This window comes from Notolepis coatsorum, assembly GCF_963971535.1.
Source record: "Notolepis coatsorum genome assembly, chromosome: 7".
Taxonomy (NCBI): domain Eukaryota; kingdom Metazoa; phylum Chordata; class Actinopteri; order Aulopiformes; family Paralepididae; genus Notolepis; species Notolepis coatsorum.
Genome location: NC_140171.1, coordinates 46,622,118 through 46,694,206, shown reverse-complemented (window position 1 = coordinate 46,694,206; position 72,089 = coordinate 46,622,118). Strand labels below are relative to the sequence as shown.

The window sequence follows — 72,089 nt, the reverse complement described above, 5'->3', positions numbered from 1 at the left end:
GGCGTCTATCCAATCACTGTACACGTCCACAGGCTCAGACAGGTCTTAGGAGCATGTGGTTAAGGATAAATAAACAGGTCTAGTTGATGGTTAAAGGTGCTATAGATTTAAAAAAAATAATTATGTAGAGTAATCATAAAAAAGAAAAAAAAAGTACATCCAGAGGTTTAGAAAGGTGCGGAATAAAAGTATTGCTTTCCCCCCCAAAAAAGTATTGATTTATCATAAACTTTTTTTTGCGGGTGCAAAATTAATGTTGTTTAAATGTATCCCCTCCCTACTTCCCATTTACCCACGTGGAATGCACCTGATAGATAAATGGCATGCTGGTGCTCTAGTGTGACATCTAGTGAATGTTATCTATATAGCACCTTTAAATTAAAATAATAATTGGTCAGAATGGAAATAATTACAGAAACGTTCATTAGGATTGCTTACTGGTAGAGTCCCTACTTATTATTATCATTCCAAAAGGACGGCTAAAAGGCATGTCCAGCTGATTTTGGTAACAATCACCACTGATTATGGGCGACTCTTTCAAGTACCAAAGTACAATCAAAGAATATGTTTGGTCATTGCCGACTGCAGTAAATTTACACAGTGTATCGGTACAAAAACATTAGGAACAAGCTCTCTTAGTGAAATACACTGACCAGGTGATTCCAGTTAAAAGCTATGTTTCCTTATAGATTTCACCTGTGTGATCCATTTCAGTCATGATAGGGTTCCTGCAGCTTTCAACAAGTTACATTTGAAACTTTTTAAGACCCTGCGGGAACCCTGCATGAAAGAGAAATGTAAATGAGGGGAAGGTGGATAAAGGAGGACTTTTCAACCATGAGAATTGCTATGCAATTAGCGCATTGCTACCTCTTCTCTGGTTGGGGGTCATAACAAGCACCAATGGTTAGTTGTCTGTCTGGACCTATAAGTGTCCATCTTCCTTGCCATTTTATGACATATCTAACTAGAGTTATCCTGTCCTGTCCTCATAAGTTAAGACCCACAACAGGATCACGTTCATGTCTGAACAAGGATACAGGTGATGGGAGTCTGGAACTCCTCCAGGCAGACTGTACATGATATAATTCCAGTATTTCTGCTTCTCTCCCTGTTAACAGAGGCAAATTGGGAAATTATTTCGGGAAATTGTTAACAAAACAATGATTTTGCATAACTTTGTGCTGGCGTTGTTTCATACATTTTGACGTCACATGACTTTTCGTGATTGCAGAATGGACAGGTAAACTGGGTGTCCAGATCCCCCGTCAGCTTCTTCTTGGGAGGGGGCTTTCGCTTCGACTTGCGGCGACCCATGGTAGTTCACGCTGAAAAAACGTTTAGAAAAGAGATATATAGGTAGACGACGTGCAACAGTTGCACTGCAACTACAACAGTGACAGCATAATGTCATTAATGACATAATCATTACTAGCATGAAAACAAAAGCACATCTCACATTACCACCAATCTACCACGCAAGTCTGGTAACGTTAATGTTACACGAGTGTAACTTGGCATGCTCACTCACTAACAAACAAGATAACATTACTATTACTATTAGCATGTCTGTTGTTAATCTAATCAGAGTTCGTGTTCAATTAAGTGCGTCGGCTGAATTGTTAAAAAAAAACTAAACGATTGTTAACTGTAGATTCATAATGTTTCAACTTGTTTACCTTTGAAATGAAACACACGTTGCGGCTTTAGATCAGTAGGAAGTCTCTCAAACAAGATCCGGGACTAGACAACTATCTGCGTCCTGTGATTGGAGGAAAGTGTGATATTCTCTATAAGCCATTGGTTTGCAAAACGTCTGTCGACTTGATTGACAGTTCCAACACAATCAATTACGGCATGTATCCACGCGGGGGCGACATTAGATAAGGTAATCACAGCAAGGTTCACTAAATCGCTGACTGTGGTAAAGCTTAGGTGGTGTTTCATATAAGGACTCAGACAGCGTGGCCATTTCAAGTAACGTCTTTATTCATCTAACACAACTGCGCCTGCGCCACGCCTTACAGCAACAGCTATGGATGCCCGTAACTCATCCACTACATCTCCCCTTCTCCCAGGAATAAACCCAACCTCCTCAAGTATAAACATCCTCCAGTATATTCAGACATCTACTACAGACATCCATTACATCTCTCATTCTCCCAGGAATAAACCTAACATCCTCAAGTATGTTGAAATACTTATGTAACATTACATAACATTCCTGCACAGATAATACAGGTAAGTGCCTTCTAGCTGTAAGGTGAAGCACCCTTTTTTTTTTTTTTTTTTTTAACTGAACGTAGTCCTTGAGCCATTCTGGCGGCTTTATCTGCCGTCTCGGAACGTCTCTCACTTTAGTCTCTGTACTCTCTCTCTCTCTAGTCAGGGCGCTTGGCGCTATTTCCTCCTCCGTTGTTTGCTCCTCCTGTGGAGTCGGTGTCTCTTGTGGCTCAGGGAGAGCTTGCAGATGAGCCCTGTTCCTCCTCACCACCTCTTCTCCTGCCCGGACCACATAGGAGCGTGGCGTGTCAGCCTTCCTGAGCACCGTAGCTGGCCGTTTTGAGGTGGAGATCCACACCGATTGACCCGGTCTCAGTTCCGGCCTCTGTGTGGCCCGGTGTCTCTCATTAAAGTTCTGCGTCTGTCTCAGTTTCAGTTGGTAGTCCTTTTCCTGAAAAGCCTTAGTTTTGGGCCATTGTGGTTTCAGGTGGGCCGGCGCCTGTGGCAGTGGGGAGCGGAGCTTCCTGCCCATCAGGAGCTCAGCAGGTGATGGTCCATGCTGCAATGGTGTGACTCTGTACGCTAACCGTGCCCTGTGTGGGTCTTCATTCTTACTCAACAGTGACTTAGCCGTCTTGACAGCTCTCTCTGCCTCTCCATTGCTCTGGGCAAAGTACGGGCTACTTGTCACATGAGCAAAGTTATAATCTGTGGCAAAGGCGGCAAACTCCGCTGATGCAAACTGTGGACCATTATCACTCCGCAGGACCTCTGGGACCTCTGGGACCCTGTGTCTGGAGTACATGGCCTTTAACTCCTCGATCACTCCTTTAGTTGTGGTAATGGGGGTTTTCTCTATTTCAATGTACCTTGAATAGTAGTCTACTGCTAACAGGTAGGTGGTGCCCTTTAGGTAAAACATATCCACCCCTACCTTTTGCCACGGCCGCTGAGGCAATGCCGATGGCATCATTGGCTCTGGATGCCGTGTCTGACTCTTCACACATGTTTCACACTGTGTTACTACCTTAGCGATCTGACTACTTAAGCCCATCCACCACACTGACTGCTCTGCTCTCGCTCTGCACTTAGATATCCCCATGTGTCCCTCATGTAAACGTGCCAGCATTTCTGTTTGCAAAGTCTCTGGTACTACTATCCTCCGTCCTTTCATTAAAAGGCCTCCTGCACAGTATAGCTCACTCTGGTAGATCCAGTAGGGCTTTAGCTGCTGTGGCAGTTCCTCCTGTCTTGGCCACCCCTTTGCACTGCTGTATAAGCTGTCTGCAGACAGAGTCCTTTTGCTGTTCCTCAGCAATCTGTTGCAGCTTTGCCTTAGACGCTGGTAGGCCCTGCTGTACTGCCTCAACAAACACCTGTGCTTCTCCTTCCAGCTCTCTTTCCTCCTCTGTCAGTGTGCGCAAGATTGGGGCCCTTGATAATGCATCTGCCGTTATCAACGCTTTCCCTGGGACATAATTATACTATGTGGTACGTATATCTCAGTAGTCTAAGCCTAAAGCGCTGGATTCTTGGGGGTAAGTCATCTAGTGCCTTCGTACCTAACAGAGCCAACAGTGGCTTGTGGTCGGTCTCTATGGTAAATTGAAGGCCTATTATATACGAGCTGAGCCTTTCGCATGCCCATGTTACTGCCAGCGCCTCCTTCTCCACCTGGGCATATCTCTGCTCTGTGTCAGAGAGACTGCGTGAGATATAGGCTATCGGGCGCCACTCCTTGTTGTCCTGCATTTGGGTGAGGACTGCTCCCACTCCAAAAGATGATGCATCTGCAGACACTCTTGTCTTAGCATTTGGCCTGTACTGTGCTAGCACCCTATCTGAGGCCAGATCAGACTTCACCTTTTCAAAGGCTGTCTGCTGCACCTCTCCCCACACCCAGGCATTCTCTTTCACCAGTAAATCCCATAGTGGTTTGGTAGTGTCGGTGAAAAGAGGTACAAACTTTCCCATGTATGTGGCCATGCCCAGGAACCATCTCACGTCTGCAACATTTTGTGGAGCGGGCATGTCTACGATTGCCCTCACTTTCTCTGGGTCTGGCGCTATGCCCCCTGCACTGACTTTGTGGCCCACAAACACCAACTCTGTCTGTGCGAACACTCACTTTTCATTTAGGGTCAGGCCGGCTTCCTGAAGCCTGGACAGGACCGCAGTGAGCCTCTCATCATGCTGGGCCCTATCTACGCCACATTTACATTTACATTTACATTTAGTCATTTAGCTGACGCTTTTATCCAAAGCGACTTACAAGTTCTGTACGACAAGCCATCAGGAAGGGCACAACTCTATCAGCTGAGCAACAATGTTCATCAAAGTGTTGAGTGCTACAGTGTAGGTTAGTTTATTAGGACAAGTGCATGACAGTACGGTTAGTTAGGGTTAGATTTTTTTTTTATTGTTTTTTTTTAAAATTCAGATAATGGTTGAAGAAGTGCGTCTTTAGTCGACGGCGAAAGATTGGACGTGATTCGGCTGTCCTAACTGGGGTGGGTAGTTCATTCCACCATTGTGGGGCAAGGACTGAGAATAGGCGACTTCTCTTTGATGACCCTCCCGGAGCTTGGATAGGAGTAGGTCTGAGGCGGCCAGAAGATGCAGAGCGTAGGGGTCTTGAGGGTGTGTAGTTAGAGACCATTGACCGGAGGTAGGCGGGAGCGGTTCCCTTTGCCGCACGGTATGCTAGGTCGAGGGCCTTGAAGCGGATTCGTGCAGCAATGGGGAGCCAGTGCAGGTCCCTAAGAAGTGGGGTGACATGGGCCGACTTCGGTAGGTTTGAGATCAGGCGGGCCGCTGCGTTCTGAATGAGTTGAAGAGGCTTAGTGGCAGTGGCCACATACCAGCACATCATCTGCGTGGCATATTATGCCCGTCAGCCCGTCCAAGAGCTGCGACATGCGCCTCTGAAAATGTTCTGGACCAGAGCTGATCCCGAACGGCAGGACATTGAAACAGAAGCGGCCACATGGAGTAACAAATGTGGTGAGCTCTCTGCATTCTTCTGATAGGGGAATCTGCCAGAACCCTGAGCGTGCGTCTAGCTTAGTGAAGACCTTTGCCCCATTCAATTGAGCCAATGACTGCTCTACCGATGGTAGTATGTGTCGTTCTCTACATACTGCCTCATTGAGTCTAGTCAGATCCACGCAGACCCTGATGTCTGTCTTGTTGGGCTTTATCACGGGTACCATACCTGCACACCACGGCGTTGGCCTTTCTATCCTTGAAATTACTCCCATTTTTTCCATTCTCTCCAACTCCTCCTTGACTTTGTCTGCTAGTGGTATAGGCACTCTGCGTGGAGTAGTGAGTGCGTATGGTACTGCATCCTCCTTCAGGCGAATGCAGTAATCCCCCTCTAGCCTCCCCAGGCCTGCGAACACTGTGGGGAATTTACGCAGTCAACCCGCTCTACCAGTCGCAAGGCTTCAACTGCTGGCAGACCTAATAAGGGTCTGACTAAAGAATCTACTACAAATACCGGCTGGGCAACCGTTCCACTTTTGCTCTTGAGCTGGCATATGACTTGCCCTGCTACCTGCAGCACCATGTTATTGGGCACATATAGCTTCTTATCTGTTGCCATCAAGGGGCCGACTCTGCTATATTTATATAGCCTGGTGGGGATAGCAGTGACTGCTGCTCCTGTGTCTATTTTAAAAGAGATCACTTCTCCATTGAGTTCTATGTCTGTGTGCCAGCCAGAGACATGATCCTTCACTTCTCCTAGAAAAAGGGTGTCCTGTTGTAACTCTCCCTCCTCTAGCATCTCATACACTGGCTGTGCGAAACGGCACACTGCAGCAAAATGCCCTGTCTTGTGGCACTCCTACATTCTGCATCGCTAGCTGGACATTCTCTCCAGCTATGGGGGGAAAATCGACCACATTTCTGACATTTCTCTGTGTTTTTGACTGTCTCTGTCTGTCTTGTTCTGGTATACCCTGTTTGTTTGTGACCATATGCCTCTTTCTTTTTGAATGGACGAGAGATCGCATCCACCTCTCTCCTTTCCTCTGTGTGTGTAGCCCCGCCCCGCATCACAGTCTGTTGCTGCTTCACTTGACTGATATATATATGAACACTACTACTGAAACTGATACTGTTTCAGACAGCGTGGCCATTTCAAGTAACGTCTTTATTCATCTAACACAACTGGGCCTGCGCCACGCCTTACAGCAACAGCTATGGATGCCCGTAAGTGACATCCACTACTACACTGACGAACCTATCTAATAATCGAGTCTTTCTTTTAGAACGTGGTGCGTTTTCTATTGACATCTGACGAACGCCAGGAAAGCCACACGTCTTGTTTATCATACTGGTTTTCCGGGCTCGGTTTCCAGACGAGGTCAACGTGGACAAACTACTGTAGATGTGATCAGGGTTCGAATTATCACCTGAGAGCTATGGGGGCCCCCTGAATTTTTTTTTTTACTATTTTTTTTCCTGTAATTGTGGCTGTTTTCGAAGTCATATTTAGAGGAATATCTCATTAAGATTAGTCTAATACTAAGTAATAATGACATCACACAACATTCTAATCGTTAGACTATTGTGTGATGTCATTATTCAGGCTCATTCTTAACCATCAATATTTGTTCATTTTCTTACTCACCTCTGATATATAATGCCATATTTACTTATTTGCATTTTGCATCTGATAAAATACAACAATTTAATTTGAAAAATTTGACCAAATTTATGAACTTGAATTAACATTTATTTGTCTCTGCACTTATAAATCAAAAACTAACAAAATAATCTAATGGAAAATAAATAGTTGTATGGCACAACAGCAGCATTTATCAGGATACAGTAAGTAACATTATCATCTGATAATAAAATGAACATAAAATAAATACTTGTATAAAACAAAATAAATAATGTTATAAACAAATGTGCACAGGTAATCAAGAACTGTATGAAAAATAGTAGCAGCATCTTCTTAGAACAACAAGAAGAAAAGTAACTACTGCAGCATGTCACCGACATGCAGACTGGAAGAGCCGGGATTCAAACCACTGACCTCTTTTATCCAAAGCGAGTAGTGACGACTATATTCTCTTCCTCAACTTCTTGCTCTGAGAGCTAGTCACAGTCCCATTCATCCACTGCTCTGCCAAATGGGCTCCAAATGATTTATTTAACAATATCTTGGCGTTTTTACATGGAAGGCAGCCAATGCATCCCTCCTTGGCAAATAACCAGCCATATTTATTTTTCCAAAAGTTCCACCGACTCGGACCCCAGCATTGTGGTGGTTGAGTAGCAGCGCAGTCCAGGTCTAGTGGTGGAGACTCGGGTCTGGTAGTGGCAACCGGTGTGGTAACAATAACAGGTGCACTGCCCACAGGAGCAGCAGAGCTAACACTAGTACTAGCACTAGCAGTGTCAACTTCAGTGACAGTAGTGCTGCTAGCTGCTACACTAACAGCGTCAGTCTTTGGCCTTTTTATAAAACCAAAGCTGTCCAGCTTTGTACAGCCTTGCGGCGGTTTGAGCCTTTTTTTTTTCTTCTTTTTGGCGGCATGTGGCGTACTGTTTAGTGTTTATGTTTTCAGTTGCAGGACACGGACCTGCAGCCTTCTGTTTACATCAGCTGCTTGCTGCTTCTTCTTCACTAGGTTGCAGTAGCGTTAAACTTATGGGTGACGCATAACGGCTTGGAGGTGAAATGCAGCCTATTCCACAACATTAATTACTCAGTTCTTTTAAAAACTGAAAAGAAAAATATGATCTATTAACAATTTATTTAGGTAACATAAATAATACTAATTCGTAAAAAAAATAAAAAAAATAAAAAGATTTTATACATTTTTTGAGAGACCCCAACAGGGGGTCTTGACTATGGGGGCTCAGACTATAGCTATGGGGGCTGAGCCCCCATTGGCCCCCTCATAATTCGAACACTGGATGTGATGTGTGCAGACAGGTGCAGCGGGTCGGTCTGATTGATTGATTGATTGATTGATTGAAAACTTTATTAACAGATTGCAGAATGGGTACAATACAGTACAGCTCAATACACACAATTGTTACGGGGATGCAGACCAGAGAAAGACTTTCGTCTTGACTCTTGTTTACATCAGGGTCCCCCATTTTCAATTCACCAGGATCCGTGTATCGGTGTACGTTTTGATAGTTCGTTTTTCGTTTCAAACGGAAATACGAAAAAAGCTAGGTGTTTTCCTATTTCCGTTTGAAACCAAAATCGAAAAAACGGGGGGGAAATGAAATACGAAGCTGTTTTTCGTATTTTGGTGTCAGAATCAAATGAAAAAAGAGTAAATAATGGGCCGATTTTGGTCCGTGAATGAATGAATGAATGAATGAATGAATGAATGAATGAATGAATGAATGAAAACTTTATTTAACAGATTGCAGAATGGGTACAATACAGTACGGCTCAATACATACAATTGTTAAGGGGATGCAGACCTGAGAAAGACGTTTGTCTTGTTTCCATCAGGGTCCACCATTTTTATTTCATATAGACATTTATGACATACACAACATACATGACATTTATGGCATAGGGACATATAGGTATTTAGTACTGATACATTTGTGACATAAGCGGTATTCAAATATACAGTACTGTTACCCCTAGATCCTGACAGAGTATATGATGGGGAGGGGACTGTACATTAGGAGGGGGTGGGTGGGTGGGAGGGAAATATACATACGGCGGGGAGGGAATATATACATGCGGTGGGGAGGAGACTGTCTATTAGGAGGTGGTGGGGGTTTTGGGCATTTATGGTGGCCAGTTTCGAATTGCAGCCTCCCGTAGGTGCTCTTTAAGAGCGGTTTTGAATGTGGGCAGGGATTCACATTCCTTTACAGCTTTGGGTAGGGCGTTCCACATTGTTGTGGCATAATTGCGAAACGTGTTTAGTCCCTTGTTTGAGCCGAATCTGGGTTTAACATGATTTGTTGAGCTTCCTCTGGTGTAGTGGTTGTGGTATTCACTGACCTTTGGGAAGTATTTTGACATGTACATGGGCACCCCGGTCGTATAGTGTATCTTGAAGACCAGGCCCATTGCAAGTTGCTGTACTCTGTCGTCTACTCTAAGCCATCCTAGGTTGTCAAAGTGGGCAGGGGTGAGGTGGGTTCTGGGGTTCAGGTCAAGTAGTAGTCTGACCAGTTTGTTTTGTGACGTGTACGTTTTGATAGTTCGTTTTTCGTTTTTGATGTGAAGAATGGAGAACGGAACCACGTGACAAGTAATTTTTCAATCTAAAAGCCATGCACGATCTAACGTTAACATGAATAAATACATAAATACATGCATACAGATCTATACCAGGGTAACGTTATGATACATATATTTTTTGTTTTGTGCATTTCATTTAGACATGATCTTCTATATGAATTGAAAATGGGGGACCCTGATGTAAACAAGACAAACGACTTTCTCAGGTCTGCATCCCCTTAACAATTGTGTGTATTGAGCCGTACTGTATTGTACCCATTCTGCAATCTGTTAAATAAAGTTTTCATTCATTCAATCATTCATTCATTCATTCATTCAAGTAATAGCCTAATATGGTCTGTCCCCAATAGTGTTGTCTAAAAGCACGTTACCCAACAGATATCCTAGTTCAGCGCAGGCTGAAATAGGTCCGCCAGCAATAATATCTGCCCGTCAGATTATTTTGATATGATTTTTGTGATGAAGATTCGCTTTATTGTATCGCAATCGGGAGACTTAGGTAAAGTTAGAAAGATATTCACAGATTCGAATTTCCGCGGTCAATAATTCTTAAGTAAAACAAATTCATTTGGGTGGAATAAATATGGGTGTGTAATGTGTCCTATAAATTCGGTCATCAAAAAAGAAAAGAAAATAAATGTCATCCAATTCGCTAGATGGCACTGTCGCCAAATAAATAAATAAAAATACGGCCCAAAAAAATGCGGTCAAGTCAAATTCGCTAGGTAACGCTGCCCCCTCCCCTCCCCAAATAGGTCCTAGAAATGCAGGAAACTATACGGTCTTGACGCCTCGTTCGTGTTTTACCACGAAGTTACTGTGTTTGCTACTGTACATACCATCGTAGTAAGTATGGAAATACTGAACTAATTGTAAATAAGTTTGATATTTTAAGTGTGTAAAGGTGTGTCTAGTTCAAAATACATGTAGCTAGCGTGGTTAATTTAGCCAGCTGTATCGTTCTTGGCGTCTGGGATCCCCTTCTGAATATATTTTTGTTGTTGGATGTGATTTAAATCCAGAATTCCATAACTGTCTATATAGTAATTGAGGAGATAACAGTGGAGAGAGTGCAACCTATAATCGGAATAGCCATTTTTAGACTATATATTCTTATTCCGGTCAATGGTGGTCTCTAACTAGTAACTACACACCCTCAAGACCCCTACGCTCTGCACCTTCTGGCCGCCTCAGACCTACTCCTATCCAAGCTCCGGGAGGGTCATCAAAGAGAAGCCGCCTATTCAAGAAGCCTATTTGGAACATAAGGTTCTGATATGATTTTGATTAATATATCTGCATTATTTTATCCCACTTTATGCTTTGCTCTTGCTGCTTGTTTTACACAGATTTTATGTCTTAATTTCTTACTGATGGAAAGCACTTTGAACTGCAATCCCCTGTATGAAAGTTGCTATACAAATACAATTATTATTATTATTATTATTATTATTATTATTATTATTATTATTATTATTATTATTATTATTATTATAGCAGCTACGGGAGGCTGCAATTAAAAACTGGCCCCCGTAAATGTCCAACCCCCAATCGCCACCCACCCACCCACCCAACCCCCTCCTAATGTACAGTTTCCTCCCCCTCGAATGTATATTGTTTCTGTTAGGATATCTGTTAAACAGTACTGTATATATTTGTATATCTTGTATGTCATAAATGGAACAGTACTGTATATCGGTATGTCATAAATGTCATATCTATCTATGTTGTGTATGTCATGAATTGAAAATGGGGGACCCTGATGTAAACAAGATGAAAGTCTTTCTCTGGTCTCCATCCCCTTAACAATTGTGTGTATTGAGCCATACTGTATTGTACCCATTCTGCAATCTGTTAATAACATTTTCAATTAATCAATCAATCAATTCTAGGTCCTTGCCCCACAATGGTGGAATGAACTTCCCACCACAGTTAGGACAGCCAAAACCAGACCAATCTTTCGCCGTCGACTAAAGACACACTTCTTCAATCAATAAAGACAGTCTTTTTCTGGTCTGCATCCTCTTAGCAGTTGTTTGTATTGAGCCATACTGTATTGTACCCATTCTGCAATCTGTTAATAAAGTTTTCAATCAATCAATATCTGAAATGGAAGGAAAACACTAACCTTCTTACTGTCATGCACTCTTCCTAATATACTAACATACACTGATTGATTGAAAACTTTATTAACAGATTGCAGAATGGGTACAATACAGTATGGCTCAATACAAACAACTGCTAAGAGGATGCAGACCAGAAAAAGACTGTCTTTATTGATTGAAGAAGTGTGTCTTTAGTCGACGGCGAAAGATTGGTCTGGTTTTGGCTGTCCTATCTTTCGCCGTTGACTAAAGACACACTTCTTCAATCAATAAAGACAGTCTTTTTCTGGTCTGCATCCTCTTAGTAGTTGTTTGTATTGAGCCATACTGTATTGTACCCATTCTGCAATCTGTTAATAAAGTTTTCAATCAATCAATATCTGAAATGGAAGGAAAACACTAACCTTCTTACTGTCATGATGCACTCTTCCTAATATACTAACATACACTGTTTGATTGATTGAAAACTTTATTAACAGATTGCAGAATGGGTACAATACAGTACGGCTCAATACACACAATTGTTAAGGGGATGCAGACCAGAGAAAGACTTTCGTCTTGACACTCAACACTAGCACTCAAGTCTGAACACTTTGATGAATATTGTTAGTCAGCTGATAGAGTTGTACCCTTCCTGCTGACTTGTCGTACAAAACCTTTAAGTCGCTTTGTATAAAAGTGTCAGCTAAATGACAAAAGGTAAATGTTATTGGTCTAACTTCTAATCAATAAAATACAGTTATTAGTTTGTGGGCACCCCCTGACCCCACGTTGAGAACCAATGCTCTAGTTCAGTGTTTCTCAAAGTGGGGGGCGTGCCCCCCAGGGGGGGGCGCAGAGGCATGACAGGGGGGGCCTTGAGATTTACACAAAAAAAAAAGTTTTTTTTTGGATTTCAGAAAATTATCACTAAAGTGCTATCTGTTGCAGCTGCACTGTTCTCCATGAAAATACCATTTCTCAAAATCTGAAAATCATTATTTAATAAAACACAGAAAAGGATCACCAAGTTACTCTTGATAAAAAAACCTTTACAGACAACATTGAGACAAAGCTTCCTGACACATCTCCATCCAAACTCTTGGAAGAAATCTCATCTGATACCACCTAGAGAGCTAGTTTCAGAGTGTGGTGCTGAGTACCAAGTATCTCATCTCATGGCCCACCAAGTATCTCATGATGCAGCAGTTAAGGTGTTGATACCATTCAGCACCACATACAGTATCTGTGTGAAGCTGGCTTTTCATCCATGACGGCTCTGAAAACAAAATATAGGGCCAATTTGAAAGGTCACGACATTGGTGTTATTTCAATAAATTTAAACATGGCCCATTTCATGACTATTTTGTTGGGGGGGGGCAAAATATTTTGGTCCGCCAAAGGGGGGCCTGACAGAAAAAGTTTGAGAAGCACTGCTCTAGTTGATTGACTGAGCTCTTGCTACAAGGTGGACTAACACTAGACTTTAGTTTTGTGGCATTAAAGATTTGTTTACTATGTTAGTGTAAAACATATATAATCCGGTCTACAAGTTCCTAATAGTGTAGCTATGTTCCATCTACAGATCAAACTCCTCAAGCATGTACATTAATATATCCTACATTAATATGTTCCCAAAAAAATCACGGAATGGAACTTTAAGCCTGAAACTATGCCTATCAACTTGCATCAAAATGTCACCAATGGAGGCCAAGAGGTATTTATTATGATGAACCAGGCTAATATTATACCCATCTTTTCTATCCCCTAAGATGTCAGTGATACGGACAGTGAAAATGGTGGGTCTAGGAGCCTTGGCCCTCACTCTCGGTGTTGAGTGGCTGGGGTGGCTTGTTCGTCGCTTCAGGTCCTGGAGGGGCCCCCGAGGGCCCCTTAACGAGGTCTTCTTTTTCCCTACGGAAGTGGCCTGTGTGGAGCATGTCATCGCTCCACATTCACTGCAGTAAGTAGTCTGATGTAGTTTTCTTGAATTGGCTCATGGTGTCAGAGGGAGATGGTGCGTGAGAGAAAGGGATAGCCAAACTTCAAGTGAAGCATATTGTGAACCTAATCTGCGCTTGATTGTGTAGTGTGTGCACCACTATGTCAACAAAACTAGACAAAACATTACAAGAAAGAATGTTCTGTAGTGTGAGTGGTACAGCGATTAGGCATTAGAAATTTGGTTGACAAAGGGGTTTAATTAATGAGTGAATCGAGGAGTTGATGTAACTTGAATGGCAAAAATCAGGATTTTAATGGACTCCAAGCCAGACGGGGGGACCTGTGCATTGAGCTCATACCACTGCAAAAGTAGACTGACTCTCTCTCTTATTTCTCCCCCCTCCAGTCCCTGCCCCTGTCCGTTGCCCCATGGTGTGGAGACCTCCTTCTCTCGCCTCCTCCGCCACGTCCTGTCAGCCTCCTCCTCTCTGGACCTGTGTATGTTTGCCTTCTCCCAGCTGGAGCTGAGCAGGGCTCTGATAATTCTGCACAGCAGGGGGCTGACCATCCGCATCCTCGCAGACAAGGATTACACCCTAATTACTGGTTCCCAGATAGGGGTCCTCCGCAAGGCTGGTAGGGAAACGGAGACAAACTAAATACAATGCTACACACAATTCCTTTAGAAGACTTTAATTGAGCTAAATGCATTGTAAAACCAGGGTCTTATTTATTTGCCTCCTAAGCCATGATGAATTGCTCATAGTCATGTGAGCCCTGTGATACTACTGTAGCCCAGTATTCCTCTCCTTCTATTATCTGATAGTCCATGCATATGTATTACATACAGTATACAGGTATGCCTATTGAATATAGGATGAGCCTTTTCTATAAATGTTCTCTAATCATGACTTTTTATTTGCAGTTTTTCACTTCCAAACATTTAACACACTTAGAATGGAAATTATACAAAAAAAAACATAAAAACAACACAGTGACATGGGTACATTGACCCTCTTTTGTATTTACATTCCATATTTACATTTAATTAGTCTTTTCCTCCTTATTCACTCTTCTATGATGTCGTTCCCTATTCCTCCCATTTTTCCCACTTTGACCCAAACCTTTCCTCATGTAACCTCAGCATATGTGTAAGTCTCTCCATTTCTTGTATCTCCTCTACTATTCCTAGCCATTGTTCTCTTGTCGGTGGATCCTCCTTGTACCATAGTCTGGTTATTGCTTTTTTACTTGCTACTAATAGTATCTTTATCAGATATTTGTCTTCCCCCCGTATACACTCCTGTTGTCAGGTTCCCTAGTTATAGTACCAAGCCTGTCAAAGGCAATTCGTATCCCATTATTTCCTTTATTGTCTCTCCTATTCCCAATAGTTCTTTAATTTTTGGCATTTCCAGAAGATGTGTGTGTGGTTTGCCCCTTCTTGCCCTCACATTCTCCAGCATGCTTTCTGTGTTGATGCATATTTCCCATTCATCTCTGGTGTTATAAAGAATCTGATAATTTTTCCATCCAAACTCCCTCCATATCCTTGAGCCCGTGGTTGAGTGTTGTACCTTACATACATTGTACCATTCCTCGTCCATTATCTCAATCTCTAATTCCCTTTCCCATTTTTCTGTATTTGGTTGTGTTCTCCTTACTATCCATAAGGGCCTGATAGAGCGCTGATATAATCCTCCCCTTCCCCCCCTTCATATGCCTTAAAGGAAAACGCCAACATTTTGGGAAATTAGCTTATTTGCCATCTTCCCTGGAGTTAGACAAGAAGATACATACCCTTTTCTTCTCTGTGCGTGCAGTAGGCTTAGGGAACGCCCGCACCGTTAGTGTAGCTTAGCTTCATCACTGGAAGTGGGGCAGTCCTTTACCCTGAAGTTCCCTACAGTCACGAAATACACTCCAAATACAACTCCAAAACGTTCCTGTAAACATGTTGTGACCTGTGTATTTACCACCTGGAGAAATAAAAAATAATTGAGTTAGACAATTACATTTTCTAAGCAAATAATACTCTGAACTGATAACGAGGCATCATTTTTACTTCCAGTCGGGGGGTTTCAAAATAAAAGAGCGACGTCTAAAGCACCGGAAATACGTTTATATTGTACATTATCTAACGTTAACACGAACCTAAACTAACGTTACAACTAACCTAAAGTTAGTTTAGGTTCGTGTTAACGTTAGATAATGTACAATATAAACGTATTTCCGGTGCTTTTAGACGTCGCTCTTTTATTTTGAAACCCCCCGACCGGAAGTAAAAATGATGCCTCGTTATCTGCTTTAGTGTCTTTAGTTATCTGGTTCTGTGTTTGTTGGTTTTTGTTAGCTAGCAGCATATCAACACCAGCCATGGGAATACTGTTTTCTAAATTGTGGAGGCTTTTAATCGTCAAGGTAAGAGGATTTGAAGGCATGGTATCCATAAACTTAAATCGGTTTGGATCCTTTGAATGAAATGAGAATGTAAACAAACACTGGCGTCATGTTAGAAAGTATCACTGCGTTGCGTGAAATCACTGACTGAGCCCAGAGAGGAGTGGTTCGGCAAAAGATAGTTCTGAGTATATTTGCTTAGAAAACGTAATTGTCGAATTCAATAATTTTTTATTTCTCCACGTGTTTACAGGAACGTTTTGGAGTTGTATTTGGAGTGTATTTCGTGACTGTAGGGGACTGTAGGGAACTTCAGGGTAAAGGACTGCCCCACTTCCAGTGATGAAGCTAAGCTACGCTAACGGTGCGGGCGTTCCCTAAGCCTACTGCACGCACAGAGAAGAAAAGGGTATGTATCTTCTTGTCTAACTCCAGGGAAGATGGCAAATAAGCTAATTTCCCAAAATGTTGGCGTTTTCCTTTAACCATTATCTTAATTAGGGATGCACCGAAATTTCGGTGGCCGAAAATGGCCAAAAATGGCCTTTCGGCTTTTGGCCGAAAGAGTTTTTTCACAGAAAATATGTCACCGAAACAGAAACAACCTGTAACCTAACGCGTGTTGTTGTGATGATGTCGCACTGTCGGGAGTCGCGCTGTTTCTATGTAAACTCTGCGCGCAACGCGTCCAATAAATGCGTCTTTAACATGCTTTTATATCCTTATTTACTATATGCCCGTCGCGGTTAATCACTGAGTGATCTAATATGCATATTATTCAGAGCGAGAGGGGGGGGGGGATTGTGTTTCTCACATTGACTCTGTCTGTCGCGCGTCTACTGTGCCGAGTCAAGCGAGCACATTCAGCTGGGGACTAGAAAGGTGCGCTCAGTAGAGCACAGATGTCCGCTGCGCAGCCAGAGAAAAGATGGAATTAATGTACTGTATGCATTCAGAAGTGCTGAATAAATGTTTTATGGACCCATAATAGTGATTATTTATTATTTAAGTTAAGTTTTGCCATAATCATATATTTTTCCATAATCATAATTGTAACTGAGGGGTACAATTCCCTGACTGTATTACTAGATATGATACTTACTACCACTACCTTTGTACTTAATATTCGGCCACCCAGTACACGGCATAAATATATTATCATGAACACTCTCACGTAGATGAAACGGATCCAACACAAATGTACGAATTAGAAACAGGTCTTTATTTCCTACACAGCGAAAATGTGTAGAATAAGAACTTAATCACTTAATTACATTTATGAATTGAAATAGTATGCACTTTTATGGCAAGGAGTATTCGTCGGTATATCAATAGATAATGTCCAATCTCTGAAAGCGCAGGTGGTAAATATACGACCTGGAATAGTTAAGGAATAACAGCAATGATACTTTAATGATTATAGGCTGGATACACTAGAGGGGGTTAATCCGGTCGCTTGTAAGCCGACAGGAGTAGGAGGGGGGGGGGGGGGGTAGAATCCAGCTGCCTCGTCCGGCCAAGGGTATCCCAGGTGAACCCACTGTAGTGCCGTTCAATGCGCCGGCGATCCTTGGACCACAGATGAAAGCAGGTGGACTCTTTGTGGGCCGGCTCTCTCCGGTCCACGGGGGAGAGATGTGGAGAGACCTCGTCTTGCAGAGCGTCTCCTCACCTTGCGTCCTCTCCAGGGGGGGGTTCCAACACACGGTAGTGTCGGGGGTCTTTATCCATAGAATAATCAAAGTATCCAAAGCATAATCCGTGCCTGGGAAGGCGGGCTGTCGTCGGTAGAATAATCCGGTATACAGGTCCACTCGCTCGTCGGCTCTGGGGCTCCTCGGGTGCAGCTTCACATAGGGTCAACCACCCTGGGTAAGCAGCCAGTTCTCTGCCCGAAACGATGGGGTACTGACTACGGTAGTATTCTCACCGCACGGAGCACTATATATTAACAGACTATTATTAGCTTAATAGACTACGTCCAACTCGACGATATAGTGCCAAATATGACTATTCAAATATTAATATACACGATGTCTCAATACCGATGGTAGGCCGAACTTGGCCTTACTCCCACACGTGGCATCGCGGGGAGGCTTTACGTCTGTGACTCTATTGGAGGGTAAGAAACTGGACTGAAAAGAAAGTCCTACTTTAGTAGCGCAGTATATATACGCACTATGAACAAATAGTCCCATTAGTGGTGCGGTAGCCAAATTCCTACGCGGAACTAGGACTTGTTCGTACATGTCGAGCGGTACGTTTGAACTGGGTCTGAGGGGTATGGCAGCCTGGCACCAAGGTCTCGACCAATAGTAGAATGGAGACTATTATGGGATGTTCAGTAGGCTAGAATGGATATTCAATGCATATTGTACAAGGAATATACAAGGGATATCAGGGAATATTAGAGAATATACAAATACAATTAAATATATATATATAAATAAATATATATATTCGGTTTAATCTGGCCCTTCACAACAATAATGTTCCACAACATTGGTAAAAAAAAATCTATTCTATGAATCATTTTCGGCCTTTCGGCTTTCGGTTTTCGGCCAAATGTTTTCTATTTTCGGTATCGGTTTCGGCCAAGAATTTCCCATTCGGTGCATCCCTAATCTTAATTACTCCATTCTGTTCATTGTTCCTATCTATTTTTATTTCTTTGTTATAGTAATCTCTAATCTGTAAATATCTCTAAAGTGATCTCTTCTCTCCAGTCCGAACCCATCTTTTAATTTTTGAAAAGTCTGCATCTCCCATTTTTCTATCATCGTGCATATTGCTGTAATGCCCCCCCGTTCCCATCTTTTGAAGCCATCTGTCTTCTATCCCTGGTTTGAATTTACTGTCATGCGTTATCCACCTCAGGATTTTAGACTATTTTCCTAATTTGTATGTCTTTACTATTGTGTTCCATATGTTTAAGGTAAATTTGGTGATTGGGTCTAATAGTTGTTCTTGTCTTCTAAATAGTTCCCTATCCCCTACTAGTGTGAGTGTTGTAACCCTCCCTGTAACTCTTCTCTGTCTAATTAGTTGAGCCAGTGGTTCGATGAAGCCCTCTCTAGTTTAAGCTGGTCCGACTGCCATTTACTTTAATCCTTGCCGTCGGTTCTTGATATAATGATCTAATAGTTTTCATTGCGTCTTTGTCTAATCCAAAATGTTCTAATACGTTGTATAGGTATACCCAGCTCACACTGTCGAATGCCTTTTCTACATCACAAAACAAACTAGTCAGACTACTACTTGACCTTACCCCTAGAACTCACCCCTGCCCACTTTGACAACCTAGGATGGCTTAGAGTAGACGACAGAGTACATCAACTTGCAATGGGCCTAGTCTACAAGATACACTATACGACTAAGGTACCCATGTACATGTCAAAATACTTCCCAAAGGTCAGTGAATACCACGACCACAACACCAGAGGAAGCTCAACAAATCATGTTAAACCCAGATTTGGCTCAAACAAGGGACTAAACACGTTTCACAATTATGCCACATCAATGTGGAACGCCCTACCCAAAGCTGTAAAGGAATGTGAATCCCTACCCACATTCAAAACCGCTCTTAAAGAGCACCTACGGGAGGCTGCAATTCGAAACTGGCCACCGTAAATGTCCAAACCCCCCACCCCATCCTAATAGACAGTCTCCTCCCCACCGCATGTATATATTCTCCCCCTCCAAATGTACAGTCTCCTCACCACCGGATGTATATTTCTCTCCCACTGGAGAATTATCCAGCGCCTTTCCTACAGAGATATTATTATCATTATTATAGGGGCACTTATTATACAAGTATTATTTATCATCTGGTGCCACCTAGTGGGCGTTTACTGCAACTGTAGGACGCCAGGGGACTGAGATATGGACAGGTGAGGTTGATTCAGCGTCTCTGTGACGCACTATTTAAGAGACACACGTAGCCTTATGCCTGTAATGAGAAAAGCCCCGTGGGCGATCTAACTGGCTAACGGTACGTTGCATTGTATTATCTCTTGTATGCACTGACTCTGTTCATAACTATCATTTATGTATGTAGCGCATGTGGCTAATGGATGCCGTTTTGTTTCCTGTTTTGTATAGGTAAATAATCTACTGACCGATGCTAAATGCTGACAGCTACTAACTGTTGCTACTGACAGCTGCTAAAATGCTACTGACTGTATCGACTCTACTGGCTAAATGCTACTACTAACTGGCTAAATGCCACTACTACTACCAAGCTGCTAAATGCTACTAACTGTATGCTGCTAACTAAGGACTAATGCTACCAGCTACGAGCTGTCTAAATTGACCATCTGGTGGCTATTAGTCAATGACAGTGGAGTATTGGAGCGTTTGGATGGGATATCCTAAATAAATAACGTTCAAGCAAGAGTCTGAATTGTTTCCTTTGGTCCGGTATAAACAGTTGATCGCCTGCACCCTTCCAATGGGGAGATCTAGTTGACATATTGACAGTGACTGCTAGATAATTGGACACCCACCCACCCACCCCCTCCTAATGTACAGTCCCCTCCCCATCATATGTATATACTCTGTCAGGATCTATGAGTAACAGTACTGTATATTTGGATACCGCATATGTCACAAATGTATCTGTACTAAATACCTATATGTCCAATATGAATTGAAAATGGGGGACCCTGATGTAAACAAGACAAACGTCTTTCTCTGGTCAGCATCCCCTTAACACTTTGGTTGCCTAAGGTAGAGCCATATGAAATCCGTTTTATTATTTTCCAAATTCCATTTTATTTTTTCCCAAATTCCGTTTTTTCCGTTTTAATATTTCAGAATTCTGTATTTTGCTTTTTATGCTCATTTTACCATCAAAAATAGTGTCTAATAAGTGGGAATGAATAAATGTCTACAATTGAATATGATATAACAGTCCATTTAATGTTTTTAAGTGCTGCAACTCAGAAATACAGTTACATTTTACACAATACTTTTCAAATAATATTGTGACAAAATAAAAATACACATTTCAAGTGTAAACAATAGATACAGCTAGCTACTACTGACATTATCACAATGTCAGTAGCCTAGCTATATCTTATTTTATTGTGATGAAATATAGTAATGCATAATTTAGGCACCTTTAGTTTAGTTTATTTCGTTTATAAAGGACAGTGTATAATGACAATCGTTTGCATTAAACAAATGGATTGCACCAGATTTAGCAAGAAGCTATCATTTCCATCTATAGTCCTATGTACTGTAAAACGTTTCATAGCTATTTAAGTTTATTTCGATTATAAAGGGCAGTGTATAATGACTCGTTTGCATTAAACAAATGGATGGGTGCACTAGATTTAGCAAGAAGCGATCATGTCCTAACGTTATAGCTATTTAATCACAATGAATGAATGAATGAATGAAAACTTTATTTAACAGATTGCAGAATGGGTACAATACAGTACGGCTCAATACATACAATTGTTAAGGGGATGCAGACCTGAGAAAGACGTTTGTCTTGTTTCCATCAGGGTCCCCCATTTTAGTGTCGCAAGTGTTTTTGTGGCTCCAGTCCACGGAACGTTGACAGCATTAGCAAAACACCTTATCGCCGGAGGCATAAAAGTCATTAGGATACTGCTCTGCTCTGAATTGAGGGCTTATTGGGGAATTTATTAGCTTCTTGACGATGTAAACACCGAAGCAGCGAGACGCTTGGGAGACTGCCTGTGTTGTGTGTAACCCGCTCTAGCGTCCGCCTCCCCGGTCGCGTGTGCACCAAGCGTTCCACCCAAAAACGGAATTTCAGTCCAGATTAGGCCAAATTCTGCAATATTCCACGTTTTGCAGTCGATTCCATTTTTATTGGTCAATTCCGCGATTCCGTCCGCGATTCCGTGAACGCGGATTTCATATGGCTCTACCTAAGGTTAAATTCATGATATACCATAGATTGCCAGCGCTATTTGTCTATGGAGAAAGTCCCCTTCTTTGCAGGGCTATAACTTTTTAAATTCTATTGCTACATTGCCATTATTAGGGCCCATTCAAAGTCCTATATGTATTGTTCATTGTGTAGCAACGTTAAACTTTTTCATTCACATATTCATAGTAAAGTATGGTCTAATGTATAAGTATGTTTTCATCTCTTTCTGCAGCTTTCTCCAGAACGTGATCTATAGCCCCAAATACATTATATTGATGATGCAATACAGTTTTATGGCAATCAGCGCGGTATAAAAAATTACAACTAGACGTACTTCTAGAAGTTACTACACGTCATCTGATGTTGACCGGATGGGCTAGGGGCCGTTTATAATTCTGTGGGCAGCGTTATACCAATCATCTAATGTGGGTCAAATGTTGATAATAGCAGTTAGTATCGAAGACGGTAACGTTACACGCTGAAACTCACCCCAGTCTCCGCGCGCCGTTGGGCGATCATCGTAGAGTTGAAATCTTATCATTATGGGATGTAAATTTACCCGGTCCATCTCCAGCTTGTATAATGGTATATACGTCCAAATCATGTTGTTTATCGAGTTATTGGCAATCGATCACTGTGTAGCGTGACGAGCCAGAGTCGCGGGACCTATAGCGAGCGCCCGGAAGTACTACGGACGTAGCACAACCTCTATGCCACTTCCTGTTAAAGCGATTGCGCCGATCGGCCACCAGATGGCGCTCCTGAACCGCCAGAGAGCTCAGTGGGTCCTGCTGGTGGATCTCAGGCCAGCGGAGGGGACATATGAATCCGATCGCAGATTTTTGAAATATTGATATAAGGACGCTGTACAGCGTCCCCCGGCAACTTGAGCATGGCCAGCAATGACGTCAAAACACGTTTCATGGCAGTCAAAGTGTTAACAATTGTGTGTATTGAGCCGTACTGTATTGTACCCATTCTGCAATCTGTTAAATAAAGTTTTCATTCATTCATTCATTCATTCATCTAGGCTAACCAATACTGCACTTCCTCCTTCTTTCTGGATCCCCTCTACTATCTGAATTGTTTTCCTTATATTGTCCTGTGTTCATCTTCCTTTGATAAATACGGTCTGGTCCTCATCTATAATGTCTGGCATAAATGTCTCAAATCTTTTGGAAATTATCGATGTACAGTATACATCTTGTAATCTACATTGAGAATGGACACTGGTCTAAAACTGCTACATAGTTCCTTATCCTTTCCTTCTTTTGGAATTGTAGTGATGATTGCTTCTTTCCAGGAAGGTGGAATTGTGCCTTCTTTCATAGTGTGTCTGAATGCTGCTTCCAATATGGGGCTCAGTTCCTGTCTAAATGTTTTGTAGAATTCGGACGGGAATCCATCGCTACCTGGTGATTTGTTATTCTTCGCTCTACTAATCGCATCTTCCATTTCTTGCTCCGTAATCTCTGCGTTTAACATTTCATTCTGTTCCCTCCCTATTGATGGTAAATCCAGTTTTTCTAAGAAATCTTTTATTTCCCCTTCCTCTGCCGCTATGGGTTGTGTGTGTATAGTGTCCTATAGTACTCTTCAAATGTTCTCTATTTCCTCTGGCTCTCTCAATATTTTGTTGGTGCTAGTTTCTCTTATCTTGTGTATAGTGTTTAACTTTTGTTGTGTCCTAATCCGTCTGGCTAATAGTCTATTCGCTTTTGGTCCGCCTTCATAGTATGTCTGTTTCATGTACCTAGCTTTCTTTTCTATTTCTGTCAGCAATTCCTTGTTTATCTTTCCTCTAGTGTGCTTGACTTCCCTAAACATCTCCTGGTTCTTCGTGTTTTGGTGCGGTCTTTCTAATTCTTTCAGTTTTCCTACGTTTCCGTATGTTTCCATTCTGGCTTTCTTGAGTAGTGCTGTTTTTGCTATTAGTTTCCCTCTTATTACTACCTTCAGTGCGTCCCATAAAATGTTTGGATCCACCTCCCTGTTGTCGTTTTCCTCCCTGTACCTAATTATTTCCCCTTTTATTTCTTTTACTAATCCTTTGTTATTCAGCAGACCTACATTCAGTCTCCAAATTGTATTCCTCCTTCTACTCGTTAGATTTACTGTAGGATATATTGCACTATGAACTGATATGACCGTCACCCCTATCCTGCAGTCCTCTACCCTGTATCTGTCCCCCGTTGTCATGAGAAAGTAATCTATCCTTGAATACGTTTTGTGTGGATGTGAATAGTGCGTGTATTCCCTGTCTAATGTGTGTATTTCCCTCCATATATCCGCAATTCCCAGTCCTGTCATTTGTATATTCATGTATCTACTGATGTGTGTCCTCCATTTCTTTGTACTTGTTGTGTCTAAGTCATGGTTCAATATCACATTAAAGTCACCTGTACATATTAGAGTTCCCTCCACTTCCACTGCTATAATATCAAAGATTGTTTCAAAGAAAATTCTCTCGCTGTCCGGTGGAGCATATACATTGATTAGTGTTACTATTTGTCCTTCCATCTTCCCCTTAACCACTACATATCTCCCCTCTTTATCTCGTATTTCTTTGATCGTCTCAAATTTCACAGAGTTCCTAATTAATATGGCCACCCCTCTCCTATGGTTCTGTTTAAAAGAACTATAAAACATATTCTCATATCCAAATCCTTTGTTTTTCGTGTTCCTGTGATATTAGATGCGTTTCCTGTAGAAAAACAACCTGCATCTCCTCTTTTCTAAATGTCGTCATTACCTTTCTCCGTTTGATTGGGTTGTTCATAGGGATATTGATATGGCTTTTTTACCGATATACCGATATTGTCCAACTCTTAATTTCCGATACAAGATATATGCAGGGTCCCCCCCCCCCCCCCCCCAAAAAAAACAGAATAATTTCAGGTAATTAACATTACATATCTCTTGTCGTGGAATAACACAACATTATGCATACTTTTGACAATAAATAAAATCTGAATTTGTTCTTACTTGCTTGCCTGGGTAAATAAAGGTTAAATAAATGTATTGAAAACCGATACCGATCATTTCCGATATCACATTTTAATGCCAATATCGGCCGATAATATCGGACATCCCTAGTTCATTCCATTAACATTCAACGACACCATTCTGATACCCTTAGTTTGCGTCATATCTCCTCTCTAAGTGTTCTTCTGTTCTACCCATGTCACATAAAACAATATGTACGATTGTAGCCACTGCTATCATAACCTGATATAAATGAAAAGAAAAAAAACATTTGGCGCTTCCAAGGTATTTGGGGTTTCTAATTTTGTCCTCCTAACCCCTGTTGGTGGGTGGAGGGTGATGGCTCTCCTAGTGAGAGGGCCCCCCCTAGTGGCGAAGATACCTCCTGTGGTGGCTCTTCCAAGCTCACTATATTTGTCCAACATGTGCTCTATGTTCGGCTCCAGAGCTCCCAGTCAGGGCTTTGTATATGTTTTTCTTATGTTCTACATCATCAGATTTGTGTGCCACATGCAATCCTGTAGATCAGGGGTGGCCAACCCGCGGCTCTTTGCCCGCCAATGTGTGGCTCCTCCCCCCATTACAAAAATTTATAATAATAAAAAAATTATTGTCATTAAGACATAGAATAAACATTTACAGACTTTTTTTATTTTTATGGTTCATTTGCATGTTCTTGGTATCTGATTCTAAGGACATCTATCGATCTCAGGGAATGTATTCCCAGTGTCAGAAATATTGTGTATGTTACTAGGCTTGAGTAAATTGTAATTCAATTATATATATATGTAGGAAAGCCCTGTTAATAAGACTACTTTGTTCTGTAATAGCCCTTTAATATGTTGTTGTTGACAGGAAAGGGTAATTGATTTATGCCAGTGTAATCGTTCAGCGTGATGTGCTCCAGCTAGTGTCGCACTCTAGTCTTCTGATAGGGTTACTGGCCCTTTAAGAGTTTCTCCCTCTAACGTGGGCGAGTTGGTCTCCGTGTTGCTGCCTGATGGTGCGGCTGTAGAAACATCTGTCCCTTTGAGGAACGTGTGCGTAAATGACACACAACCACACACATGCAAATTCCCAAATACAACCACATTAACTGCAGCACGCCTCTGTGTGATTCTTTAATCGGAGTCACAACTCCATAGTGTCCGCCAGCTCTATCAAACGCACCCTGTGGAGGCCCTAGCCCTCCGTTTCAATATATTTTTTTTATCTTTGACTGTGAATAACACTATGCTAAAATCTAAGCAAATGAATAAAGGGAAAATGATTAAACAGAAGGTTTTGTAGATACAGTACTGAATTCTGCCATCCGGACACATGCAATTTGAAATATGATCGCACATCTATGGATCGGGCCAAATCTCCCCTTTCCAATGGCAGAATTCAATCTGGATTTAGTATCACCAGGCGTGATTCACAAGTACAGTTACTTTTTTATAATGTAAATTTATAAAAAAAAATTGCTAGACGTTCACAGAAAGGTAGATAAATTAACTGTGTTCTGTATTATGGCAATAACGTTCAGGTTTGTGGGAGATGATCCCGAAAAATAAGAGACATTTAAAAGTTTATCCAGAAGTCAGATGATTGACAGGGGCTGGCGTGAGCTTGGTAGGGTAGTTTTTCGAAATTCGAAAGTCCATCAAAAGCCCTGGGTCTCTTCCTTCAAAAGATAGAAAAGAAAGATAGAAAAGAAACGAGTCAGAACTATTCAACTCCCCCTGGAGCCACAGCCAGCAGAGAAGCCTGTTTACTTTAGCTTTCAAACCAGCTGCAGCCTGAGAACTGTGGGGTGAGTGGCTGTAACACTAAATATGGCGGCAACGACAACGAATTGCTGCAAACAAAATCTGTTGTTTAAAAAAAATAACAATATCGATAATTATAGATATCGTGTGATATGATATTGTTATCGATGTCGTGATATCATTTTTGGCCATATATACATATGATGACACCCCAGTTAGGACAGCCGAAACCCGTCCAATCTTTCGCCGTCGACTAAAGACGCACTTCTTCAACCATTATCTGAAATTAGGGATGCACCGATATGAAAATTGGCCACCGATACCGATTGTTCAACTAACACTATCGGCCGATACCGATACCTATATTTGTATATAAATATTTGTAATTTTTTTTGTATTTTTTTGTATTTTTTTTAATGAAACTACTGTATATTTGTATGTTTGTATTTGTAGGCCTCTTTACTTACTTAAAAAAAGGAAACATCAAGAAATATGTTTATGGTATCACTATCTCTCTCCCAGTATCGTCTGGCGGCCTGCAGAGGGATACCTTTTTCTCAACCAGAGCCTTCAACCAATGCAATGGAACCATTCTGGCGGCCTGCAGCGGGATACTATTCTCTCAACCAGAGCTTTCAACCAATGCAATGGAACCATTTTGATTGACAGTCGATTCGGCCAATTACGCCACACCGCTAGCACCCACCTCCTGCTGTTCTTACCACCAATCGGCAAGCGTTTATTCGTTTTCTACTTTCGGGCATGCCGCCATTGATCTGCTTGCGACTCACTCGAGAGCACAACAAACTTAACGTAGCTAATACCTTAGCTGCCCGGCCCGCCGACCAGCGCTCCACAGTATGACCAAATGAGACATAATGATTTTACTGCAACAAATGTTATAATAAAACAAAGCCTTTCTATACATTTGTCTGGTTGAAAACTTTATTAACAGATTGCAGAATGGGTAGTTTGGTACGGAATGAGCAACGGAATGGAACTGAACTATGAACGGAATAATGCCTTGCTTACTTGCTGTGGTCGGGTAAATAATATGCTGATGTTATATTGAACGTGTAACACTAACTATATAACGTTATTAACTAACTAGCTACCGTACCGGGAGCTCACGTTGATGCCTGGATGGTGCTAACTAACTAGCTACCGTACCGGGAGCTCACTTTGATGCCTGGATGGTGCTAACTAACTAGCTACCGTACCGGGAGCTCACGTTGATGCCTGGATGGTGCTAACTAACTAGCTACCGTACCGGGAGCTCACGTTGATGCCTGGATGGTGCTAACTAACTAGATACCGTACCGGGAGCTCACGTTGATGCCTGGATGGTGCTAACTAACTAGTAGTGGGTAGTTGGGTACGGAATGAGCAACGGAATGGAACTGAGCTATGAACGGACTCGGAGTAATGCCTTGCTGCTATGGGTAATAATAATATGCTGATGTTATTGTCCGTGTAACACTAACTATATAACGTTAATGCCACAAAACGAATGCCTTGTTAATCATAAGTAGTAACTGTGATGCAGTAGCTTGTGTGTGTGGGGGACGGCGGGCGTTGTGCAGGTAGGTCGCGAGTGAACTTTTTTTTTTTTTGCCTTTTGACGCTACACAAATTGATGGTTCTTTATCGGCGACTGCTATCGGCACATTTGAGCTTATCGGCCGATAATATCGGTGCACCCCTATCTGAAATGAAAAAAAAAATATATAAAAAATATTCTAACCCTAACTAACCTACTATTAAAGGAGCTCCCGTCTATACGGAGCTACTGAGCAGTTTTGATCCCGTAGCTAGACTGGCTGACGCGCCGTTCTACTCCTGGTCTCATACCAAAACAGTCCTTTGTCCCAATGATACGTGCAGGCAGCTTTACTGGGAAAATGGTGTTTATTTTCCCTCACCGTCAAACAGAATGTCTTCATAAACTGATACAATAATAATGAACACAATAACTAATTAAATACAAACATTTTGACCTGTGTCGTGCGTGCGGTCAAAAACCATTGCCCTTTCCGGGTCAAAACTCCTCATACAGGTGTACCTGACTCTTAAATAAAAGAAGCGCCACCCCCTGGTCACATAAATCCAGGGCACATTAAATCCATTTTGGCCGTTACACCTACTGTCATGCACTTGTCCTAATAAACTAACCTACACTGTAGCACTCAACACTTTGATGAACAGTGTTACTCAGCTGATAGAGTTGTGCCCTTCCTGATGACTTGTCGTACAGAACTTGTAAGTCGCTTTGGATAAAAGCGTCAGCTAAATTACTAAATGTAATGTACTATTTTCAAATCATAACTTGAATTTTTTATTTTAATTTTTTTGTAAAGTTTATAATTCTCTGGTTCCTCTTGGTTTAATTGTTCATTGACCTTTTTTCTGTTATGTTTTTACTCACCCTCTGTATCCCCAAGTTAGTCTTTCATAGTAATTTCGTTTTGTACTCATCCTTCCTTGGCTCTCCGTGGCCCTTGGAACCTGATTCCTTTCTCTTTTAGAATCTTTTTGAGTTCTACGTAGCTCCGACATTTTACAGCCACCTCTGTTGAATAGTCATGATCAAAAGACACTCTCTGTCCCTCCATCTTCGTCTGCCAGGCTGCTCTGAGTTTGTTCTCTTTGACTTCGAATTTCAAGAAGTTGACTAACTGCCCTCGGGGGTTTGTTTGTTTGTGGTTTTGGGGCTAGCGCCCTGTGTGCCCTTTGAATCCATCTTGGCGAGGTCCGACACTTCTAATTCTTTGCGAATTAGGTAGGGCTGTCTTAAATACTTTGAAGCTTCGTTCGATGGGCATGGGATTCAAATATGAAAATAAAATTCGATTATGTAAAAAGATTTTTTATTTTTATTTTTTATTATAATTTTTTTGCTAAATCAACTCTGCCTCTCTTTGTTAATTACAACAAGCAATGCTGTTTGTTATTTAAGTTGAGGTCGGACTCGGCACTGACAGATTTGTGTTCATTGTGCTGCTTTTATAAAGCCTCAAATGACGGCTTACAATATTTCATGGAAGCAAAGTGTTTAATTTGTCTAAGATTTAAAAAGGTTTAAACGTTACAGCACTGACAAAGTTGAACAAAGTGCTGTACAAGTCCCACAACATAAAAAAAAAAAAATGTAAAAAAAATATATATATATATTAAAAAAAAAATAAAAAATCGAAGCTTCGAATTAAAATTGAATCTCGGCCCCGAAGCTTCGAATTCCAAAAGAAAAATCGAAGGTCAGCCCTAGAATTAGGTTATCCACGTACTTGGTCATCGGGTCTCCCTCTATCCCTTCTCTCAGCCCCCATATACGAATATTGTTTCTCCTTGATCTCCCCTCCAAGTCAGTTAGCTTCTCTTGCGGTCTGTTTTGTTGTTCGAGAGTAGCTATTAGGATTTCCTGGACCTCTGTATTCCATTCCTCTGTCTCTGCCGTTCGTTCTTCTAACATCCCTATGTCTTTCTCTTGGGTCCATAACTTTTCATCAACTGTCTCGAGTCTCTTATTTATTTCCTCTCTGAAATCCTCCAGCCCCCACTTTAATTCTTCTCCGAGTCCGTCTATTCGTTCCTCTAACCTTCCCATCTGTTTGTCAATCTTATTTGAATTAGCTTCCATGCTCATCTGAATGTTCTGTATTGCATCCAGCCCGATCTGTGTGTTAGCCTGCATGTTATCCATTATGTTAGCCTGCATGCTAGCCTGTAGCTTCAAGAATCAAGAGGTTTATTTGTCACATACATACCAGGGCATACAGTGAAATGCGGGTGGTCTTGCCCGCATTGATTGTGCAAAATACAATAATAAAATAGGCATCGAAAAAATAAAATAGATAAGACAAGATATGCATGGTAAAAAGAAACAAGAAACTGGTTCTTATATACACTACTATGCAATATACAATTTACAATGTTAACTCTTACTGTATCTAAACTATACAGTACCTCCTTCTTTTAAAGTGTTTCTAAAGATTCTATTTTTGAAAGTGACATTTTGTTTAAAGTGATTTTTTAGCGGTTGCCGCATGAGTTGTGTGTGTGTCTGTGTGCTCATGTGTATTTGTGAGTGGAGAGTTCAGTGTTCTGATGGCCTGGGGGAAGAAGCTGAGTCGGAGTCTCTCTGTTATTGCAGCGTGTGACCGTAGGTGCTTGCCTGACAGCAGCAGCTTAAACAGGCTGTTGTTGGGGTGGTGAAGGTCTTTCATAATTCTGCAGGCTCTAGATTTGCACCTCCTGTTATATAAGTCCTGCAGGGGTGGTAGTGCAATACCCATAGTACTCTCAGCTAAGCGCACCACTCTCTGGAGTGCCTTCCTGTCCTGTGCAGTGCTGTTTCCAAACCAGGCAGTGATGTTTCCAGTCAGAATGCTCTCTACAGCCCCGGAGTAGGAGTGGAGTATCTTCCCCCATACTCTGAACTTCCTTAGCTGTCTCAGGTGATGGAGGCGTTTTTCACCACAGAATCTGTGTGTAGACCATGTCAGGTCCTCTATGATGTGGACTCCCAGGTACTTGAAACTGCTCACCCTGTCCACGATATCCCAGTTTATCCACAACGGCGTGTGTCCCCTGCTGTATTCTCCTAAAATCCACGATCAGCTCTTTGGTTTTACCAATGTTCAGGAGTAGGCTGTTGTCCCGGCAGCCTGAATGCCTTCTACAACAGAACTGCGTTTCCGCGTCTCTGATTGGCCAGGTAATTTCTGGTCATGTGACATGTACGCCCAATCATGGGACCGCAAGTTTCTACACTGGTTAAGCTTAGGCGCTCGTTCGAAGTTGGTTAAGGTTAGAGTTTGTCTTAGAGCATGGCGATAGAACGCCTGCCCTGATTCCGATGGTTAAGCTTAGGCACTCTTTCGAAGTTGGTTAAGGTTAGAGTTTGTCTTAGAGCATGGCGATAGAACGCCAGGTAGTTTGCAGGCTGTTAGAACCGGAAATAGGCGCAGAACTTGCTGTCCCACGATTGGCGCACATGTCACATGACCTGGCCAATCAGAGCGCAAAACTCGAACGCGGAAACGCAGTTCCGTCGTAGAAGGCATACACGTGTCCCGGCACCAGCGTGCCAGTTCATCAACCTCCTCCCGATAGGCCTTCTCGTCATTGTTAGAGATCAGCCCCACCACCACCACCGTGTCGTCCGCAAACTTCACTATGGAGTTGGAGCTAAACCTGGCCACACAGTCATGTGTGTACAGTGAGTACAGCAGGGGGCTCAGAACGCAGCCCTGGGGGGACCCGATACTCAGGGTGATTTTGCTGGAGGTATGACCCCCCACTAGGGATGGGTACCGTTCACATTTGAACCGATACGGTACCGGTACCTGTGAATTGATACCGGTATCCAACGTTTTCGGCTTGCCATTGCCCCAACTGCTTTGTTGTAGAATCAAGTCAAATCCTAGGTAAGCGTATATTGTGCGTGTGAACGTTGACATGAAAAGAAAAAAGTAAAAAAAAATAATATATATATATATATATTTCTTTTTTTAACGGTATCTCACGTGAATCGATACTCGGTAGTACCGACGTGTTTCGGTAAGTACCTTTTAAAAGTACCAAATTCGGTACCCATCCCTACCCCCCACCCTGACCGCCTGGGGCCTGTCACTTAGAAAGTCCAGGATCCAGGCGCTCATGGCGGAGCTCAGACCCAGATCGATCAGCTTGTCAATCAGTCTGGTGGGGACTATGGTGTTGAAAGCTGAACTATAGTCAATGAACAGCAATCTCACATAGCCCCCCTTCTGACTGTCGAGGTGAGATAGTGTGTTGTGCAGTACTTGGGAGACCGCATCGTCAGTGGACCTGTTTGCCCTGTATGCAAACTGCAGTGGGTCCATGTTACTAGGGAGGGAGGCACAGATGTAATCCTTGACCATCCTCTCAAATAATTTCATGACCACATAGGTGAGTGCTACCGGTCTGTAGTCATTCAGGCTTGTTGGAGAGGAGTGTTTTGGCACCGGGATTGTGGTTTGACATCTTGAAGCAGGCAGGGACCACGGACTCAGCCAGAGATATATTGAATATGGATGTAAATACTGGGGCCAGCTGGTTTGCACAGGACTTAAGTATTCGTCCTGTTATCCCATCTGGGCCAGCCGCTTTCCGAGTATTTATACCCTTAAACATCAATCTCACGCTGTGTTCCGTCAATGAGTGTTCCCCCCCCGTGGATGAGCCCCCCCTTCCCGCGGCAGCCGGCGCGTCAGTGACGTCATTAGCCGGTGAGCTAACGTCGCCACTGCTCGCTCCAAACCTGCCGTAAAAGGAGTTTAGTTCATCCGCGAGAGAGGCGTCGGCACTCACTATTGAGGGGGGGACTGACTTTATAATCAGTTATCGTTCGTACTCCCCGCCATAAGCCTCTTGTGTCGTTCTGTGCCATCTGTGTCTCCATCTTGTTCTTATATCGCCATTTAGCAGCCCGCACCTCCTTGTGTAGCATATAGGCTGCTACCTTATACTCTTCCATACTTCCCGATGCTTGGCCCGAGTTGTAAGCAGCGGTATGAGCATTCAGGGCCACTCGGATGGAATTGTCCACCCACGGTTTCTGGTTTGGAAAAACCTGCACCTTCTTTGTGGGGACAATACCATCAGCTAATGTTGCTATAAAGCTAACAACAACATCAGCGTATTCACTGACGTCACTGGAGCTCGACTGTATCATCCCCAGTCTACGCCCTGTAGCGTGGCCTCTGAGCTCTCTGACCACTGCTTCACCTCTCGCGACACAACAGGCTCTCGGGCTCGTTGTTTGTAGCTTGGTCAAATAAATATGGCGTTGTGATCTGATTTACCTAGCGGAGGCGCTGGCACTGCCTTATAGCCTTGTTTGAAATGGGTGTAGCAGTGATCCAACGTGTCCCCCCCCCCTAGTTGTGCATTTGATGTGTTGGAAAAGGTTTGGCATAACATTTTTCAAGTTAGCCTTGTTGAAGTCACTGGCTACGATCATAGCCTCGTCCAGATGTTTGTTTTGGTGTTGATTCAAATAGTCCTGTAGGTCGGCCAGAGCTCTGGCGGTGTCTGCTTGCGGTGGAATGTAAACTGCAGTTGTTATGATGGCTGTGAATTCCCGGGGGAGATAGAACGGGCGACAAAGGATGGACAAATGTTCAAGGTCCAGCGAGCAGGAGCGGGAAAGAATCTTCACCTCCTTGGGACTGCACCAGCTGTTGTTAGTGAGGAAGCAAACCCCTCCACCAACGGACTTCCCTGACTTCAGTTCGGTCAACTCGGAAGACAGAGAAGGAATCCGATGGGATGATGTTTTGATCCGGAGTTGCTGGCTTCAACCATGTCTCCGTGAAAGTAAACATAGTATGTTGCAGTCCCTCGCATCGCGTTGGAATCGAATCCTTGCACGGAGATCGTCCATCTTATTCTCCAGCGATCGTACATTTGCCAACAGAATTGATGGGATCGCCGGCCGGTAAGCAGAACTTTTTCGCCTTATTCTGATTCCACTTTCCCCGTCCCCTGTGCTTCCTCTTGATCCTGCCGCCTTTTCTATCGTCCTCTGTCTTTGTCCTTCTCCTGTTTGATCTCTGATGGCCAATCTTGGCAAAAAGTGTCGTTAAACTCTTCTTCCAGTTCGGAGTTTAAGTCCATGAGTGCCTGGTGGTCGTACGACGTCCATGCCAGCGTGGTTCTTATAAAAAAAAAATAACTAAAAGTGTGCACAATCTTTGCGGAGCAAAACCAACGCGACTGACCTCGGTCGCGCCATCGTTGACTTCGCCACCCAGCCGGGTTGATCTGCGCTATCATCTAACGTTACGTTAGCTTTTTTTTTTTTTTTTTTTTTTTTTCTTCGATATTTTTTGCACAAATCTCTCCAATATTCAAAACATCTCTTTCCACATCATCATATGCAATTTCCAGGATTTGCCTTTTTCTTTTTTTTGTAAGAACATACAAAACATGTAAAGGACTCATACAAATACATTAACAACTGACATGGAAAATAAAAAAAGACTTACGAAAAAAGATACATACTATACTATACATTATGCGTATACATCCCTGATATATATACCTTGCATGTAGACCGAACTACCTTCGAGCAGGTATGTGCTGCATCCTCTATCGGGATGCCACCCTTCTCCATATTGCATGTGAGAGAAAGCGCCCCAGACACATGCAGTTGTGCATGATAACATGCATGCACGCATGTCTCCAACACATGTATGTGGGTACGTGTATCACGTAAGCATGTGTACATGCCTCATATGTGTGTGTGTGCATCTTCCTGGTATGTGACTGTACTCCTATCTCTTGTGTGTGTCTCGTATCCATGTGTGCCTCTGCCCCCTATGTGAGTGTACATCTCAGATGTGTATATATATGTGCGTCTCAGCTACGTATGTGTGTGTCTCCTATATACATGTGTATCCCCCTTATGTGTCAGTGAAAGCTTATATTTCAACTATGTGTATATGTAGGTGTGTGTATGCCTATTTCCTATAAGTGAGTATGTGCATGTATGTGTGCCCCTGACGTGTATACCTTATCCTTGTGTATATGAGTGTGTGTAAACCTATTATGTACACATATGAATATGTGTATCCTAGATACTTGTATGCGGCTATACCTGCGCACATGTGAGTGTGATAGAGACAGTGACCGTTCCATAGACACACCATCCGGACATAAAATACATGTACATATATACACAATACATTATAAAGCACAAGTACCATCAGATCAAATCCCCTTTTTCATATTCATCCTTGATAATATTGTAATCCCACCTTAATCATTTGTCCCCAGACCGTTCAGTCAGGTGTAGAAAACTGTCCCATACCTCAGCGAAAATATCCTCTCTCCCTGCGACTCTATACGTCACCCTTTCATATGATGCTGTCCGGAACATTAGTTCCATCCATTCTTTAAAAGTAATATCAACAGGTGATTTCCAATGTCGTAATGCAATTCTACATCCTGATATCATGGCCATTCTATACCACATTCCCCGGTATTTAGGCAGTTTAATCCCTTTCGGTACTATACCCAAAACACATGCCATTGGGGCGTTATTTATCTTCACATTCAGAACCTTACTTAGGAATATCACAATTTGATCCCACATTTTCCGGACCTTCTCACATTCGTACAGCATGTGCAGTAAAGTGCCTGTCTCCTTCTCACATCTCCAGCAGATGTCACTGTCCCTTAATTTCAGTCTGGCCAGTTTACTAGGCGTCCAATAGCTTCTGTTCAACACTTTGTAAAAAATAAGTTGTGATTGCGCCTCCCTAGAGAATTTACTCCATTTGGACACCAGTTTCTCCCACATTTCCTCAGTAATATCCTCACGTACATCGTTCTCCCAGCTCAATCTCAGACCCGCCAATTTGGGTGCATTGTATTCTCTTATAACATCATAAAATCTTGACTCACCTCCTTTTCTACGCCATCCTTTATAGAATATTTCTTGAATTGCAGTAATCGGGCCACACTTTGGTCCTCCTATTGATGACGATATACAATGTCTAATCTGTAGGAATTTATAAAAGTTTTTATTATCTATATCAAAATCCTCTTTAATATCCTCAAAAGGCAAAACCCCATCCTCCCCGGCTATATCACCTAGTACATGTATCCCCCTTTTAATCCAATCGTCCCATATGACTGATTTCTTACCAATCTTTAGTTTCTTATTATACCATATAGAGGCTCTCGTAGTTAAGTATGGGCTATCACCAGTCATTCTGTGCGATTGATTCCAAGTTTCCCTGATAAATGCCATTAAAGGGTTTTTAAAAGGTATAGGTCTGTCTGATTGTGTCAGGAAGGATTCCAGAGATGAGGGATATATCATTTCCTCCTCCATCCTGACCCAAGCAGGTGCCTCCTCAGACGAGTGATTCAGTTTGGAGAGCTGGGAGAGCGAGAATGCATAGTGATACCAATCTAGTTTAGGCAGGGATAAGCCGCCATTTTCCTTTGCTGCATACATTTTGGCCCGTCCAAATAGCGGCCTTTTGCCCCCCCACAGATATACATTAATGACTTTGTCATACTGGGTCGGGAGAGTCAGCGGCAGCATATATAGGATATAATTTAATTTGGGAGCCAATATCATTTTTACTAAGTTTATCTTCCCCAGGAGGGACATATTCATTTTGGCCCAATTCTGGGTCAGAGCACTAATGTGTTCGATTATAGGGGCAATATTGGCTTGCATCAACTCTTTCAGACCTGGGATCAGCTTTATTCCTAGGTATATCAACCCTGACGGCATCCATCTGTATTGCCACCCCCTTCTGATATCAGGGGGACAACACTTAGAGAGAGGCATTGCTTCTGACTTGCTCCAGTTGATTGTGTACCCAGATATTTCGGAGAAGGACTCGATAATAGTTCCAATGACCCCAGCTGCTGTTCGGGGATTGCTGGATACCAATAAGATATCGTCCGCATACAAAAATAATTTATGTTCTACCTGCCCCGCTATTATCCCTTTGATGTCCTGATTAGTCCTTAGTGCGATAGCAAGTGGTTCGAGGAAGAGCGCAAACATTTGGGGAGAAAGCGGAGAACCTTGCCTCGTCCCCCGCCCCAGGTTAAAGGGCGAGGATACGATCCCGTTGGTCAATACTGATGCCATCGGATTCGTGTATAACAGTTTTACCCACCCAGTAAACGATGGTCCGAACCCGAAGCGCTCTAGCGTGTGAAATAAGAATGCAAATTCCACCTTATCAAAGGCCTTTTCGGCATCCAATGAGAAGGCCACTGTAGGTTCTATATCATTCCTGACCTTCCACATTATGTGTAGGAGTCTGCGGATATTATCAGCCGAGTTTCTCCCCTTCACAAAGCCCACTTGATCTGAATGCACCAAAGTTGGTAGTACATCTTCTATTCTATTCGCAAGTATCTTTGCCAATACTTTTTCTTCCAAATTGCTCAGGGATATAGGTCTATAGCTTCCACAGCATTGAGGGTCTTTGCCCTTTTTCTGTAGTAACGTAATAGTGGCCGATCTCAAGCTAGTGGGCAAGCCCCCCTTTAACAATGAATCCTCATATACTTTTAATAGTCTCGGAGCGATTATATCACTGAATTGTTTGTAGAAATCGGGAGTAAACCCGTCGTCTCCTGGTGCTTTACCCAATTTAAGGCTGTTGATTGCCGCGTGTATTTCTTCTATCGAGACCCCCCCCTCCATTGATTTTACTTGTTGTTTCGATAATGACGGTAATTTGATTTTGTCGAAGAACGCGTCCATTTTTAGCTGATCCACCGCCTTCTGTGGGCTATACAAGTCCTGGTAGAAGCACCTGAAAACATTATTAATTTCCTTTTTGTCTGTAATAATCTTGTCATCTTTATTACGAATCGAGGATATAATATTTTGATTTTGCATTTGTTTAACCCGATTCGCTAGTATTTTACCCGCTCTCTCCCCTTGTTCATAATATCTTTGGTTGGTCCTAAATAACGCATATTCAGCCTTCTTTTGATATATGTTGTTCAATTCGTATTTGGATTTGCTTAGGTTTCTCCACGTTTCTGGGTCTGGTCTCTGACTGTGCTGTTTCGAGAGTATTTTAATTTCCTCATCTAACGCTGTAATTTTTTGTTTCTCTGCCCTTTTTAGTATCGCACCGTATTGTATGAGTCGTCCTCTCATGTAAGCTTTACATGTGTCCCACATTATGCCACTATCATCTATTGACCCTTCATTAAGTTCCCAAAATTCCTTAAATATAGTTCTAATGTACGCACGCGATCCTTCATCATTTAACATCAGGTTACGTTAGCTTGTTGTACCTGTTGCGTCATCTCCTCGTGTTGAATCTTTTCCCCCGGTGTATTTTCCTTGTCGGGTTGTTTTTCTCTCGTTTGTCCTTGTGTTCATTCTGCCTTCATTCTCTTGTCTTTGAATTGTCACTTTCTTAGCGTGTTTTAGATAGTTTTACTTCCTTTTTTCATATTCATTGATGGGGACGGGTACCGAATTCTGTACTTTTAAAGGTACCTACCGAAACACATCGGTACTACCATGTATCGATTCACGTGAGATCTAACGGTGCTAATTTTCGGTGCAATGCAAAAAAAAAAGTAAAAATTCTATGACGTCACGTTTTGTTTACCGCAAAACTAAACCGCACGTTAACACTTTGGATGCCACGGGTCCCCGTCTCAAAACATGGTTGAATGCCAGCACCCACTTCAATGATAGCGTTGTGAACCCATAAACTATGTCTTAAATTATGGCTATGTGTCTAATCTGGCCGTCGCTTATCAATGACTTGTTTGCAGTCAATATTGTCGAAACGGATTGTTTTTTAATCGGTTCATTTCCGTTTTATACCATTTTGAAAAACCCTCGTTTTCTTGAAAGTTTCAGGAAAATATAAAGATTCTGTGATAAACGGCCTTTACTGGAATATTCTGGAATACACAAAAAACTGTCATTTTTCGGCCTATTTATGAATCGTTTTCAAATAAACGCTAGATTATCTATAGTATATGTGTACTTATGCACGCTAGAGAAGCGAGCTGAAAAATATATTCTCATTTCGCACACACACTAGGGCTGACCTTCGAAGCTTTTTTTGGCAATCGAAGCTTCAGGGCCGAGCTTCTATCTTATCTTATGTTGTGGGACTTGTACAGCACTTTGGTAAACTTTGTTGTTTTTAAATGTGCTCTATAAATAAAGTGGATTGGATTAATTAATTAAGTAGCCCCTTTCGTGACAAGGTTTCACTCGGCTGCCCTGCCTGGGTGCAGTGGGGCTGCTCTCACAGCCAACGACATGACATTACATAATTATGTTGCAACCTTCGTCTATCAAGCAAACAATTATATAAATATTTATATGTAGTTGATAGAGACAAAGGCAGAATTCGACTTAATTAAGCACGTTTTATTAAGATATTTTTATATGGGTCGGGACACTTTAAAAAAGCAGCACAATGAACACAAATCTGTCCGACATAGTCTTAAATAACAAAGGGCATTGCTTCGCTTCTTCGTCGACATGTCTGCTGCACATGTCCTTGTTGTTTTCAACACAGATAATCTCCACGTGCTTGTTGTAGAGAGGTGGAGTCGAGGCGCCGCTTACTTTCGTTTCATTGGAATGGAGGCGGGAAGGCGCCGCTTATTTTCGTTTCATTGGAATGGAGGCGCAAGATTTTGGAGGCAAAAAATTAAAAATATAAAAAATTATAAAAAATTATTAACCCTTTATCTGCCGGAGATTATTCTCATCTTAATCCCTTCTCTGCCAGTACTGTAAGTCTATGGAGATGTTCCCCTTCTTTGCAGGGCTATAACTTTTTAAATTGTATTGCTAAATTGACATTACTATGGCCCATTCAACATCAAGTATCTTATCGTTTAGGATGTAGCAACGTTCTACTTTTTCATTCACACATTCATACTAAAATACGGTCTAAAGTATAAATATGTTTTAATCGTTTTCTGCAGCATTCCATAGAACGTGAGTTATAGCCATAAATACATATATTAGATCATCAAATGTAGTTTGATACCGATTGACGTCAGATAAAAAATTTCAATTGTACAAGGTCCTAAACGTCATGACTCATCATCTGATGTTGACCGGAGGGGGGGGGGTCGTTTATAATGCAATGGCCGACGTTAAATGAATCATGTAGTATGGGTGATATATTGATCATAGCAGTTTGTATCGAAAATGGTAAACAAACAGGCTGAAACTCACCCCAATCTCCTTGTAGCGTTGGGTGATGAGTGTGGAGCAAAAAGATTGCTATTATGGGATGTTGATATATGCGATCCATTTCCAGGTTGTATAATACTATATACGTCCAAATAACGTTGTTTATTGAGTTATGGCAACCGATCGATTATCCAGTGTGTCACTTCCGGTTTTGGCAACTCGCCGATTGGCCACCAGGTGGCGGTCTTGAACCATTGGAGAGTTGAGAGGAGATCTACAGCACCCGTCAAGTCTCCGTGGGTGAAATATGATTGCCATGACAGATTTTTGAAATATTGATCTCAAAGACGCTGTAAAACGTCATTGGCAGATTACGCATGGCGAGGAATGACGTCTAAACACGTCATTGGCGATTAAAGGGTTCATATATATTTTTTTGTAAACTTCAATTTTTTTTTTAATGTTCGAAGCTTGTGCCATCGAACGAAGCTTCGAAGCGTCACGTATTTAAGACAGCCCTAACACACACACACATATGGCACACGCTGATATCTCTGTTAAAACAGCTCTGATTATCCTAAGACTGGTCAAATAGATTCCTTACCTCAGATCAGATGTTCTCCAAAAAGATTATTCCAATTCCTGATCGCCATTCCAAATATCGATCGCGTTTATTGATTCAGACTGGAAATATGTATTCCACGCTGTTTTGCGGCTCGGCAATGACTTGGATCTCTTCGGATGGCTTGCCGGAGAAGTAAAATGAGGAAACTGGATCCCCCCCCCCCCCCCGTATTTCATTCAGTCTAATCCAATGGGGTGCAGTACAACAGGGAGAGACGATAGGGGGCGGTATTTTCCCAATGGAGCTCAGAGAGAGTTTGCAGCACTAACGTGAGATTGATGAAATATTAATTCAAATCGCTAATAAAAAAAAACGACAAAAAAACGCTATGTCGTCGCTGCCATTCAACGGTCGGCATGAACTAACGACATATGGCACTCAAAGTGTTAATGTCAACGGCACAATACATGTTTTCAAACTCTCTTTGGGTGTTTGCAATTCATGGGGACTGGGGAGTATATGTCTCTGATATCTTGGTACAGTGGGCAGGTTGTTAGAAAGTGTAGCTCAGACTTCCGGTTTAGCTTGAGAATGGAGTAGGTCGCTGTGGTAGTCGGCTCCTCTCCTGTTATTTTTATTTTGCTTTTAAAAGCCTCTTTTTACACCACCAATGCGTTTAAACCTGACGTATATATCAACTGAGATTGTCAACTAAATATATTGACTGAAAGAATCAAGATGCCACCAAAGAATAAAGGACTGGTTGCTAAATCAATTGCGGACGACCTGAATCTGGATCCGGGCTTCGTGCGCGGCAGAGCAGGGGATATCGAGACAAAAAAAGATGAGGCTGCCACCTCCACCGCCGCCTCCCTCGATACAGCATATCTCGCTAAGCTAATAAAAGGGGTAACCGATAAGGTTGACGCCTTATCCGATAAGGTTGACGCTATCAAAGAATCAATCGAATCCAAAATCGAAGAGTTAAGGGCAGCGGCGGTTGAACATATCGGACGTACTGAAGCAGTGGAAGCCTGCTTGGAGGAACACAAGCAGAGATTCAAGGTGATCGACGGAGCCATAGAGGAATTCAACGAGAAGCTAATGACTAAGATAGAGGAAAACAACGATAAGCTAACGGCTAAGATACGCGAACTCGAGTACCAGTCCCGTAGATTGAATATTCGTATAGTGGGTCTGGATGAGTCAGTGAGCTGTGTACAACCCAATGTCACGTTTGCGGCAGTGTTACTTCAAATTCTGGGACCCGGTATCCTCTCTATGTCACCTGAAGTGGATCAGTGCTACAGAATTGGATCCCGAAATAACAGCAACAACAAACCTAGGGTGGTTATTGCTAGCCTACGTCAAATTGGAATAAAAGATGATTATTCGGGAGACACGGAAGATGAAGGGTATTCTGAAATACAACGGGGAATCAGTTTATTTCTACGAGGATTACAGCCGTGAAGTTGTGATTCTACGAGCCCGTTACAAATCAGTGATGTCTCTGCTTTATGGGAAAGGTCTCAAGCCCATACTGCGGTATCCTGCAAAGCTTTCCATCACCGATAAAAAAGGACAGAGGGTTCATCTCTCCTCGCCTGAAGACGCCGAGGACTACATGGAGGACCCACTACGTGGAGGATAGGCTATATACGGTATTTTTTCTTTTTTTCTGATCACTTCGTTATGGCTTAAACACCAAACGGCGTCAAATAAATTTTGTAACATTGATTTATAAATAAGTTAATATGTGACGCTGGATATCGTATTATTTTAATCGTTCGCTATATCTGGGCCGGCTAGATCTGAGTTTTATGCAAGTCATTGTCCTGTTGTTGACATATAGGAATATTCTGGAACTCTAACAACGTTCTGTGACATATTGGAATACTCTGGAACTTTAATAACGTTCTGTGACATATTTAATGTTCTGGAACTTTAAAAACACTCTGTGACTATACACACGGCTTAGATCACCTCCGGAGGACAATGGTCTTCACAGCGGAACATCGCCCACCCCCGGCTTGGGGGACGAACTGCATATACGTATTTAAACCTTTTTATTATTTTGCAATAGCTCCACTACTTTTCCATTTTATTTCATCTAGGTGTTTAAACTTAGCAAAGTTATTTTAAGATTTAAGCAAATGTTCTCTACTCTTTGAGGTTTCTCTAATTTAGTCCAATACCTCTCTTATTCTTCGGTGTGTTTTAACTTACACAAGTTCGTATAAGGTTAAAGTGAATATACTATGATATTTGAGGCATATTTTTATTTTATTTTCATATCTCCTTTTTATTTAACGGGAGAGTGGCCAAGCCACTGTTGACATTCTACTAATGGTAGAATTTATAGTTTCAAGTTTCTTTAATAGTTGTCATACAGAAGTACAGAATACTTTCATACAAAATGCTTCTTACTGTTACGCTCCAGAGACTGTGCTAGACAAGATAGTATCAAATAACTAAATTAGAAGTAGAAAATGAGGTCACAGTGTTCAGTATAGACATATGTACAATGTTCGATGCAGAATAGACGTAACTGAGTTACCATATAATATACAATACTATGCAGTGTACTAATATACAATACTATATAGTGCAAAGCAGAAATGGGATGAGGTACAATTTAGGTACAATTTACAGTAAGGTGTACGGGTTGTAGTGCAATCCTTCATCAATAAATATAAAGTGTGGGGAGTGGGTGCTACAGTGTGTTTGTTTAAAGTGAGTGTGTGCTATAAAGTGTGGGGAGTGGGTGCTACAGTGTGTTTGTTTTAGATCCTATGGCAATTTGCATAGGAAAGTTAAGGATGAATTGCTCGTTCTGGGCAGACTGGTCGTGTACTTTAAAGGGAGGGAGGGAAATAGGAATAGGGGGAATAGGGGATTATATGTATGTGTTTTCTATGTTTATCATGCTCAAGCGCGACTCTCAACAGGACCTCAATAGTTGGATATATATCTTTTATGAATCGCTACTCCAGACGAATTACACACAGGAATACTGCAACATGTTTAGATTATGGCTAGTTTGAATATATTGATTTGGAATTACTGGGGGTCTAAACATGCAACATAAACGCAAAAGCGTGCTTACATTGATGAAAAGCAAACAGGTTGATGTGGCTCTTTTAAGCGAAACGCACCTTTTATTGGCTGACAATGTAAAGCTGGCAGATAAAATATATCAAAACATAAGCTACTCATCTTTTGGAACTAGATCTCGTGGTGTAGCCATAGTCGTGAAACTAAAGTTGAATATTAAATTGTTGGACGTATGGTCTGATGCAGACGGCCGAGTAACCATTGCTAAGAGACTACAGTAACAGGAAAATCGCTTTGGTAGCGGCATATGCCCCTAATCTATACGACGCTAACTTCTACGCTACACTCACTAGAGCAATGTTGGATCTCCCTGAGTATTCATTTATAACTGGTGCAGATTTTAATGCCATCTGGGATCCCTTGATTGATAAATCTAATCTCATCACTTCCAATGATCAGAAACAGGCCTCTAATGCATTACAGGCTTGGGCCAAGGATACAGGTGTAAATGATCTGTGGCGATTACTCAACCCAACGGCCCGGGAGTACTATTTTTTTTTTCTCAGCAAGACACAAGACATTTTCTAGAATAGATTATGTTTTTGCTTCCCCTAGACTATTTGATAGCTTTGACGTGGAATTGGGACCCAGTGCACTATCAGATCACAGCTATTTACTCCGAAAGGGCTCATTTAGTAGAATGACATCCCGAGCCCCAAGATGGCGTTTTAACTCGACACTGTTGAAAAACACTGAATTCAATTTACAATTCAACATCGGTAAAGGGTTTTATTAAGGAAAACATTACTGTCTTTGCCTCCAACCTCCGCAAGAAACGTCAATCCAAATTGGTAGAACTGGAAACGCTTCACTCGTCGTTGTTCTCCTCTTTACAACGCAGCTACTCATGTCGATTGGAGTCTCAAATTAAAGTGTTAAAAAAAGAGATTAACTCCATTTTAAGACAACAATCTGAATTTCAAATACGCAGTACAAGACAACATTACTACTTTCATGGCTCTAACAGGCACGCGAGAAGTCCGCGGGGAGTGGGGGTGCTGAGATATCGATCGTTTTTTATTATTATTTTCTTTTTTTATATATTTTTTTTATATAAAATATATATATTATATAATTATACTTGTAGTTGTATTGTCTGCGAGACATCGCCACCACGCAACACGTCAAAATGCTCGCTATCTGCAAACAGCTCCACTGTCTGTCATGTCATAACCAACACTCTCGTTCACTTGACTAGAGGATACTATGATGAATTGAAAATGGAGGACCCTGATGTAAACAAGACGAAAGTCTTTCTCTGGTCTGCATCCCCTTAACAATTGTATGTATTGAGCTGTAGCCTACTGTACTGTACCCATTCTGCAATCTGTTAATAAACTTTTCAATCAAACTTTTCAATCAAAACCGCTGCCCAACTGTTCTGATGCACACATCACAGCCCAGCTTACCCCACCTGGCTGTGCGCACTCCCTCTGCAATTCGTTCCCCGCATACATGATCGCCGACATGATGCAAAAGGTCTTCGATCACCCTCCCGGGGGCTCGGATAGTTCTGCTGGCTTGTTCATATATTCCTTTACTGCGAATGCAGCGTCCCAAAAGTCCAAAACTATCCCAGCCGCTGTGTCTATTTTTTTTACCAACGGATTTCCAGTTCCGCGTTGACGCTTCCAGGCCGCGTCTATTCGAATCCCAACCGGTTCATGCGTCGGCTACACGCTGTTAATAATAACACTGCATTATCGAGACAGCGCCCCTATGACTATCTGAATGAATTCCAAGAGTAGGGTAAATCTGCAGTGCCGTTCCGCTCTGTGACATGAGTAGCCTCGGTTACAAATTTGGAATAAAATCCAAAACAACCTTGCAGTTGCAGTTACACTCCCATCCAGCAGGGGGTGCTGCAGCCCATGCCGCACCCCCCCTTCTCGCGTCCCTGGGCTCTAAACCGAGTCACCTACTAGCTATGAAGATACGATCCAATGCACAATTTGCTGATATACCCGCTATTAACACTTTCAGTGCCACGAGGTGGCGCCAGAGTTAGCTCTTGAATGCCACCATCGGCGCCAATGTTACGCTTAATATCGCCTAATCTATGTTTTAAATTATGGCTATGTGTCTAATCTGCCCGTCGCTTATCAAAGAATCCTTTTCCAGTCAGTGCTGTCGAGGCAGATTGGTTTTTTATCGCTTAATTTCCGTTTGAGAGCATTTTGAAAAGCACCCGTTTTGAGGTAAAAAACAGTCCATTCTGGACCATTCTATGATAATCGTCTTTTACTGGAATATTCCAGAACGTTGATATTTGTCGGCCTATTTATGAATCGTTTTCAAATAAACGCTAGATGATCAATATTATACGTGCACGCACGCACATTCGAGCTGCGCACGGATAATTGGATTTTTACAGTGAAACCGATAGAGCCCATTTCACAAAACAGCTTATATCTTCATCAAAATGAGTCTGATTATCCTAACACTGATAACATAGATTCCTTACCCGACATCAGATGGTATCCAACTGGTATATTCCAATTCCTGATCACCATTCGAAAAAAATCGATAAGTGTATAGATCCAACGTGATAGTAGTACACGTGATTCCGCGGGGCTCAGAGGATCCAGAATGAACTCTGATAACCCCGGCTGCATCAGTGGACTGGAAAATGTGGAGTGCAGGATTTTTTTCCCCATCCATTTTCATTGAGTCCATTCCAAAATCCCTTATGTCATCTGGGAGACGATAGGGGGCGCTTTTTTCCACATCTGATCGCTGGCGGCGCTCGGGTAGACTAGGGTAGGCTCGCGTGATGCAATATGATTTCAGATCGCTAAAAAAAAAGAAAAAAAAAATCCGAGAAATCTCGTGAGTGGCTTTCAACAAGATATAAATAATTCCGAGAAAACTCGTGAGTGGCATAGAAAGTGTTAAGGACCAACAGGGACTTGTTACAGACCCCAAGAAAATCAACAAGACTTTTAGTGCGTTTTACTCTAACCTGTACAAGTCAGAAGTGGTATTCGATCATAATAAACTGGATACAATTCTTGATCAAATTAACCTACCTAAACGTTCAGAGGAAGACGCTAAACAGTTAGATGCACCTATTACACTAGAGGAACTTAGGAAGGCTATATCTGAATTGCAAAGTGGTAAGGCCCCTGGATGGGATGGTATCCCACCAGAACTGTACCTCTCATGTTGGGATGTAATTGGACCCCTATTACTTGACATGATTTTATACTCAATCAAAGAGGGGAACTTCTCCAAGGACGTTAATATGGCACTCATATCTGTCCTCCTTAAAAAAGACAAAGACCCAGTTATAGACCCTTAAGCCTCCTCGGAACTGATATTAAGCTGTACGCTAAGGTACTAGCCATCAGACTTCAAAAGCATGACATCTTTAGTTCATCCTGATCAGACAGGCTTCATAAGAGGCCGCCTGATCACGGATAATATTAGACGGTTACTGTATGTGATAGACGCCAGCAAGGAGGCTGACACATATCACAACCTCTTCTTAACATTCTCCAAAACCATTACTAATGCCAAAGCTTCTTTCTTTCACCATAGGATCGAGGCCTCTGCCAAGAATCTTCGCAAACTGCATGCTACCATGTCCTCCCTCCTCACCCACCCCCCCCTCCCTCATTTTTCTCTGCCAAAGACTTTGCGATCTTCTTTGAGGAAAAAGTGGAGAACATCCGCAGCTCCTTCTCCCAACCCCCACCCATTCCAAATGCTGAATCGAGAACCTCATCCTTCACTCTGTCATCTTTCTCTCCCATTACAGAAGCCGAGACCCTGACACTGGTAACGTCGAACCATCCGACTACATGCCAGCTGGACCGGCTACCCTCCCCACTCCTCCAGACCATAGCACCAGACATCCTCCCATTCCTAACTGCAACCATCAACTCCTCACTCAACTCGGGGGTGGTCCCCACCTCCCTAAAACAAGCCAGAGTCACGCCCCTCATAAAAAAACTATCCCTGAACCCTACCGTCATAGGCAACTACCGGCCTGTCTCTCTTCTCTCCTTCCTTTCTAAAACACTTGAACGTGCTGTATCCAACCAACTTACTGCTTATCTCTTACAGAATGACCTCCTAGACCCTAATCAGTCAGGCTTCAGGACTGGTCACTCCACAGAGACGGCCCTCATTGCGGTCACAGAGGCACTTCACTTAGCAAAAGCGAAAGGCCTCTCCTCTGTCCTGATTCTCCTAGATCTATCTGCAGCCTTTGACACAGTCAACCACCAGATCCTCCTCGTGGCCCTCGCAGGAATGGGAGTGGCTGTCTCTGCGCTGACATGGCTGTCATCATACCTCAATGACCGCTCCTACCAAGTGTCATGGAGAGGGACCCTGTCGGCCACCCGCCCCCTGCGGACGGGTGTCCCCCAGGGCTCGGTTTTAGGACCCCTTCTCTTCTCCCTCTACACTAAATCACTGGGTAACATTATCACGTTTCATGGCTTCTCCTACCATTGTTTTTTTTTTTATCCACTTTTTCTCCCATTTTCTATATTTTCATCCCAATTTCGTATCATCCAATTCAACCCTCCCCTGTCACGAACGCTGTTTCTTGCCTCCCACAAGCCGGCTGCAATGTGGACTAAGTCATACATAGCACAAGTCCCCTCCGGTACTTGAGGTAACAGCAGTCGCATCTTTTCACCTGCGCAGCTCGATCTCTCAGTGGCGAGGAGTAACGCGTGGGAGGCTCACGCTGCCCCCGACACTTCCTGATTCTACTGCGCAGGCGCACCAACCGACCTGTAGGAGTCGCTGTCCACAACGCCCGATCCCCACCCATCAGTTTCCCACCCCCTAATACGGCCAATGTGTATTAGTATGAACGACCAGCTAAACTGAAAGCAATGTGGAGCGCTGGGCTCGAACAGGCAAGCCCAGCGTCTCCGTCATTCGTGGCGAGCGCCTTGCCCACTACGCCACGTAGCCGCCCTGCTTCTCCTACCATTGTTATGCCGACGATACTCAACTCTTCCTCTCCTTCCCTCCCTCAGATATCCACGTCTCTGAGCGGATCTCGGCCTGTCTGTCCGACATCTCCGCCTGGATGACGACCAACCACCTCAAACTGAACCTAAGCAAAACAGAATTGCTCCACCTGCCGGCCAAATCCTCCCCCCTGACCGACCTTTCCATCACAGTCGAGAATGCAGCTGTGACCGCGTCCCCGACCGCCAAGAACCTTGGTGTTGTCCTCGACGACCAGTTGAACTTCTCTGCTCACATCGCAGCGACAACCAGAACCTGCCGATTCCTCCTGAGCAACGTCAGAAGGATCCGCCCCTTCCTGACAAAAGAAGCCACCCAACTCCTCGTCCAATCAACAGTCATCTCCCGCCTCGACTACTGCAACGCACTGCTCGCTGGCCTCCCGGCCACTGCCACTAAGCCTCTTCAACTCATTCAGAACGCAGCGGCCCGCCTGATCTCAAACCTACCGAAGTCGGCCCATGTCACCCCACTTCTTAGGGACCTGCACTGGTTCCCCATTGCTGCACGAATCCGCTTCAAGGCCCTCGACCTAGCATACCGTGCGGCAAAGGGAACCGCTCCTGCCTACCTCCGGTCAATGGTCTCTAACTACACACCCTCAAGACCCCTACGCTCTGCATCTTCTGGCCGCCTCAGACCTACTCCTATCCAAGCTCCGGGAGGATCATCAAAGAGAAGTCGCCTATTCTCAGTCCTTGCCCCACAATGGTGGAATGAACTACCCACCCCAGTTAGGACAGCCGAAACACGTCCAATCTTTCGCAGTCGACTAAAGACGCATTTCTTCAACCATTATCTAAAAAAAAAAAAAAAATCTAACCCTAACTAACCGTACTGTCATGCACTTGTCCTAATAAACTAACCTACACTGTAGTACTCAACACTTTGATGAACATTGTTTCTCAGCTGATAGAGTTGTGCCCTTCCTGATGGCTTGTCGTACAGAACTTGTAAGTCGCTTTGGATAAAAGCGTCAGCTAAATGACTAAATGTAAATGTACCTCCTGTAGCTGTATTATCCTTGGATGCGATGAAGGCCTTTGATAGGTTGGAATGGTCTTATTTATGGGCAGTAGGGATGGGTACCGAATTCGGTACGTTTGAGGTACCGAACCGAAACACGTCGGTACTACCGAGTATCGAATCAAGTGAGAAACCGAAAAAAAAATAAAAAAAAATATTTTTTATTAATTTTTTTTTTTTACTTTTTTTTTTTTTTTTTACTTTATTCTTTTCATGTCAACGTTCACACGCACAATATATGCTTACCTAGGATTTGACTTGATTCAACAACAAAGCAGTCGGAGCAATGACAAGCCGAAAACTGTCGAAATTGTAGTTATTTGAAGTTTGGATTTTTTTTTACGACTGAGGTAGGTAAATTAAATTTCGACAGTTTTCGGCTTGTCATTGCTCCGACTGCTTTGTTGTTGAATCAAGTCAAATCCTAGGTAAGCATATATTGTGCGTGTGAACGTTGACATGAAAAGAAAAAAGCAAAAAAAAAAAGTAAAAAAAAAAATTTAATAATTTTTTTTTTTTTTTTAAAGTACCGAAAAAAGGTACCGTTGGGTACCGGTATCGATTCACAGGTACCGGTACCGGTATCGGTTCAAATGTGAAAGGTACCCATCCCTAATGGGCAGTACTTGGAAGGATGGGGTTAGGAGATGGATTCATTAATATGATCAAAGTACTATACACAGATCCGTCGGCCATGATTATAACAGGGAAATTCACCTCCCCAAACTTCCCTGTGTCGCGTTCATCCAGACAGGGTTGTCCTCTTAGTCCCGGACTGTTTGCTCTATCTCTAGAACCTTTGGCACAGTATATAAGACAATCCCAATCCATAGAGCCGATTTCAATTAAGGGCACACAGCATCATATCAGTTTATATGCGGACGATGTAATAATGTTCATGCAAAACCCTACCACCTCACTACCTCATCTTCTCAAGGTAATAGATGATTTTGGCAATCTATCGGGATTTAAGATAAACTGGCCAAAATCGGCCTTCCTTCCACTTAATGTGACTGCGAAGGCTACCTCACTCCCAGTAAATATACCAATGGTAGAACACTTTAGATGTCTTGGAGTTGAAATATTCCCCACTATATGCCAAACGGTGAAGTATAATTATACCGGATTCCTAGATAGGATCACAAACGACTTCGGCAGATGGTCAAAATAAAAAAACTCAGTGCAGGCCCGAGCATCAATAGTTAAGATGGATGTTTTACCTAGAATCAACTTTTTCAGCTCGATGTTGCCGTTACCCCCCCTCTGTTGGTTACTGGCAAAAATTACACTCCGCCGCATATAAATTTATTTGGAACAACAAACCTCCACGAATAAAAAGATCCACTGCACAGAGAAATAAAGCCGACGGGGGTTTAGCATTTCCAGACTTCAGCTACTATTTTAAAGCGTTCTCTTTAAGACCACTGATCACCTGTTTTGATTCTCAAGCATCTGTATCCTGGAGACCATTAGAGGAAAACATAGTGGCACCACATAGACTGCAGGATATAGTATACACCATCTTATCAATTAAGCAATGCAACTTGAAATTTGGCCCTCTTATTACACATGTGATCCGGATATGGCGTGACACAGAACAAATTTACTAACCAACATAAATGGCATAGTCATTCTCCCCTATTTAATAACAATTCACTCCTTATTGCACAACAACCTATCAGATTTACCAAATGGGAAAAGAAGGGCATACATACATTGGGGGATGTCTTCAACGACCGGGGTTTTTGCAGCTATAAAGATATATCTAACAAATTTAACCTCACCAACTTTTTATTTCTATCTACAATTAACCCTTTCTCTGCCACGCTTATATCCATCCTTATACCATCCTCTGCCAGCTCTATTTGTCTATGGAGATGTTCCCCTTCTTTGCAGGGCTATAACTTTTTTAATTGTATTGCTAAATTGACATTACTATGGCCCATTCAACGTCAAGTATCTATCGTTTAGGATGTAGCAACGTTCTACTTTTTCATTCACATATTCATACTAAAATACGGTCTAAAGTATAAATGTTTTTATCGTTTTCTGCAGCATTCTGCAGAACGTGAGTTATAGCCATAAATACATATATTAGATCATCAAACGTAGTTTGATACCGATTGACGTCAGATTAAAAATTTCAATTGTACAAGGTCCTAAACGTCATGCCTCATCATCTGCTGGTGACCGGAGGGGGGGGGGTTTATAAGTCCGTGGCCCACGTTAAATAATTTATGTAGTATGGGTCATATATTGATCAGAGCAGTTTGTATCGAAAATAATAATCAAACACGCTGAAACTCACCGCAGCTTCCTCTGACCGTTGGGTGATCAGCGTGGAGCAGAAAGATCGCTATTATGGGATGTTGATATATGCTATCCATTTCCAGGTTGTATAATACTATATACGTCCAAATCATGTTGTTTATCGAGTTATTGGCAACGGATCGCTATCCAGTGTATCAAGCTGGAGCCGGACGAAATATGGGTGAGCACCACTTCCGGCCGCTCACTTTTCCGGTTTTGGCGATTCGCAGATCGGCCACCAGATGGCGGTCTTGAACCATTGGAGAGTTGAGAGGAGATCAACAGCAAGTCTCAAGTCTCCTGTACGACGTCATTGGCAGATTAAGCATGGCGAGCAATGACGTCTAAAGTCGTCCTTGGCGATTAAAGGGTTGAGAGCAGCTTTAAGGGCTCATGGAGTCCCATTAAAGGTGCCACTTGAGCACCATAGATATCACAAATTATTTTATGAAAAGGAGACATCGAGAGGCTTCGTCTCTGACTTTTATTGTCACTTACTTACGTCCTCATATGATGTCCTTCCTCTAGACCTAATCTGGAGGAAGGATATACCAAACTTGGAAGTAGATTTTTATTTTTCTTTTTTTTAATCTTTTTCCCCCTCCTTTTTCCGATTTTTCTCCCATCCCACCCTTCCTGGTTGTTGCGCACTTTCCCCTACTGTTGGTCCGAGAGACCGGAGACTGTCACATGCTTTCCTCCGACGCATGTGCAGCCAGCCGGCAGGCCAGCCTGGCCGCGCATATTCTCACCGGGGAGAGTGTAGCGTGTGGGAGGCCGCACTATCTCTCCCTAGATCCTACCCTTGCTGAGCAGGCGCCCTGACCGAACTGTAGGGGTCGCTGTCCACAACGCCCAGGACCCACCCTTCAGCTTTCCCACCCTCTAATACTGCCAATTGTATTAGTGTGAACGACCAGCCAAGCTGATAGCAACGCCGGGAGCTGGATTCGAACAGGCGAATTAGGGCTGGGCGATATGACCAAAAACGTTATCGCGATAAAATTATAAAATTATTTTCATATAATTCGATATCGATAATTATCGTCGATATAATGTCTGTCAAGTTTAATTAACTTCTTGTGCTGCTGCGAACGTCTCAAGTCGAGTTGATGTCGTCATCAGTCCGCGCACGTTAGCAGTTAGCCGACAAGCAGAGTATCTCATGACAATAAATATGACACTAAAATACTCTCTTCCGCCACAATATATTGAAACGAACTGTATACCCCACACTACTATAAACGTGGCCTCAGAATTCAAAACACACACATACTCGGCACGTAAATATATAAAACATCGCCGTGCAAGCTAATTAGCCTAGCAAGCCTGTAGTATCTAAGCGGTGTATTCCATGACAATTTGCTAAATATGACACTAAAATACTCTCTTCCGCCACAATATATTGAAACGACGTCCACTGTATACCCCCACTACTATAAACGTGGCCTCAGAATTCACGCCACACACATACTCGGCACGTAAATATATAAAACATCGCCGTGCAAGCTAATTAGCCTAGCAAGCCTTGTTGTTGAGTGAGTCCTACCTCCTTCCGGGTCTATTTCGCTCTCGGCCATCTCCTTCACTGATTGGTTGTTAGCTGTTGTGCGTAAACACGTAATCACGTAACGTTGGTTGTTGTTAGTGAGTGTGCTGAGCCGAGGCTGAACGGAGCCAAGCTTGGAAAATCGATATATCGAAACTTTGCGACCATGTTTCATGTTTATTTCGAGGAAATAATTTATCGCGATAGTTATCGTTATCGTTTTATCGCCCAGCCCTAAGGCGAATCCAGCGTCTCCGGCGTTGGTGACGAACGCAATCTCCGCTACGCCACCTGACCGCGGAAGTAGATTTTGATTGGGATGAAGTTTGGGCAAACGTACGGCTGTCATCACGCAACCCGGATCATCAACAGATTAATCTTAATTTTATTCATAGGACTTACTTAACTCCTAGACGTTTGCACCTAATGGGACTCAAACAAGACCCTCGATGCTCCTTATGTTTAAACGGTGATATGGGTACATTTATGCATATGTATTGGGAATGCCCTCCTGTTAAGATATTCTGGGAAGAAGTAACCACGCAATTATCAGAATTTTTATTTCTGACCATACCTGTACTGCCTCTGTATTGTTGTTGAATCATGTTTCTCAGTTAGCAGCCTCTATACAGGTAAAGAGACTAATTTTGTCCGGTCTTACGGCTGCTAAAAAGCTGATAGCATCACGCTGGATTCAACCGGATAGAATGTGCCGGAAGGTATGGGTTCTTACCTATCTCGATGTGATTTATCTAGAGATATCTACCGCACAAATTTTAGGTGTTAATGAAGCCAGCATAGCAACCTGGTTAGATGTGGTGGAGAGGATAAAGGATAGCATATGAATTTGTAATTCCTGGTCTTAAACGGAATAATGGATGGATTGTCCAAAGGGGGGTCATGAGGGGGGGGGGGGGGGGGGAGAGCAAGCAAGAGCATATGTATTGTATTGTACTTATTATGTGTATAATATATCTTTTAATCTACATTTATTTTGATTTAAGTACTGGACTGTCATTATTGTTATTATTATGTCGGTCATAGTCCTGTGATTTATTGTGGATTTCTACTGTTAATGGCTGTTAGCCTAGCCACAGAGCGTCTTTAGAGGAGAGGCTCTGATTGAATCCGGGACACAGACATGCAGCCAATGGGACTGATTGATTCATTGATTGATTGAAAACTTTATTAACAGATTGCAGAATGGGTACAGTACAGTACAGCTCAATACATACAATTGTTAAGGGGATGCAGACCAGAGAAAGACTTTCGTCTTGTTTACATCAGGGTCCCCCATTTTCAATTCATCGTAACATATGACATACATGACATACAGATAGACAGTACTGCTACATCTATATATTTATGACATACCATATTTGTAAATACAGTACTGTTTGTGATACAAAGAGAGCCCAGAAAAAAAAAAGTATATACATTTGCCGTAGAAACTGTACATTGGATTGGGTGGGGGGGGGGGGGGGACTGTACATTGGAGGTGGGTGGGGGGGGGGGGTTGGGTACTGTACATTGGAATATTGACAAGACCATACTTGGACCATACTATGACACTGGCTCTGTTCATGGTCACGAATGGATTCCAGCTTCATTTATTTACTACAGATGACAAACGTGTTGTTTCTGTTTTTCTTTTTTACATACTTGCGCCACACGGAACAACTTATCACTACAGGCCAGCATCATATTACTGTAGCCAGTCTCTTGAAACACCACTATCTCCAAACTTCCACTCTTTCTCAAAACTTTCTTTTATGTGCTTGCGCTGCCGCGGTGGGTTTTCTTTTTAGCGGTCGGCTTACTCCTTCCATAGTTTCACATATTTGTAACCCGTTTACCGTTATTAAGCTAACGTTAGCTAATCGTTGGACATAACGTTAGCTCCCTATGCTCAGGACAGAAGAGTATGTGACGTCGGTAGACCAAAACACACCGCAGAGCGGGTCTTCTCCAAAGCGGGGGACACAGTGAGTGTGGAGCGAAAAGAACTGCTAGACTCAATCAGCAGCAGAGTAGTTCATTGCTGCTAGATTGTTTGTTTAATCAGTTGTAAAATACTTTAGTTTATTTGTTATTTAAATATATAGATGTGTATTTGAAAAAAAATTTATCAGCAGAATATTTAACACTTTGATCGCCATGGGTTAAATTCATAATTTACCATCCCTAGCCAGCTCTATTTGTCTATGGAGAAGTTCCCCTTCTTTGCAGGGCTATAACTTTTTAAATTCTATTGCTAAATTGACATTATTATGGCCCATTCAATGTCCTATATGTATTGTTCAGGGTGTAGCAACGATATACTTTTTCATTCACATATTCATACTAAAATATGGTCTAAAGTATAAGTATGTTTTTATCGTTTTCTGCAGCTTTCTTCAGAACTTGATTTATAGCCCCAAATGCATTATATTGATGATCAAATACAGTTTGGTAGCGATTGGGCGATGGGCGAGGGGGCGTTTATAATTCCGTGGGCAACGTTATACCATCTAGTGTGGGTCATATGATCATCAGATCAGTTAGTATAGAATACGTTAGAAAATAACGTTGAAGGCGGTTAGGTGGCCGAGCGGAGATTGCGTTCGTCACCAGCCCCGGAGCTGAGCTGGATTTGCCTGTTCGAATCCAGCTCACAGCTCCGGGGTTGTCACCAGCTTGGCTGGCCGTCTGCACTGATACAATTGGCTGTATCAGAGGGTGGGAGAAGCTGGCGGGGTGGGTCCGGGTCGTTGTAAACAGCGACTCCTACAGTTCGGTCGGGGCGCCTGCTAAGCGCGGATTGGACGTGAGGGGGATAGTGTGGTCCTCCCACACACTACGCCCTCTCAATGAGAATCCGCGCTGCCAGGTGAAAAGAAGCGGTGATTGGCTGGACGTGTGTCGGAGGAAGCACGTGGTAGCCTCCACTCTCCCAGATGATCTGACTGTGGGGGGTAAGTGCGCAGCGACCAGGAAGGGACTGGGAATTGGCATACGACTAACATTGGGATGGGAGAAAATCGGCGGAAAATGGAGGGGGAAAAAGACAAAAAAAAAAAAAAAAAAATGTTGAAAGTCACCGTATCTTCCTCGCACCGTTGGACGATCAGCGTGGAGTAGACAGTTTTCGATTATGGGATGTTGATCCTGATGAACCATTTCCAGGTTGTATAATACTATATACGTCCAAATAAGTAAGGGATTACATGGCTAACTTACTAACAATATACCTAATTCATTTGACAAATCGCAGTTGTTCTGTGGCTCTGTCAGCCCAAATAAAGTGATTATTATTATCGCGGGCAGCCTCTGTTCTGGCTCCGCTGACACTCCGCTGTCAGTGCAGCGCTATACATTATCCCGCTTATTACATGGCTAACTTACTAACAATATACCTAATTCATTTGACAAATCGCAGTTGTTCTGTGGCTCTGTCAGCCCAAATAAAGTGATTATTATTATCGCGGGCAGCCTCTGTTCTGGCTCCGCTGACACTCCGCTGTCAGTGCAGCGCGGCAGGTGTGTCTGATTTGCTGCACTGATGTGGGCTTGATTGCCAACAGCTGCGCACTGCGGTCATTATTGAAAAAACAGCGGTCATTATTGAAAAATAATGACCGCTGTCGGGGGGCTATTGACCAATCACAAGCAAGCATTTCGGCGAATGTGAAAACGCCATGTAATAACGTTCTTTATTGAGTTAGGGCGAGCGATTGATTATCCAGTGTGTTGAGATGGAGTCCGGCTACCGATCGCGAGTGCCCGGACGGATTATGGATGAGCACTTCCTGTTTGGCGCGCCCCTCCCTCTTGGCCGATCTGCCGATCGGCCACCAGATGGCGCTCTTGAACCGTTAGACAGTTGAGCGGAGCTCACCAGTACATCTCATGTCTCCGGAGGAGAAATATGATTTCGATCACAGATTTTTGAATTATTGATATCAAAGACGAGTTACGGCGTCTTCGGCAGAATGAGCATGGCGAGGAATGACGTCTAAACACGTCATCTGCGATTAAAGTGTTAATTGCTGCTAGAGTGGTTTGTTTACCCTTGTTTTATACTTGTTATTTTGTGAAATACAATACCTTTATTTATTTTGTATTTAAATTAGGGATGTCCGATATTATCGGCCTACCGATATTATCGGCCTACCGATATTATCGGCCGATATTGGCATTAAAATGTGATATCGGAAAATATCGGTATCTGTTTTAAAAATTTATTTTATTTTAATTTTTTTCTATAACCTTTATTTACCCAGGAAAGCAAGTAAGAACAAATTCTGATTTTATTTATTGTCAAAAAGTATGCATAATGTTGTGTTAATTCCACAACAAGAGATATGTAATGTTAATTACCTGAAATTATTCCGTTTTTTTGGGGGGGAAACCCTGCATATATCGGTATCGGTTGATATCGGTATCGGAAATTAAGAGTTGGACAATATCGGTATCGGTAAAAAAGCCAATATCGAGCATCCCTAATTTAAATATATAGATGTGTACCTTTTTTAGTTAATTTGTAAAACATATTTTTTTAAATAAACAACATTTATTTAAAGATATGTGTGTGACTGTGTATGTTCTAAATAAATAATAACTATTTGTATAGCACCTTTCATACAGGGGATTGCAGTTCAAAGTGCTTTACATCATTAAGATGTAATAAATAGTAATAAAGTAATAATAATACATTATTTATTTATTAAATTGTAAGTTTGGATTTTTTTTTTTTTACAACTGAGGTAGGTAGATTACATTTTTAGAGACTAAAGTACCGAAAAAAGGTACCGTTGGGTACCGGTATCGATTCACAGGTACCGGTATCCAGGCATGTGTTGGTGATTTCAAAGCTGGTTGCACATAAATGTTCCCTCGCGTGCGCACAGGATGTAGCCTTCAATATATAAAGAAATTATATTGTCAACAGATATGGTGGAAAAACAATGTTTTAAATGTAATTGTAGTTACATTGTTAATTAGTTAATTATTCAATTAAAGAAATAGTTTTACACACAAACACAAAAGCAAACTTAAAATAATCAGACAACTTGTGTTTAATTGAAAATTATTGGTGATAATTTGATTCATGGCACTGAATCCCCTTTCACATTCTGCAGTGCTGCATGGAATGACTTGTGCATAAGTATTTTACTGTAGTGTAGTAGTTGGATAGGATAGGATGGAATAGACAGAGCTCCCTGCCCCCTCCCCCTCAGGTTTGGTGTGAACGATGGTCTGAGTCAGGCAGAGCACCGTTCACACCAAACCTATGAATGTGATTGCCATGAAATGGGTTGCATTCCATGCGCTATTGTTATGCATAATGCAAGGTACAGTAGCCAGGTACACGCCACGAGTGCAGCGCGTTCTTGAGCGCACACGTATTTGCGCGCACATCCGTGCATGTGCGTGCGTGCGCTTCTGCTCACAAAAGCTGGTTGCCCGCCGTGCAACTCCGTCCCATGAGCAATGCATCCCTGCCGGTATCGGTTCAAATGTGAAAAGCACGTAGGTACCCATCCCTATTCATTGACCGGGAGCTCTTCCCTGTAGCTGTCTACCTGATCATCGCAAACCGGAACTCCGATGACTTCGGTCTTATTCATCACAATGTGTTCATTCCTAGTTCACAGATCAGTCTAGTCATCATTAAACCGTGTATCTGCTTCCCTAATGTGAACTTGGAGCATGATAGAAACTGGTCTGAGGGGGGGGGGGGGGGGGGGGTGGTGACTGCAAGCTTTGCTATGAGTCAGAGTACTAGTGCTTTGAGAAGCTTGAGAGTAATGAGCCTAGTATGCATCTCTTTTACTCTCTCTGCTTTCAATCTAATTAAGTCTAATCTTACTTCAGAGTTGGCAACCAGACAACAAATTACATTAGGTAAAGTGTGCGTCTCTTGATGCGAGTGGGAGTGAGGGTGAATGTCTGTGTGCATATTGCATGCATGTATGTGCATCTCAGAAGGACATTATTAGGGGTGTTTTTGTATGGGGGAGAATCCTCTGTACAAGCTTGTTACACTTGCTTGAGGTATGGCATTCAACCAAAATGTATGGTCATGTATTATGTGCATATTGTACGGAATAGCAAGCCTAGTTGAGCCAGATCATAGATGTTTCAACAGCGGGGAGTCCGTTAAGAACATTGTCTATTTTACGCCAGCCCCCCAGGTCTGCCAAGAAAAGTGAAGGAATCAGCCCTTATGCTTTCAAACTGTAACTTTATTTACATGAGATGGTGACAAGGGACTTTTAACTGTTCGCCTGTTTTATTGCAACACTTCTATCACTGAGATCTAAGAAGGGAGACTGAAACGGAGGGCTAGGGCCTCCACAGGGTGCGTTTGATGGAACTGGCGGACACTATGGGGTTGTAACACCCGTTAAAGAATTACACAGAGGCGTGCTGCAGTTACTGGTTGTTATTTGATAGATTTCCAGGTGTGGTTGTCTACAGAGGAATACAATACAGTATACATTAATAACACAGTAGTGATGTACATAAACAAGAATATCCGTTAGTAGTATAGTGCAAATAGTAACTATAGCATTCACTTAACCAGAGTTAATATACATTACCTACATAACCTATGCAGGGAATTACTCCTTCAGTGCATGTAAACAGTATAGGTAAGTGGACTGTAAACCAGGTGTAAGATACATTCAGTTCACTAGGGGTAATGAGTGAGTTATAGTTATAGCTTAGGCTAGCTAACGTGCGTCTAAGCTAGCCACGCAACGCAGCAGCATATCATAGGAGGGGGAACGTAGGTTGGCTAACGTGTAGCTAAGCTAACGGCGCGGTGTTTCAATAACGGGGGGAATGACGTCAACAGGAATGGATCAGCGGGGACGCACTAAGTACAGAGTAAACTGAATGAATGAACTAAACGCAGGTAAAGTACTCACGTTCATTGACGCACACGTTATCCCAAGGGGACAGGGTAAACTACTACAGCACGTCGTTAGACGGTAACACTGAGACCGGCTCGCTCACGTTAAAGGGGAGGAACTCTAGAGGACCGGTACAGAACAAAGTAGTCGTCAGACAATAACACTGAGACCGGCTCGCTCACGTTAAAGGGGAGGAACTCTTAGAGGACCGGTACAGAACAAAGTAGTCGTCAGACAATAACACTGAGACCAGCTCGCTCACATTAAAGGGGGGGAGCTCTTAAAGGGTCAGTACAGAACAAAGTAGTCTTATTAGCAGGGCTTTCCTACACAGCCGCACCCAAAAGTCTACTTAGACCTTTTGAACTAAAACGGGAAAGTCTCTGGGGTCCTCGGTATCCGGGAGGCTCGGGAGCTGCACCAACCGGGACACAGGGCGCAGGTATGTTCGGTCCTTCACTTGGACAGCGGCGGTGCGGATGCGCCCGTCAGCTCCAGGGTATGTCTGAGTGACCTTCCCGACAGGCCAGAGTGCCCGAGGGAGCTGTGGGTCAACGATTAGGGCCACCTGGCCTAGTGACAGTTCCTTGCCGTCCTTCCTCCACTTCTGCCTCTCCTGTAGACCCGGTAAGTAGTGGCGAATGAATGCAGACCAGAAGTGGTCGGCCAGCACTTGACTATGCCTCCAGCGACGTTTCCCAAGGAGGTCACTGGAGTCGTAAACTGCTTGAGGTAGAGACGAGTCACGGCGTCCCATGATGAGGAGGTTCGGGGTAACGGGATCAGGGTCTGCAACGTCCGAGGAGAGGTAGCCCAATGGCTTTGCATTCATGATGCCCTCCACTTCGATGAGGACTGTGTGGAGGACGGTCTCAGACACTATCTGATCTTTCAGGATGACTCTGAGGGCAGTCTTCACCGACTTCACCTCCCTCTCCCAAGTTCCACCAAAGTGCGGTGCGCTCGGCGGGTTGAAGCGGAACGTAATCTTCTGCTTAGCTAACTGTTCCTTCAGTCTGGGTTCCATCTCGGCAAAGGCTTCCTGCAGCTCTCTGTTTCCTCCGACAAAGTTTGTGCCATTATCGCTGAGGAGCTCGAAAGGTGTGCCGCGGCGTGAGATGAAACGCCTCAGGGACATCAAGAAGGCGTCAGAGTCCAGGCTTTCTAGGAGGTCAAGGTGTATGCAGCGTGTAGTCATACACTTGTAGACGATCCCCCACCTCTTCTCATTCCGGCGCCCTATCTTGATGTGAAATGGCCCGAAACAGTCTACTCCTGTAGAATAGAATGGGGGCTTGTAGAGACGCAGGCGACAGGGCGGAAGGTCGGCCATTTTAGGCATGTCGGGTTTTGCTCGCCACAGATGACATTCTCGGCAGGTGTGTTGATGCTTGCGGATTGCTTCTCTTCCTCGTAGAACCCAGAATCGGGATCGAAGATCAGCGAATACCCTCTCAGGCCCGGGGTGGAGAAGGGTTTGATCAAGAGGATGATCAGCCTTGTCAGGGGGTGATGTGGGTCCAAGACGATTGGGTGAATGGCATCCATCCCCAAGTTCTCGGCTCTGCGCAGCCTACCGCCTACTCTGAGGAGGCCTGTAGCCTTGTCATACTCCGGAGATAGGGAGCTCAAACGACTGTCTGAGGGAAGAGGTCGGTCAGACTGGAGGGCCTTGATCTCTTCGGGGAATGAGTCCAGCTGGGCTCGTGTAAGGAGGACCTTCTCTGCATTGAGGACGTCAGCTGCTTCGTAGGGCTGATCTGTAGTCTGGGCGTCAGCCGCACCGTGAAGGGACCTGGCTGTTGCTTGGACGAGATCCTTCCATGAAGTGAAGTCTTCAACGGCAGGGAGCAGAGGACTGGGAGAGGTGGTTACATGACAGATTATGGCAGACTTCTTCATCTCGTGGCCGTCAGACTCGGGATGAGCAGAGGGCATAGTAGGCCACTGGTCTTCAGGTAGGTAGAGGAACTCTGGACCTTTGTGCCATCGATGTGGTCGTACCAGTTCCTCCAAGGTTAGGCCCCGAGTGATGTCATCTGCTGGGTTTGAGGCAGAGTTCACGTATCTCCAGTTATCGGGCTCGGTCAGGTTCTGGATTTCCGCAACTCGTGTGCCCACGAAGACCTTATATCTACAGGACTCTGACTTGATCCAATGGAGAACTGTGGTGGAATCCGACCACAAGACGACCCGTTGGATGGGGACGGTGAGCTCGGCTTGAAGTACATCATTAAGCTGGGCACCTGTGAGGGCAGCGCTCAGCTCGAGTCGGGGCATCGACAGCTGCTTCCTGGGGGCCACCCGAGACCTAGCGAGCACAAAGGAAATGTGGACTTGCTGTTGGTCATCCATGGTCCGCATGTAGGCGACAGAGCCGTATGCACGCTCGGACGCGTCACAGAAGATGTGGAGGTCCCTGGTCGAAGTAGAGGTGTTCGCATGTGGTGGAGCGTAGGCTCGGTGGAACTCCAGGTGTATGAGGTGAGGGATCTCTTGCTCCCAGGTGCGCCATCTGTCGAGCAGGCTTTGGGGTCGGATTGGGTCGTCCCAGCCGACCTCCTCCTTCCAAAGGTCTTGTATGATGACCTTGGCTCTTGTGGTGAAAGGTACAATGTAGCCAAGGGGGTCGTACTGGCAGGCAAGTACTCTGTAGAGGTTCCTCATGGTAGGTGCTGAGGTCTCCACAGGGCGATGCTTATAGCCCAGGGAGTCATTGAGGCAGTTCCAGCGTAGGCCCAGTGTAGGCTCCTGAAGATCACTACTACTCTTGGAGAGCCACAGTTCGCTGCTTTCGGAGCGGGCTTCGGGCGGAAGGTGCTCGATGACCATAGGCACGTTGCTTGCCCACTGGCGGACCTCAAACCCTCCCGTCTGTAGGTGATGGCGGAGTTCATCGACGAGACGCTTGGCCTCTTCGGCGGAGTGTGTGCTATGCAGACAGTTGTCGACATAGAAGGACTGCTCGATCAAGTTGGAATTGCCCTCTGTGTCGTTTTGGATGTGTTGCTGGAGGGCGTAAATGGCACAGCAGGGGCTACAGGTTGTCCCGAATGGAAGTACCTGCCACTCATAGATATCCGGCTCCTTCTCCCTCTCCATGTTCCTCCAGATGAAGCGCAGCACTGGCTTGTCGGTAGGCAGCAGGCGGATCTGGTGAAACATACCTTTGATGTCGCCACTGACTGCCACGGCATGCTGACGAAACCTGAGGAGGACACCGAGCAGGGTTGGCCCGAGTGTAGGTCCAGGAAGCAGAAGGTCATTTAGGGACAGGCCTTGGTACTGGAATGAACAGTTAAAAACGATCCTGTCCTTACTGTTGTGGGTCACCATATGGTGCGGGATGTAGTAGGATTCTGCAGACTGGTCAGCTTCTGCCGGGGTTATCCTTGCCACGTAACCAGCCTTCTCCAGTTTCCGTATCTCATTACAGTAGACCTTGGCTCGTTTGGGGTCCTTGGTAAGTCTTCTCTCTATGCTGCGGAGGCATGGCAGCACAGCTTCCTTAGGGACATGTAGTGGGGTAGCATTTGCTTGCCGAAGCAGGGGAGTAGCGTAGCGCTGGACTCAGTCGACCTTGACCCTGGTAGTGAGTGCTTGGAGCGCGACCATGGCTTGCTGATCTTGCTTGGAGCGGGTGACTGCCTTCGTGCTGATGTAAGGGAGAGTGTCGACTTGCCAGAGGCGCTCGACATTCCTGAAGAGCTCTGTGGCTGGAGAGGCAGTGGCAGTGTGGAGGCACTGTGAAGAAGATGTAGTCTGGGCAAGGTTTGTAGGGCCCTGGAGTGACCAACCTAGTCGGGTGCAAATACCGACGGGGCCGCCTGGTGGGCCTGCGCGTACAGGCTGTACTGGGGTCAGAAGGTGTGGCATATCTGAACCAATCAGAAGTAGTGGCTGGGCATGGTCGACTGGTGGTAGGGGGCAGGCCGTGGAGGTGCTTGTAGCATTTCTGTAGTGCGGCCACAGGATAAGAGTGTTCGGCCAGGCTGAGGCCTTCGGCGGTGAAGGCCTGGTGGATCCGATACTTCTGGGAAGGCGTGCACCATGGAGAAACGTCGAAGGAGACGGAGCTGCCCTGGAGCTGTTCGACATTCTGCTGGACGGTTTGTAGATGGAGAGTCTCTGGCGTTCTGGTTAGGTTCAGCCGCCGCACGGCTTGAGGCAGAACGATACTTCGTTCAGAGCCGTCGTCCAACACGGCATAGGTCTCCAGGGCTTGGTCCCCGTTCCTCAAGATGACCTTGATGACCTTTAACATAACCTGTTGTGGACGGTTGGGCCGGTCGAGGTATACCTTAGTGGGTGGTGTAGTGACCATACAGACTGTGGTTTCACCCTGCTGTATGGAGTCGTGCAGAATGGTAAGGTGCTGTTCTTTGCATGTATTGCATGGGCGCGTCAGAGTACATGCTTCGGCAGAGTGTTTGCGGCCACACTTCCAGCACCGTTTCTCCTCTCTGATCCACTTCACGGCCTGGCTGGTAGATAGCGTCTTGAAGTCGTCACAAGCATTCAAGAAGTGCTCCTTGTTGTCACAATAGGGGCAATACGGTTTGGACTTGAAAGGGGTTTTGTAGCGAGTAGGCTCTGGGGTACTAGCGACTTCCCCAGCATTGAGGAGGATGGTTGTGGTCTTCTCCTTATAGTGGGTGACACGTTGGTCTTGCTTGGTTGGCTTGGGTGCGTCGCACTGATAGAGCGCTGCGGCTCGACTTGAGAGGCGCTTAGCCTGTGACTTCATCTGGAGCCAGGCTGCCAGGTCGGGCAGGGTGTATGTCAGGTCTGACCCTGTCCGGAGAATGCCGCGGCTGAGGCAGTATTCGATGAATCCGTCCCTGACTGAAGGGGGCATCTTGCTCAGGAGCCGGTCGACGTGGGATCCGCATCTCAACTCGTACCCGTTTTGACCTTCAAGTGTCCCGAGCATGCCCACCAGAGACTGGATGGACAGGGCGAAGGAGTCGAAGGCTTCAGTGTCACCGAACTTGATGGGAGGTGAGTTGAGAATGGCGCCTAACTCTGATTGGACGAGCTGTCTGGGTTGGCCGTACTTGTCTTGCAGGGCTTGCAATGCAGCGGTATACGGTCGAGGGTCGTACATGTAGGCTCTGGCGAGGTGGAGAGCACTGGGGAGTTTCAAGTGGCCGAGGAGCACCTGGTACTTATACTGTTCAGACAGGTGCCCGGTACTACCCATCAAGTTATCCAAGGCTATCTTGAGTAGGGCAAAGTCACTTTCGCGGTCACGTTCAAAGACTGGCAGCATCGGCTGTGGGATGCCGTAGGGAGAGGTAATCAGCATCTCTGATCCTGGGTGCTGTAAATGCCCCGATATAACCTGTGGCGGGGTAAGAACCATGTGAGGTGCAGCAGGACTCGCGTTCTGATATGGTGGGGCTGCAGTAGAGATGGTCGCACCGTAGGTAGGACTCTGGGTACTGTGTGTAGCTACAGAAGGTTCGTGTGAGGTCGTAGGTTGCTCAATTGGACCAGGCATGTTAGGAGCTGGGTACCATGACACAGGGGGAGCGGCAGAGCGAGACGTCGCCTGTGCTGGATGGTGCATCACTGGGGTGATGGCGGCTGGGTTAGCCGGCGGGGAATGCATGTTCTGTGGTATAGTAGGGAGTGCTAGAGGCACAGGTGCCACTACGTGGTGCTGTAGTCCAGGTGGTGGATAGGTCGGCTCAGATACTGCTGCGGGCACAAGAGAGGGTGCAGGGTGTAGGTGAGAGATGGGTTGATGCGGTGAGCCTGCGGGAGCGTTGGCAGGTGGGGCGTGCATCGCTGGTAGGGTGTAGGAGCCCCGGGGGGACGATGCACCGCTACGTGGTCCCGTCTCGGACTCTTGAAGAAGTGAGGTGACAATTTTGGCTAATTGAAGTTCCTGCTCCTTCTTCTTAAGCCGCCTCTGCCTGTCGAGGCGTGTAGCGATAGCTTCTCTTGCATCTTGTGCTTCCTGCTGTATGCGCTGTAAGCGTTGGCACTCCAGGTCGGCGTTGCCGTCTTCTTCTACCTGGCGCTGTAGCTCCTCGAGCTCCAGGGAGTGGATGTGCTCCTGGAGGATAGCTTCCTGGACTGGTGAGAGAGCATGTTGTGTGTGTACGCTCCCGGATGAACGATGGGGACCAACGCCTGACCTTATGGTGGGTCTAGGAATTGACCGGTATGAGGACCTACTACCTTCGGACGGGTCCCTTGCCTCATTCGCCGGGCATGAGCGATGGGAGCAGGCACCTGACCTTATGGTGGATCTATGAGTTGGTTGATGTGAGGGCCTACTACCTTCAGACGGGCCCCTTGCCTCGCTCGCCGGGTATGAACGATGGGAGCCAACACCTGACCGCTCGCTCCTCGTAGATGGGTTCCTCGTCTCGCTATCCCGGCGCTGTGATGCGTGGGGTAGGGCCTTTGGGGGTTCATCTTGTGATTGAGTACGGAGTTGAGTACTAGGTTGAGTACTGGGTTGAGTACTGGGTTGAGTACTGGGTTGAGTACTGGATTGAGTACTGGGTTGAGTACTGAGTTGAGTACTGGGTTGAGTACTAGGCGGGGTGTTAGGTTGAGCGCTAGGTTGGGTACTGAGTTGAGTACTGGGTTGGGTACTGAGTTGAGTACTGGGTTGAGGTTCGTATCCCACTTCGAAGTCACGTAGGTGGCTTGGTAGGTGGCGCTCTCTCTGCGGGTGAGCGGTGGTCTCTGTGTTGTCCTGGTCTGCCATAGCGTCTTGAAGGAGCTCCATCCGGCTCGAAGGACCATGAAACGGAGGGCTAGGGCCTCCACAGGGTGCGTTTGATGGAACTGGCGGACACTATGGGGTTGTAACACCCGTTAAAGAATTACACAGAGGCGTGCTGCAGTTACTGGTTGTTATTTGATAGATTTCCAGGTGTGGTTGTCTACAGAGGAATACAATACAGTATACATTAATAACACAGTAGTGATGTACATAAACAAGAATATCCGTTAGTAGTATAGTGCAAATAGTAACTATAGCATTCACTTAACCAGAGTTAATATACATAACCTACATAACCTATGCAGGGAATTACTCCTTCAGTGCATGTAAACAGTATAGGTAAGTGGACTGTAAACCAGGTGTAAGATACATTCAGTTCACTAGGGGTAATGAGTGAGTTATAGTTATAGCTTAGGCTAGCTAACGTGCGTCTAAGCTAGCCACGCAACGCAGCAGCATATCATAGGAGGGGGAACGTAGGTTGGCTAACGTGTAGCTAAGCTAACGGCGCGGTGTTTCAATAACGGGGGGAATGACGTCAACAGGAATGGATCAGCGGGGACGCACTAAGTACAGAGTAAACTGAATGAACGAACTAAACGCAGGTAAAGTACTCACGTTCATTGACGCACACGTTATCCCAAGGGGACAGGGTAAACTACTACAGCACGTCGTTAGACGGTAACACTGAGACCGGCTCGCTCACGTTAAAGGGGAGGAACTCTTAGAGGACCGGTACAGAACAAAGTAGTCGTCAGACAATAACACTGAGACCGGCTCGCTCACGTTAAAGGGGAGGAACTCTTAGAGGACCGGTACAGAACAAAGTAGTCGTCAGACAATAACACTGAGACCAGCTCGCTCACATTAAAGGGGGGGAGCTCTTAAAGGGTCAGTACAGAACAAAGTAGTCTTATTAGCAGGGCTTTCCTACAGAGACATCCCCCCTTGAAGGGCCCTTCTAAGGTTTCGCTCCTCCACATTGCCTGTGGTGCATTTTTTCCTATTGCTAGGTTTTAGTGAGTTTTTCCTTACCTTCGCGTGGGGTATGTCTGGGAGTGTTGCATTCATTTTTTTTTTTTTTTTTTTTTACTTGTGTTTTTGTTGTTCTTGATTTATTTTGATGTTTCTTCTTGACTTGTTTAACACTTTGGTCGCCAGGCTTATATTCACAAACCATCCCACGCCAGCTCTATTTTTCTATGGAGAAGTTCCCCTTCTTTGCAGGGCTATAACTTTTTAAATTGTATTGCTAAATTGACATTACTATGGCCCATTCAACGTCAAGTATATATTGTTCAGGGTGTAGCAACGTTATACTTTTTCATTCACATATTCATACTAAAATACGGTCTAAAGTATAAGTATGTTTTTATCGTTTTCTGCAGCATTCTCCAGAACGTGATTTATAGCCCTAAATGCATTATATTGATGATCAAATACAGTTTGATAGCAATCTGCGCAAGATAAAAAATGTCAAATGGACGTGCTTCTAGAAGTTACTACTTATCATCTGATGTTGACCGGATTGGGGGGGGGGGGGTCGTTTATAATTCCGTGGCCAATGTTAGATGATTCATCTAGTGTGGGTGATATGATCATCAGAGCAGTTTATATCGAACACGTTAAAAAAAAACGCTGAATCTCACCGTAGCTTCCTCGTAGCGTTGGGCGATGAGCGTGGAGCAGAAATATTCCTATTATGGGATGTAGAAATATGCGATCCATCTCCAGGTTGTATAATAGTATATACGTCCAAATCATGTTGTTTATCGAGTTATTGGTAACGGATTGCTATCCATTGTGTCTAGCTCGAGTCCTGGGACTATTAGCGAGTGATCGGACCGAATTGGAATGAGCACCAGCTTCCGTTTCCGGTTTGGGCGATCCGCCGATCGGCCACCAGATGGCGCTCTTGAACCGTTGGAGAGTTGAGAGGGGATCAACAGTAGATCTCAAGTCTCCGGGGGAGAAATATGATTGCGATCACAGATTTTTGAAATATTGATATCAATGACGTGTTACGGCGTCATTGGCAGAATGAGCATGGCGGGGAATGATGTGGTAAGGCGTTTTTGGCGACCAAAGTGTTAAAGAAGACGTGTCCGGCCCATGGGGACATTAACGTGTGTTGTCAGGCCTTACAAATACATTTGATTTGATTTGATTTAAATGGTGTAAATCAAAGTTTGCTGCTCCTCACCCTTACTCCCTGTCCAACTCCTTCCCTCTACAGGTATCTGTGTACGGTGTGACTCGAGTGCTGTGCACATGCACCACAAGTTTGCAGTGGTGGACAAGCGCCGCCTCATCACTGGTTCTCTCAACTGGACGAATGCAGTGCTGAACAACAAGGAGAACATTCTGGTCACTGAAGAGCCAGACCTGGTCCAACCCTTCATTCAGCAGTTCCAGAAGCTTTGGGACATCAACGAATATAGGGTGACGGATATTCCAAGAGCTATCAGACCACTGCTTAAGACCTATCAGACCACTGCCTAAGAGCTATCAGACCACTGCCTAAGAGCTATTAGACCACTGCTTAACACATTGACCGCCAGCAGCAGGGGGCACTGAAACCCCCTTCATCGCCAGGTCCTTATTCAATGGATATAGTTTTAGACTGACATATTTGCGAGTGCTTAGGCAAAGTAAAATATATTGTTGGTTTCCTGTTGGTTGTCAGTTTGGCCATGGGTAGGTAGGGAATTTATTTTATTTTATTTTTTTATTTTATTCTTTGGATAGGGAATTTCTTTATTTAATTAAAATGTTCACAACAACATGGATGCATGTACTCTGCCAGCATGTTTAATATCCATAATGCTAAATGTTTGACTAAGATTTCTATAAAACTTTATTCTTAAAAAAAAAAAAAAAAAAAGGATTTTTTTTTTTTTTTATATATAATTTTTTTTTTAAACTCATAAAATATATTGGGTCGCACCTAAATCGGCAGGGTCGGTCGGCAACCGGAAACCAACTATTAATTTTGTTAGGCCTTAAAATATATCTTATATTATATCTATGGGTCTAATAACGCCGCCGAGTCTCAGTGAGTTGCTTCCAGTCAACATGCCCGAGACGGATTGTTTTTTCATCCATACATTTCCGTTTTATACCGTTTTGAATAGAGTATGGTTTAGGTGCTTTTCAGTAATTCCAGGAAAAAGAAACGAGAAAAAGGGTTTGATTTGAACGATTCCGGTTCCGATTCTCCATTTCGATTCCTGTTCTAAACGATTCTCGATTCCGATTCTTTGAGGTACAGGTAAAAAAATTTATTTTATTTTTTTCAGAACCGGAAGTTAGGAACCGGTTCCTATTAGAACCGGTTCTCGGTGCCCAACCCTAGTCATCACGTTGTAATTTTTCGGCTGATTATCTAATCATCCTGAAATCAACGCTAGATTATCATTATTATGTCTCCTCGTGCATACATGAAATTACCGTCGTAGCGGGGCGCTCGCCCCCCCCCCCCCCCCCCCACCGCAGCCAATGGTAAACAGCCATACACGGTTATAGCTGTGATCGCGGTAGAAATAAATGTCAGATCAACGATCAAATTTATATATAATGTTCTTACCTTGTATCTGATGTAATGCAAAAGAAATAATCCAAATATCTGATTGCAATTCCAAATAATGCTTGTGGAGGTCCGTACCACACTACCGACCGTTTCTGGAGTTACTGTTCGATGCCATTGTTGTATAGAACTGGCTCGCCTGAGTATTTAAACCCCGCCCGCCCGGCTCAGATCGGCTCCTAAAACACACCAGCTCATTTCCAATGAGATGCAATAGCTCCGCCTGGCAGTAGAGGGCGGTGTTGACCGTCTGCCAGCTCAGACAGGGTCTGAAGGCTATACCAGAGGCTGCAGCTATGAATTATGAATAGATATAGCGAATAAACGAAATAACGATCCCAAAAATGAGTAAACTCGTTTCTGGCGCTGAACGCATGGCGGGCAATAACGAGTAAACTCGTTTCTGGTGCAGATTGTGTTAAGCGCTATTAGACCACTGCTTAAGAGCTATCAGACCACTGCTTAACACTTTGAGTGCCACGAACAAGAAATCTCGTTATTTAATCGTTATTTTTTTTATTATCGATTTCCATTCATTTTTCATCAATCTAGCCTCACGTTACCAGTGGGGATCTATCTGAGCTCGAACAGGGAAAATACCGCCCCCTATCATCTCTCCGGATGGTATTGCACCCATTGGATTGGACTGAATGAAATGGATGGGGGAAAAAAGAGTCCGGAATCCACATTTTACTTGTCAGGCATGTAACCGGAGACAATCCCAGTCATTGCCCACCCTCAGAACAGCATGGAATATATGTTTCCAGTACCCAGCATTGGATCAATAAACGTGATCGATATTTGGAATCAGGAATTGGAATAATCTTTTTGGAGGACATCTGATCTGAGGTAAGGAATCTATTTGACCAGTCTTGGGATAATCAGAGCTCTTTTCACCTATATCTCAGCGTGTCCCATATGTGTGTGTGGCTGTGAGTGTGTGCTGATCAGGAAATAAGATCATCGATTTTTCAGCCCGCTTCTCTAGCGTGCATAAGTACACATATACTATCGATAATCTAGCGTTTATTTGAAAACGATTCATTAATAGGCCGAAAAATTACAACGCGTT

At 43.7% G+C, this 72,089-nt stretch overlaps 2 protein-coding genes across 2 annotated transcripts in view; one reads left to right on the top strand and one right to left on the bottom strand.

Moving 5' to 3' along the window:
* The window catches only part of LOC311232672 (transcription elongation factor 1 homolog), a 1,820-nt gene extending 94 nt beyond the window's left edge, over positions 1–1,726 (bottom strand). Inside the window, exons 1-4 of the mRNA XM_084319540.1 lie at positions 1,680–1,726; positions 1,202–1,328; positions 1,041–1,111; positions 1–44 (exon numbers count right to left, since the gene is read on the bottom strand). The exon at positions 1–44 is cut by the window's left edge and continues 94 nt beyond it. Of these exons, the coding sequence (XP_084175666.1) occupies positions 1–44; positions 1,041–1,111; positions 1,202–1,317 (231 nt within the window). The 5' untranslated portion in view covers positions 1,318–1,328; positions 1,680–1,726. The remainder of the gene's footprint in view (positions 45–1,040; positions 1,112–1,201; positions 1,329–1,679) is intronic.
* An 11,596-nt stretch (positions 1,727–13,322) lies between these two features.
* pld6 (phospholipase D family, member 6) lies at positions 13,323–69,933 on the top strand (the record flags this gene model as incomplete). The annotated part of the gene is made up of 3 exons (XM_084318274.1): positions 13,323–13,513; positions 13,901–14,130; positions 69,668–69,933. The coding sequence occupies 3 exons, from the start codon at positions 13,323–13,325 to the stop codon at positions 69,931–69,933; spliced, it is 687 nt and encodes a 228-aa protein (XP_084174400.1).
* Between the last annotated feature and the right edge of the window lie 2,156 nt (positions 69,934–72,089).